The 72,089-nt window shown below is 33.7% G+C and overlaps 2 protein-coding genes and 1 pseudogene across 3 annotated transcripts; 2 read left to right on the forward strand and 1 right to left on the reverse strand.

Annotated features, from left to right (window-relative positions):
- Positions 1 to 29,028: 29,028 nt before the first annotated feature.
- On the forward strand, positions 29,029 to 30,259 carry LOC120149150 (chaperone protein DnaJ-like). 2 transcript variants are annotated; one of them, XM_039162039.1, is made up of 5 exons: positions 29,029 to 29,257; positions 29,348 to 29,435; positions 29,523 to 29,593; positions 29,687 to 29,743; positions 29,830 to 30,259. In XM_039162039.1, the coding sequence occupies exons 1-5, from the start codon at positions 29,153 to 29,155 to the stop codon at positions 29,995 to 29,997; spliced, it is 489 nt and encodes a 162-aa protein (XP_039017970.1). In that variant the 5' UTR covers positions 29,029 to 29,152; the 3' UTR covers positions 29,998 to 30,259. The 2 variants fall into 2 exon arrangements, with proteins under 2 accessions (XP_039017970.1, XP_039017971.1); XM_039162040.1 differs by having other exon boundaries at positions 29,032 to 29,257; positions 29,523 to 29,582; positions 29,685 to 29,743.
- A 5,306-nt stretch (positions 30,260 to 35,565) lies between these two features.
- LOC120149152 (leucine-rich repeat extensin-like protein 3) lies at positions 35,566 to 36,134 on the forward strand. The gene has a single exon (XM_039162043.1). It carries the CDS (start codon positions 35,658 to 35,660, stop codon positions 36,111 to 36,113), a length of 456 nt encoding a protein of 151 aa, XP_039017974.1. The 5' UTR covers positions 35,566 to 35,657; the 3' UTR covers positions 36,114 to 36,134.
- A 1,351-nt stretch (positions 36,135 to 37,485) lies between these two features.
- Positions 37,486 to 42,927, reverse strand: LOC120149149 (annotated as a pseudogene).
- Between the last annotated feature and the right edge of the window lie 29,162 nt (positions 42,928 to 72,089).

The following is a 72,089-nucleotide window of genomic DNA, read 5'->3' on the forward strand; positions in this document are numbered from 1 at the left end:
GACCTGTTATCAACCTGACCTATTATGAATCTGACTTGTAATTGACTCAACCTATAAATGATCCGACTTGTTATTGAACTGATATGATATTTACCTTACTTATAAGTAAAAATTGATGAAATTTTGATGAAGTTGTGGGATTTTGTATTTATAATAAACTAAATTAATATAATTATTTTTTAAAAGTCAAAATAACTTGTTAGCTATAATAATTAAATTAATAAATTTAGATTTTATATTAATTATAATTCTTATATTATATAATTAATTATAATCATTAAATTAATTTCATTAAATAATTTATTTATTGAATATGATTTTATTACATTATATAAAATTAAATTAAATATTTATAATCTAAAAAATCCTAAAAGCCCATTTGTAGTCAACTTTGTTTTTTATTTTTAAAGGTTGAAATTTTTCTCCCTAGTTTCATCACTTTATCGTCAGTTTTGGAGAAGAATAAAGGAGATGTGGCCCTTTCATTTATGGTGTTGATAGTTTTAAGGATTTGCTAAGTTGACAATGCATGTAAACCAAAGCTAATTAAATGGGAGCTTTAGATGATTTTTTTAATAATAATAATTTTTATTATTTTTACTTTTATTTTTTAAAAATAAATCATATATATATATATACATGCACCATACTTAAATGTATATATATATATACATGTATCATACATGCATTATACATATATATACTTATATATAGACTTATATGCACTTATGTACAAACATCATGCACTTGTATGTATGTATGTGTGTGTGTTTAAATGGGAGCTTTAGATGAATTTTTTTAATAATAATAATTTTTATTATTTTTACTTTTATTTTTTAAAATAAATCATATATATATATATATATATACATGCACCATACTTAAATGTATATATATATACATGCATCATACATACATTATACATATATAGACTTATATATAGACTTATATGCACTTATGTACAAACATCATGCACTTGTGTGTGTTGTTTAATTTATTTAAATATTAACTTGTGATTTCATATTTGTTCAATTTAGTGCTTAAAATTATATTTATATATATAATTGGCCCATACTTATTTATATTTTTATAATTTACTTCAAACCCAATAAATCACATAATAAACTTCATTTAAAACTCTATAAATTATATCATAATCTCCAAACATTAGTAAACTTTTGTTCACCAACTTTTTAAATGGATTCAATTTAGTCTATTTTTAGATTACTTTCAACTTAATATTTTATAATTATTTCGATTTGATCCCTTATTCATACGTGTTGTTTAATTTATTTATAATCATTTATATTTTGTTAATTTACTCAAAATCATATACAATTACCAAATTACAAATCATCGTTCATGAAAGGCGAAAAGTAATTAACCCAAAAATGACTCAATCTGAAGTAAATTCATACCTGGTAAGATTTGATTTGAATTTTGTATATCAATGATGTGACCCAATTTGAACGAGATCTGACCTGAAGTCCATCCGAACCTGAATTAACTTGATATTTAATTGATTTGGACCTGAATTGGCATTGACCCGAATTGAAATTAACCAGATTCGAACCTGAACCAGATCTGATTTCAAATCAATCTAAAAATGACCGAACTAATTTAACCTGGATCTAACTTAATCCAAGTCGAACCATCAAATTAACATAATACCACATTTATCTAATTTAACATGACCTGATAAGATCTGATTGAAACCTAACGATTACCTGATTTCACATATCTAATATATTTTGTTTACTCACAATTCAAAGATCACAATTGTTCTGCACATTTCGAAATACTAGAGTTATTTACTAGGATTAATATTTTTCATATATCATATTTAAATATTTTTACTTAATAGATAAATATAAGGCTTATTTTAAGTTTAGATTTTAGAAACAATTATCAAAATAATCAAATAAATAAAATAAAGGTAAAATACAAATTTAATTATCAATTTTGGTCAATTTTAATATATAAATTTTTATTTTTTTTCAAAATCATACCTAAAGTTAAGTTTTTGTTTTATTTTAGTATTCCACTGTTAAAAACTTTAGTTTTTGGCTTTTGTTTCATTTTAATACCCGTTCGCAATTTAATGTTAAATTTTAAAAAATTGAAAGTTTAGATACTAAAACGGATCAAACATGATAGTTTAGGTACTAAACACGTTAAGCTTTTAACGGCGATGTACTAAAATGAAATGAAAACTAAAGGTTATGAATGATTTTAAAAAAATTTAAAGTTTAGGTACTAAAACAGAACAAAACTGATAGTTTATGTATTAAATACGTAGTTTACCCTTAAAATAAATATGATCCTGAAAAGTAATTAAATCATAAAGATTAAGAGTTTAATTTAACCAATTTTAAAATTTAAATGTCTTAAAAAGTAATTAATTAAACAAATTTGAGGTCAAAGCTTAATTCCATTAATTTTAAAACTAAAAATATTCTAAAAATAATTATACCAAAATTTTTTGAGAGGATCGAAAATTTAATTATAATAATTTTAAAACTAAATGATTTAAAAGATAATTTTTTTTATTTTTTATTAATTTGGGGTAAGTACAACCGTACAAAGTATTATATGTTTAAAGATAACTTTCAACATTTTTTTCATTAAACATTCATACCTATGGAATTTATGTTGTCCGAACTCGAAATCTTAAGAATAAATAATTTCTTTACTACCGAGATTGCTTGGTTCGTATAACTTAAAAAAATTAGATTATTAAAATTGGGGATTATTGTCCCTCTCACCTATAATGTGGATCCGTTCATGTGCTTAATGTTGATATATTCAATATTAATATGCTCAATGATCAATTTTTTATAACCCTTGTTTTTTTATATGGTTAAATACTTAATATTAATATATTTACTTCTAGTTCCAACTTCATTGTTCTTAATCATAAGGTACTCTATTTGAATTCTAGGTTTGCATGTCGAATTTAATCATATATATATATATATATATGATTAAATTACATTAGATAAAACTCTTTTAATTTTACATTTTTTAAGATTGTTAGATGAGAGAAATTAATGATTGAGATTGACAGTAAAAAATAAGAAGATATTCACTAAAAAAATAAAAGTTAATCTCCGTTTTTGATTTTCTTCAATCAAACGATCTTAAAGAAAATGTAAAATTAAAAGAGTTTCCTATTTATACGGGAGACACGACCACATTTAATTTTTTGTTTGATGTTTAGTAATGATTTTACTTCATATTAACCTTTAAGAGGTAATTCCTATAACTTAATTTGAGATAAAATAATCTAGTAGTTTTAATTTTATAATGACATTAGAAAATCCATAGCACTCTTAAATAGTTATTTCCATTTTTAATGATATAATTATCTTAAATAAAATTAAATTAATTTTTTTAAAAATATTAACATTTAAATTTACAAAATTCCTTATCTAGTTTCCTCTCTAATCTTAAAAGGTTCAAAAATCTTTTATCATTATCTATGTAAAATTTCTGGTTAAATTTATGTTACAAATGAATATGACTGTAACACCCTACACTCGAATGAGCCTAAAGTGTCACATTGGGTCATCAAGGCAACCCCTGATTTTTCAAAACTTGTTCATTTTCATTTCAAAATATATTATGGTATAAAAAATAAACATAAATATCTGTTATAAAAACATTTTATAAGCCAGAGCTCCGTGACACATAGTTTAAATCAAAATAGTACAAACTCAGAGTTACAAATTTGAATACATGAGTAAGGTTCTATAAATACATATGCCCACTAAAGCTACAATACAATACTCAAAATGAGATGCTGGAAGTCCTACTGCGACAGTGCTCCTCGAACTGCTTAAGCTAATAACCTGTGAACGGAAAACATCCTAACGTTTAGCTTACAAAGTCCAACAGTATAATCGCTAATCTAGAGAAACATTATGAGTCTTATAAACACAAGAATGCTAAAGACATGAAACTAAGTAGTAGGTGCATCCATGATCTTAATCAAGTGTTACCTACCTAGGGCTCAATTATTCTATCACTGAAGTAGGGGTCTCGCACTTTCCTTAATCCTCTACTAAGGGCCTCTCCATGAGAACACCTCTGAAGGATCTCTAAGCATAATGATTGTAACTGATACGCATCATCTAAATTCAACAATAACACTCATTACATTATCTGAATGCAACGCTGACTCTGTTGTGAATTATCTAAGTGCAACACTGACTAGTATTTGGTCTCACATAACCATCAAACACTAGTTAACTGAGGGAACTCGGTGTCATATAACATCGGTGAAACTCCCACTAAGTTTTTGAATGATCTCATGGTCTTCACATAGCCATCAGATACATCATGGAAAGGAAACCCGGTGTCACATAGTATCGGTACAATTCCAGCTCAACTGTAGCATTGATTTGGTCTCACACTGCTGCCAAGCCAAGCTCTGAATGTATCTGATGTACTGATCTAATGCAACTATACATGCATATATAAGGGCCCAAAGGCCACATAACAATGACATTGCTAACCCACTCCTCGTGATTGTTCTGGCCTCATGCCCTAGTTAGCCCCTCAAGTGCCTTGCGCACTGAAGATGCCCCACTAGAGCAACTAAGGTAACCTAACTACACATTGATACAGTTCCTCACACTAAAGTGAGGTCAACCCTTCACTAGTTGCTATCTCACTCGTTCTTCATCTAGAAAGTTATGTGAATGTTTATTAGTCTGTTACTTCTTCTAGTTTATTAAACGACTATATTATGTTCATTCATTACTTAAGGGTGTTTTAGTCATTCTCTGTATCTAGAGAAGTTTCTATGTGTTTCATGATTTGACGACGATTACTCTATTCGTTATTCTCTGTCTATAACACTAAGTAGTCTGATACCTGACTCTGGTTCATTACTGGGTAACGATACTTTGTTCACTCTTACCATGTTTTCCCTCAATTCATCCTTGAATTAGAGAGATAACCGTATGTTCACAATTCGCTGACATCATTTTAGTACACAACTCCGCTATTCCGTAATATAATTATTTTATCATGCCGCTTACTAATACATCCTCCGTAATAGTCTTTCATTTTTAAGTATTCGCCAAGTGCTCAATCGAAGATACTTGGACGCATTACCCCTACTATGATTACTGTGGTTGTAACTCATTCCTAAGAGTGTTTCTAGACTCTTTTGGCCATTTAAGTTCCCGCAAACTAAGTTCTACCATTATAGACCATCATTAGCTCTTACAGACCTTAAATATGTCAAATCTAACCATCCAAAATGAGTAGTATTGATGCCCTACTTGCAATATCGATACTCTAAGGTCAAGTATCAATACCCCAATGAGTATCGGTACCAAAAATGGCTTTTATTGCTAAAAATGTAGCCGAGTATCTATACTCTATACCCTAAGTATTGATATTATAGGGTAAGTATTGATATTTTCCACAGTTGTATCAATACTCTCGGCTGGAAATCCTTAATTTTTGTCCCAAATCATCAAGTATTGATATTGTTCATCCAGTATCGACTCGAATCTAGAATTATCTTATTTAAGCTTGAGAAACACCCAAAAATCATCACAAATAACTTAGTTTGGTTTCTAATCATGTGCTAAAACTTTAGCAAGTTACTTAAGGTCTTAAAGTGCCCTAAAAACATTTGTTTTACATCCAATTCGTTACCCATGGTATAAATCAAGTATTAAAAAAATACTCAAATACCAAAATCTTAACAAATTATCATGCATATAAAAGCCATAACTCAAAGGATTATAAATACAATTCTTGATGTTTAAATCCCGAAATAAAGCTCCTAGCTTAGCCACACCCCTTTCTTTTGTGATTTAGATGAATAACCCACTTTTTCTTTAGCTAGGAATAGCCCAAGACTTGAATTGTTAGAATGATGTTGTTAGAGGTATTAGAAATGAAAATGAAGCTTAAAATAAGTAGGAAATGGCTCAATGAACTTACCCTTAACTATGACACTTGGAGAGAAACAAAATGAGGAAGAGAAGTGATAATGAAGAACGTGAAGAGAAGAAGATGAATGGAGATATAAAATCTTTAATCTTTTTTTAAATGGGTTAATTACACTTTTACTCATTTTCATATTTCTACAATTCAAAATTCCCCTTTTATGGCTAATTGAGCCCAATTACAACCCAATAAAGCCCAATGACTTAAATTATGAAATTCACAGGGTCCACATGCCTCTCGGGTAAACCTAAAACCACTAGCCCAGAATTTGGGGTGTTACATCACTCCCCTCCTTAAAAATATTACATCCTTAAAATTTACTTGAATTGGACAACGACCCATTCTTAGGTATAACACTTAAAAATCTCAGAGCACCTAGACGTTTATCAAGTCTGATCTTCAAGGAAGAAGTTCTCAAAACATGACATACAACTCGAAACTCGTAAAATCAATCTATGATTTTCTAAGCGTGCTACCAATGTCGAACCTTAACCAAACTTTGAGAGGTCTAAGGGTAGATAATCTCAATCTTGTTATCTAACACTGAAAGTTCGTAACGTTTCATAAGGACAAAGCTACTCCCCGTTTCAAATTATTGTTGTTGACCTATTTCACTAGCTAATTCTACTAAGCTGAGTTGACATACTACACAATTCTATAAATATATAATACTTGTTGAACTTTGGTAACTTGTCATGTTACAGGTTGAGGTCTTACGGGAACTTTTCAAAAATGGTCTCAATGTTGACTACCAAAGATACGATGGTGATTCTCGACTTCTTAACATCAATCTCTACGCTTCTGTTGTGTAACTCTGATTCAATACTCATCTACGCTACTTGACTATTTCTCATTTTCCTTGTTGTTTACATATGCGTTATTCACCTGATCGTGCATCTAAGGTGCTCACAACTAGAAATTGGCCACTTGCCGAGCAAAAATAACATCTAGCTTTCCTGGAGAGCACATCTCACAAAGCGGAGATCTCACGCAACCATACTCTAACTTAAGGATTTTTAGACTTTACATCTTGCACTCTCTATCGTTTACCACCATTGATTTATTCGATAACGGATAACGCTAGTCAAACAATGCTTAACATACTTGATCTCCTTTAGCCTAAGACATTAAAATCTGCGGTATAAAACGATGCTAAAGACTACTATGTGTTCTATATAACTCGCGCTCATATATCAACACGAAGACATTACTATTTATACATAAAACAACATGACGAAATCAAAGGGTTCTCTATACCTCGAGACTCGTAACTCACTATCTTAACTATAATACCCTTAGTACTTAGGTTGGAATTTCAAAACTACTACATCGGAATATAACCTTACTAACTACTTCTCATGAGTATTTAAGACATCTGCACCCGGTTAGCAACTAAAGTTCCTTGGAACTAGCTGAGATATATCCTGATATTTCTGACAACAAGGTGATCGCTATAATGGTAAGAGTAACCTGAGTATTCTTAATACTCTCATGGAGATACTTATCTCTAACGCTTAACTTGGTATCACTAAATCTTTGTAGGTTAACCAACAAACTCTCTACAGACAATGTAAAACATCCTTAAATTCCCATATCTAACTTGACAATCCACACAGATATTCCCTTAGGGGACACATAAGAGTGGAGGATTTTGCGGTTCAAAGTTAACCTTCAACTCAAAAAGGAACAACCACATGTTCTATTATCTTTAGACCCACAATCCTAAGTTCAAAACAACACTTGTGCTAACAACTTTCCTTAGGTCGACTACTAAGTCTGACACAAGCTCTCAAAGAATATTTAAGGTAAACTTTGTCTATTATTCTAAGGCTCACCAACTAGGAACTTGGATACTCGCGTCTGGATCCTCTACATGAATATTTTTCCTACCTATTTTGTTTGACACCATAAAAGAATGCACGCACTTACGTATACTAAAGCAATATGAAAACTTGAGATAGCTGAAAACATACATGACATCTTATCTGTGACATCAATGTCCTGACTTTGTCTCTCTGCGATCTAACAAGTTGGAACGCGCACATTCAAATCGAGAACATGTCGACCCACTCCTCTACTCTCCTTCCTGAGCATGAAACTAGCATCTCTCTAGGTAGGCTCTCTATCATGCTGAGCTACTGAGATCACCTCCCTCAATCGAGCGAAAACATGACCATCCAAACTAGGGCAATCCCTTACTATATGCGCTAAGGTATCATATATATAACACGTCCTAGGGAGTTTAAATCACTTTCCTCGATTATTTTTTCCACAATGCTTACACTCTGGATAATTTAAGACTTTGTTAGAGCCTCCAAAGCTCACCACAGACGAAGAAGTTGACGATCTTTTACAATAACCTACATCTGACTTCTGACTCGACTAGAGTGAAAAAAGATGATGTCACTCTTCTCTACTCACACATACCCCTGGTCCTCTCTACCACTAACTGTGGTAGATCTACTAATACATATGCCCTCATACTTGGACAGTCTGATTCACCTGAAAGACTTTTACTCAAACTTTGCACCTTCTTTACAGCCTTAGCTTGTCATAACAACTTTGAAAATACCCTACGCGGGTCTGCCTCCATTGTGCATGGATATCAATATGAAGTGTCTCAAGGAACCTCTTGGACCTCAAGGACTCAATAGCAACCAATTATGGAGCATAACGACTCAACGAAAGGAAATCTCTCTCGTACTCGTACACTGAGTAATCTTCCTTAACTAGCTGAGAGAATTATATCCTTAACCCATCTATGTGTGCCTCATTGATATACTTATCTCTAAACTCGCTCAAGAACTGATCCCACATAGGCACCTATAGCTGTAGAGACATCTCTACAATCTCCCACCAGTCGATAGCATCACTCTTGAGAAAAACAGTGATGCACTCTAACTTACCCTCAAGAGTAAGGTGGAGTTGCCTCAAAGTCCTCATGATTTCCCTCAACTATTGATCGGCCAAAATCATATCATCATCATTTGAATTGAAGAAGTTGATTGTCTTGTACCTCTTTAGTCTTTCTACTAGAGACTCTAACGTACTAACGTACTTTGGGTAATTGGCTGAGCAGTTTGTGCTATAGGAATGACGTCTACTATCTCTCCAAAAGTGAAGGTCAAACCTCTAAAGAATGTCACCTCTACGACTCTCACACCTAACAGGATCCCATGATCCTATGCCTTAGGTAGGAACTCCCCACTAATGTAGTCATGATGAAGGCTCGGCTTACCATCCTATTCTCAAGACCAAGCTCAGAACTATCGTCCATCGCAAAAATCTTCAACACAAATTAAGAAATGAAGCACCATCAGGATTCTAAATTTATACAAGTACTTTCAGTACCTATGGGAATGTATTTATTAACACCTTACTAAAACTAACCACTAGGTCCTAGGACCAAATCAACATGACATTCTGATACCACTAAATGTAACACCCTAAACTCGAATTGGCCTAAAGTGTCACATTGGGCCGCCGAGACAACCCTAATTTTTCAAAACCTATTCATCTTCATTTTAAAACACAATATGATATCAAGAATAAACGTAAATAATTGTTACAAAAACATTTTATAAATCAGAGCACTGTGACACATAGTTTAAATCAAAATAATACAAATTCATAGTTACAAAAGTGAATACATGAGTAAGGTTCTATGAATACATATGTCCACTAAAGCTACAATATAGTACTCAAAAAGAGATGCTGAAAGTCATGTTGTGACAGTTTTCCTCGAACTACTCAAGCTAATAACCTACGAACATAAAACATTTAAACGCTGAGCTTACAAAGCCTAGTAGTATAATCGATAATCTAGAGCAATATTATGAGTCTCACAAACACAAGCATGCTAAAGATATGGTACTAAGTAGTAAGTGCATCCATGATCTTAATTAAGTGCTACATACCTAGGGTTCAACTATTCTATCATTGAAGTAGGGTCTCACACTTCCCTTAATCCTCTACTAAGGGCCTCGCCAAGAGAACACCTCTAAAGGGTCTCTAACCCTAATGAATGTAACTACTACACATCATTTAAATACAACACTAACACTTGTGTGCATTATCTGAATGCAACGTTAACTCGGTTGTGCAATATCTAAATGCAATATTGACTAGTATCTGGCCTCACATGGTCATCACTAGTTAACTGAGGGAACTCGATGTCACATAACATCTATGAAATTCTCACTAAGTTGTTGAATGATTTCCTAGTCCTCACATAGCCATAATGTATATCATAGAGGAGGAACCCTGTGTCTCATAAGATCTATAGCACCCTTAACCCGCATCTGTACCCAAATATAAGTTAAGGATGTCACACTATTTCTACATAACATATATTGTTCGAAAGTTGTAAAATTTTGTTTCTTATAAAATTACAAATTTATCAATTTCTATAAAACCATTTTATCACATAATGCCTTCATGTAATACTTAAACTTATCGTGCATATCCTATTTCAGGCAGTAACTAAGTGGTTTAATACAGTTTCACATCACAATTAAAATTGCTTAATCTAAGTATCACCCAATTAATCTTTATAGCATAATTTATTACTATATCCATATATGATTATTTAGCAACTTATCATACTTTCATCTCTCTTTATTACATTTTCTCATACTATGTTATTGCATATTTTACTAAAACTATTATAATCTCTTTTTTATAATATCATGTAAACAACATTTGTAACGTATATAATTAAATTTATTTAAAACATATTCGTTGTAATCGTTGTTTACCGTCACACGACCACCTGCTAACAACAGCTATTATTATAGTTTCACATTAAGTACATATGATTTACCCTCAATTTAATCCAAAATTTAGATTAAGCAACCATTGTATAATTTTGGAAAATATCAATTAAAATTGAATCTTACTATGAAGGTTGTCGGTTATTAATCTCAACATTTTTATCTCATGGTCCATTTATTAGATCTTCTTCGTTCCAATCAAACATATTTAAAGAAACTATTAATAATCATAAAATCTACTTTCATATTTAACTCATACCTTTCATATCGTATAACAATATTATGTAACATATACATTTTTGTACCAAAATTGTATAATATAAAACCCTTTAAGATTTATACAAATCATTTCATATACGAATAATTTATTATTCAACTTTTCATCTATAATTGTTCAGTGATTAATTGAACTTTATCTAAATTTTACTATAAAATATAATAATTAAACTAATATTTTTATTTTTTGTACTATTTCTTTCTTGTACTATTCCTATTTTCTGTATTGTTCCTTTCACTATACTATTTTCTTTTACCTTACTATTTCTTTTATTGTATTGTTTCTTTTACTAATACTTTTACTGTTCTATATCTTTTATTGTACTATATATTTTACTATATTGTTATATTTTTACTGTATTATTTCTTTTAGTTTCATTTTTATAACCCAATGTTTAATCGCGAGTTAGAAACGAGTGCTCTATTCGGTATGCAGTATTATTGCCAGTAACTATATGGCACACTAGTGCCCTATATGTAGCATAGGTGCTTGTAATCTATAATTGTATGACACATTTAGTGCGTTGTTATTGAACCACAGGTGCGACACATCTAGTGTCCTGTGATTACACCGTAAATGCATCACATTCAGTGCCTTGTGAATGTACAGGTACTGTAGAACACAACAACAATGTACCTATGATCTCGAATACATAATGTATTTGGTAATTATATTGTACAGGAATGTACGAGATCAGAATCAGAACGACTCCATCTCATGTATCACTGACTCTCAAGTCTTATACATTAGGCTTTTATTTAAATCTTATATCATTTTTCATATAAAACATTTATAGGAAGATTATCAAAATCATATACTATTTAATCATGTATTAATACTTTAACTAATATAATAAATTCATATTCATATAAATAATCTAAAAATATCATTTACGTATATTTGATATTAAATTCTTTACCAAATCAAAAACTAAATTGATTTTACCAAATTAACCTCCCAAGTCCTAAAATTTATTTATTTAAACTTCACATATCATCTCATACTAAATTTAAGCTTTAATCCATAATTTCTTCATATTCACCATTTAGTATTTTAACTTCTACATTCTACCAAATATGTTCCAATTAATTTATAATCAACTTCAATATAGTACTTAAACAATTATACATTTGCCATTTAAGTTCCTACCCTTTTTCCATTTTTTTAATTTAGCCCTTACACAATAACAACCTTCCAAATTCGATTATAAATCCATAATAGCATAATTTTAACCAAATGATAAATTCTTTTAAAATCTCATCTCAAATTTTCTATTTTATTCAATAAAGTCCTTTTTGCCATTTAATCCTAAACTCAAGCATCATAAAACAAATTCAAACATTCCAACAACATATTCAATTTCTACTCATTAACTTATACAATTGTATGTTTCATACTAACAACGTATACAATATGTAATTTAGTCCTTAATCTTAACAATTTTACAAATTTAACTTCAATTCAAGCTTCAATTAACATCATCAAAATTTCCAGCATTTAATTAAAACATAATACATCAAGAATTACATAATTTTAACTTAAATCCCTACCTTTTTCATAATTTATGATTTTGTCCCCAAATTTCCAATTTCACATTCTAACATCAAATTCAACATTCTAACTTTTAAATTCCTAAACTTTATCATTCAAGAATAAATCCTTATAATTTCACAAGTTTTCAATTTGACCTAATTTATCATCCAAATATAACATTTAGCACTACAACATTCAATTTCAACATAATACATCAATTATTAAATAATTGCACATTAATATCCATATTTCTCAATTTATATTATTAAGTCCCTATACTATCATAATATTCCAAATTGATCCAGATCATATTTTAAGCATGTAGAATCACTCATACATCATTTCTAGGCCTTGTATAATTTTTCCATAATTTATCCAAATCACATTCAAAACATGAATTCATCCTCTAAACAACATTTCCATAAAATTCTCATAAATTCATCATATACTAAATGTCATAATTATCATGCTAAGATAATAGAGTTGGCTCATTTCAAAATAGTATTTAACATAAGAGTATCATGAAATGCATAATTTACCTCAAGTTCATATTCCGGCAGTTTGCACTCCCCTCAAAGAAATATTATTCTGTATTAATCTAGGTACTTCAAAATTATTTTTTTTGTACCCTTAGAAACTAGACTCACTACAGCAAAAGTGTTCTGTAGTGGCGTTTTTAGCGGCGTTTTCAGGGTAAATGCCACAAAATTTAAGCATGTAGCGGCGTTTATAATCCAAACACCATAAAATGATACTTTAGCGGTGTTTTTTTCAACAAACGCCGCAATAGAGTGGAAATGTAGCGGCGTTTATAGCTCAAACGTCGAAACAGATTTGTTTATAGCGGCGTTTGTGCAAAAAATGCCATAATAGAGTTGTAATTTAGCGGTATTTTTAAACAAATGCTGCAACAGGGTTGTTTAAAGTGGTGTTTTTAAACAAACGCCGCAACAAGGTTGTTTATAGTGGCGCTTGTCCAACAAACGATCCTATAGAGAAGTAATTTAGTGGTGTTTATCAAACAAACACCACAATAGGGTTGTTTATAGCGGCATTTGTGCAAAAAATGCCATAAAAATGTTTACTACAGTGGCATTTTTTTAAAAAACACCGCTAAAGGGTCAATATATGCTCTACCATTCTTTACTACTCAATCCCTAAAATCATTTCAACTCTCTTTCCCTAAAAGGGATTTCTCTGGTACAACAACGCCCTCACACGATTCCAGGCGACGTCGTCTTCTATCTGGCAACCAAATCGGCCCTCTCACCGGCGAACAGTTATCTCACGATTACACGGTTTGATCCATGCTCTCACTACTGATCTTTTTCATTTATTTTTTATTGGTATTATGAAAATGGGGAAAACCCAGAAAGCTAACGTAATGGAGAAAAATATTAGCTTTCGAATAGGAAAAGAATATCTATATATATTGTTTTACTGGTTTACTGCTAATTGGGAGAAATGTTTTTTTGCTTTCGAATAGAAGAATGATAGCTTTTGAAAACATGAACAAATGGTTGTGGTAAAAAGAGCAGGTGTTGCATTCAGTAAGAGAAATTATCGTCGGAATGTCCACGTGGCGTCTTTGCTCTAACGATGGATCAAATTATTGTTGGGAGGCTATTAGTTCGAACTTGCCGTCGAAACTCGATGATGACCCGAAAGGCCCTCCTATTGCAAAACACCCTTCCATGTTCGATCTCCTATTTGAAGGTAATAATTAATCGCTGAAAGTTTGTGGCGCTATATTTTTTTTAATCTAAAATTTCATAGATCGCAGACATGTAGGATGTTCAAAGCTTATTGAGAACGATGATAGAGGAGTTGATAAATACCCGATGTTTATAACCAAATTTGGTAACTCTGTGGCGTTGAAAGAATCTTCAATTGCAAAAGCAATATCTATCCTTAATGAAGACGACGTTGCCTCTACTGATACTCCAAGTAAACCTTTCTATCATCTAATTAAATTTTTTTAATGTTTGATTCTGTTCCCAAGCCACCTCCAATCAAGTTTCATATTTTAGGTGGAAGGTCGTTATCTGTTTCAAGTGAAGCACTGAAGCATGCAAGGAGTCTTCTTGGTGAACCGGAGGTAGGGGATTTATTTGGTGAAATGGATGAAGAGTTTCTCCATATAGAGTTTTCATGGAGAAAAACTTAGCGATGTGTCGTCAAACAAGGAAAACAACTTTCTTACGTCCTTTCCCCACGAAGGAGCAATGAAGACTAAATTCTAGTGAACAATATGGTGAAGACTGTTTATGCATAACTTTAATGTTTCTAAATTTTAATGTATTTTTTTGTTAAGTAATTGTATGCATAATGTGTGTCTTAATTAAAATATATGGTTGTTGTTAATTACATTAAGCTATATGATAGTAAATTAAGTTTATGTAGAGAAGAAATAAAATATTTAAAATCAATTAATCTTATATAAATAAAGGTAATTAGCGGCGTTTGAAAATGCCGACGTAGACCTGACTTTTTGCGGCGTTTGTATCAAAAACCGCCGCAATAGGTTCATCCATAATGGCGTTTTTCCAAAATACACCGTTACAAGGATAATGATTTAGTGGCATTTTTATATAAACACCGCAATATGGTTAATCTATAGTGGTGTTTACAACAAACGCTGATATAGATAGTACTTTAGCGCGATTTTATACAAACGCCGCAGTAGATTTAATCTATAGTGGCATTTTTTTTAAAAAACGCCGCAATATAATAGAACTTTAGTGGCATTTTTATGAACACGCCGCTATAGAGGGTTATGTTAGTGGCATTTTTAAACAAAAACGCCGCTAAATATTTAGACATTAGTGGCGTTTTTATACAAACACCGCAATAGATTTAATCTTTAGTGGTGTTTTTTTAAAAAATGTCGTAATATAATAAAACTTTAGCGGCATTTTTAGGCTTACGTTAGTGGTATTTTTAAACACAAACGCCGCTAAATATTTGGACAGTAGTGACATTTTTTAAGTAAACGCAGCGATAGAGTAGAAGTATAACAGCGTTTGGATTACAAACGCTGTAACTTTCTATAAAACCCCAAATTTTGTAAGTGAGTCCTAGCCCTATTTTGTTCATCGTATTATTCCCCAATCAGTTGCTCAGTTTCCTCCATCAATTCCCTTGTTAAGCTCTATTACCATCAATTCCCTCACATCGGTTTTTCACCATCGGCGACAGTAACAAAGGTAAGAACATCTTCTGTTGTTTCAGAGGCCAAGTTCCTTGGCTCTTGAGATCGACCTTTTCGCTCTTATTTTTCTTTGGTTTGATTTCTTCGCAACATTTTATTTTTCCTTGATCGTTACCTTTTCGTTTAATTTGTTAGGTAATCTTGAGTGTTTTGAATATGATCATATTTTGATAGCACTTAATTTCTATTCCGATTCTCTGCTGATTTCTTCATTTTGATTCAGTGGGTATTGTTCCTTTAATGCATTTTTAGACCCCATGTCTCGAAAAGTTGATTAATTTGTTTTAAATGAAGCACCGTGCACACTGGGTCTTTGTATTTTATGCAATTTGTCCATTGTTTAAAATATTTCCTTTAGTTTTCCGTGATAGAAAAAAGGATTCTTCTTTATTGCAGAGGAATTGCTCTACATTGCCATTGAAGAGTTTGGTAAAATCACTGTTAATCAGGGCTGGACATTCTTTAAGGGTAACATTCATTATCACTCTGCCTTTTTTCCATCTTTTTGTACATTCATATGTGTTTTGAGTAAAATGTGTTTTACTAGTATCTTTTTATCTTCATGTATACATTGGAACTCTAAGATCTTGATGGTCAGGATCAAACTTTGAACTTTCTTGTGTATTTGAGTGTTCTTTTGTTTCTATTTTAGTGGAGCCATTATCTGCACTGATCATGTTTCCATATGTTCAGGGAGCTTAGTTGGATGCTAGGCAAATTTCATTCCTTCTGTTTCTGCTTGTTTCTCTAGTATAAGTTTTCAGTTATTTATGATAGATCCCATAGCTATCGTCTTTAGTTCTTAATTTAATAAACCACTGATGATCACTAGAAAGAATTTTTATATGTTTAGGGAGCTTAGTTGGATGTTTGGCAGTTTTCATTCCTTCCGTTTCTGCTTGTTTCTCTAGTATAAGTTTTGAGTTATTTATAATGGAGTCCTTATCTATCTTTTCCGCCTTCGGTTCTTAATTTGATAAACCATTGATGATCACTAGAAAGAATTTCCTTATAGGCAATTGTTTTAGTCTTTTTGATTCAATCTAATTTTTAATACAATTAAAGAGAATCAATTAAGAAAAGTTCACCAATAAGTAAAATATTATGTAAACCAAGAACATTTTTATTGCAGTTATTTCTTGAGGAACAAGATGGAGTGAATAATATGGTAAATTTTAGAAAGTTTAGTTCATTTATCATTTAATCATCTTGTCCATACTCGGAAAACGGTGAAGCGGCTTAATGATCTTGCGGGAATCAAAAAAGTTAAACAGAAACGTTTTTAGTACTTTACTCAAATTAAATTAATTTGATTCCCCAATGGGTTAAAAGAAGATTTGTCACATTAAATTCCCTTAATAGAGTCTATTTGGACAATTAATTTGAAGAAATCAAGGCGAATGCTAATTGCATATAAAAACTATGTAGGGTATACATCAATGGGCAGGTTTTGTTAAAAGCTTGGCGGCGAACAAAACTAGGTATGTCGATTTTTTTAGTGTGCATTTTCCCTCTTATGTTCGATATTTTCCATTTCTGTATTATACTTCTCTTTTTCGGCGTCCTTTTCCTCTTCTTTCACGAGTAGTTCATAGCATGAATGCATGTATTTCTTCTTGTACGAGTTAGATGTCCCGTTTTATTGGTTCAAACTAAAATCGGTTGTCTAACTCTAAGTTGGAACTGGTGGTCGAACTTTTTAGGGGATAGCTGCATTCTGTTTGAGAGATGATTAGCCATTAGATATTTTTGAAATCGCTTTGTTTTATTTTCCTATGGTTAATTTTCTTCAACATGATGTAAATCACTATTTTATCTGTCATGTTTCATTTCTCTACAACTTCATTGACATTATGAAATCAATAATTCATCCGTTTCTCTCTTCCAAGGTGCAAATTGAGTTGAGCAGCTCAAATTTAATTCGTTTGTGAGCAGCGTCTAGCATTTACGCCGTCGGTCCCAGCGTCACGCCATCACCGGCGAGTCCTACAGAGGTATGTGTCGACCGTATCGATGAAACTTAAACAATATCTTTAACAGTAATACCCCCTCCCCGGTTGTTTTGGGTTTTCTGTAGTTTCTGAAAATGTGATTGCTCTTGTATTTACGTAGTTAGTGTCTGATGAGAAAAAAAAAGATTTTGGAAATGATTGTAAAATACAGTAAAGGCCAATATTCAATTCTTTACAACACTATAGTATATCAGCAGTAACTAAGTATACATTAAATCTTACAAAGTTGAACATTCATATTCGAGTAAGGCTCTCACACAAAGTTTTACAAAGTTCAGTAGAAACGTCAAATAACAAAAGACATTCTTAGTTAACTCAAGAAATTTAAATTTAACACCACCTTTAAATCTAGCAGAACATGAGTCTGTATAGATCTAAATGCTACATTTCGATGAAAGATATGTGTAAGTATTTAGTTCTATAGTATGCAGTTGTATATAATTCTCGTTATAATTTTTATAAATTAACTGAGATACACTTGCTCCCATAAAATTTTATCAATTTAAAAGTTTGAGAATATTAGGAGTGATTAGTTCTATACTATGCAAATATTATTATGCACTAAATCTGATAGTTTAATGCTCTTGTTTAGGTTCTAAATTTATCTATAATATTAGCAATTAACATTTGAAATTGAAACTCCAGAAATGCGAAATGGATAAGAGTTGGATGGATTTCTCAAGGGTAAGCGTCGAATATCGAAATGGAGTCGAAAACTTTCTAAATTTAGCTTTTGTGAATGCAAGCCAAGAGAATATGATTCTTTGCCCTTGTAAGAATTGTGTAAACATTAATTGGCACATTCGTGAAGTTGTGTATGAGCATCTAGTTGTTTTTGGATTTGTTCGGGTATAGAAAATGGATCTTTCATGGAGAGTTTGTATCAGATAGATCTGCATCCACGAGTTATTCGACTTATCCTGCTCCTTCTCACCATCCAACTTTTAGAGAAGATGACATGGAAGGTATGTTAAGAGATGCATTTAATATGCACACTCATCAGCCGTATGTTACAGAAAATTATTGTCAGAATGATGTTAATGATTTCATTGAGATAGGAAGAATTAGAAGTGATGAAGAGCCAAATGAGGAAGCGGCAAAGTTTTACAAGTTGCTGAATGAAATAAATGAACAACTTTATGAGGGATCAAATTTTTCAAAGCTTTCTTTCTGCATTTGTCTTTTCCACTTAAAATGCATGGGAGGGTGGACTGGTAACTCCTTTACGCAATTGTTGAAGTTACTAGGAGAAGTGTTTCCTTCTGCAAAAATCCCTCAATCATGCAAAGATATGAAGAAAATGATAAAAGATTTGGGTCTTGGATATGACAAAATCATAGTTGTCCGAATGATTGTATGTTGTATTGGGGTGATCAAAAAATCTGGAGTCTTGTCATATATGCGGAAAATCTCGATGGATGACTATGAAGGCAGAAAATGTTACTGAGGATGAAGCTTAAGCACGATCAAGAAAGAAACCGGTCAAGATTTTGTGATATTTTCCTCTCATACCTAGGCTACAAAGATTGTTTATGTCCTCTAAGACTGCTGAGTCTATGAGGTGGCATCATGATGGCAGAACTGATGATGGATTATTACGGCATCCTGCAGATTCTTTAGCTTGAAAGTCATTTGACAACAAGTATCCAAGTTTTAGGAGAGATCCTCAAAATGTCAGGCTCAGTCTTACAACTGATGGGTTTAATCCATTCAAAATTATGAGTACTTCGTATAGTACTTGGCCTGTTGTACTTGTTCCATACAATTTGCCTTCCTGGATTTGCATGAAACAACCATCTTATCCATGATAATCCCCGACGAGAAAGGCCCCGGAAATGATATTGATATTTACATGCAGCCGCTAATTGCAAAGTTGAAACAGTTATGGGAATGGGTCGAAACGTACAATATGTTGACGAATGAGAACTTTAATTTACGCGCGACTTTATTATGGAAAATTAATGATTTTCCTGCGTATGCAAATTTATCTGGTTAGAGTACCAAAGGTCGTTATGCTTGTCCTTGTTGTGCTATACAAACATGTTTGAAGTGGTTGGTTAATGGAAAGAAGTTCTCTTATATGGGACATCGTTGGTGGTTACCTGATAATCATAGATTTAGATGTCAAACGAATATTTTGATGGTGATGAAGAGTTTCGAAATTCCCCTGACCAAACCAACCGGCTATGAAATATTCAGAATGTTGAAAAATGTCAATTTTACTTATGGAAAGATGAATCAATCAAGTACTACACGATCAAAGAAAAAGGCAAAGTAGGTCAATGAAGAGGTTGAAGTTGACCAACAAAGTGATGATGAGTCTGATGAAGAGGATGATCCAAATGAGGTTGACTTGTGGAAAAAAGACGAGTAATTCTTCGAGTTGCCTTATTGGAAGAAGTAGATTTTGAGACATAATCTTGATGTAATGCATATTGAGAAGAATGTTTGTGAGAATATTATCGGGACCATTCTGAATGATGGCAGAAAATCTAAAGATAATCTTAAGAGTCGACTTGACTTAGTGGACATGGGAATTCAGCATTATCTTCATCCACAATTACATCCGAATGGAAGATATTTCTTGTCGCCTTCTATTTTTTCTCTTTCGAAGAAATAAAAAGAAGTGTTTTGCACGGTGTTGAAGGATATAAAGGTCCCAGATGAGTATGCATCAAACATTTCTCGATGTGTCAGTGTTAAAGATCGAAGACTTTATGGTTTAAAGTCACATGATTATCACATATTAATGTAATATTTACTGCCAGTAGCTGTTCGCGATTGCATATCAAGTAAGGTGAAGTCTTGTATCATTGAACTTTCTAATATAATGAAAACCATATGTGGGAAAGTTCTGATGGTTGAAGAACTTGATAAACTACAAGATCGAGTCACCTTGACTTTACACAACTTGGAGAAGATATTTCCACATTCATTCTTCACAATTATGGTGCATCTTCCTCACGAAGCAAGAGTTGGTGTACCAGTTTTCTATCGATGGATGTACCCTATAGAGAGGTGTTAATTGAATTGCACATTTCAAATTACTACTGATTATACCTTTTAATAAAATGTATTTACGTAGTATGTTGTTTTGTGTATAGGTTCTTGGGCAAGTTGAAGTCTTATTGTCGTAATAAGCGTTATCCGGAAGGATCAATTGCTGAAGGGTATTTAGCAGAGGAATGTATGACATTTTGCTCTAGATATTTGGAAGATGTTGAAACAAGATGGAATAGACCAAATTGAAATGATGTGTTAAGTACTGATGACTTACCTCAACATTTTTTGTTTGGAAGTTATGGTCAACCATTAGGGAAAGTTGCAATTGCACACTTAGATGACATGTCTTGGGTACAAGCACACCGATATTTTCTTTTCCATCACGATTCAATAGATCACTTTCGCACGTAAGTCTTTCAGACCCAATCCTAATGAAATCTCTTAATCTTTTATATTTATCAAATTTTAACGACATAATATACTTTATAGTGAGTTTAAAGAAGTCTTGAGATCTTGTGCACACTCCCGAAGAATAAATCAACGAGACCTACATAAATTATTAACATAAACATTTCATGAATGGTTAGGTCAGACGGTAAGCAACTAAATCTTATGGAATACTTATAAATAATATATGTCTTGCTTTTTATATCGACATCATTGCAAATTAATTCACCATCAATGTGTAATAGGTTTGGAGTGGGAGAGAAGTTAGTGAAGATGTTAAATGGCTTTCTCAAGGTCCGAATAGAATAGTTAAAAGATATAATGCATTCCTCAAAAAATGGGTTCAGGTTCCACAAGAAATCTCGTGAAAGATTAAGGAGGACACAAAATTGTAGAGTCGTAGTTACTTCGTCAACTACAAGTTATGCTACTGTAAGGGACAATAATCCGTAGGAGGGAGAGGTCAATTATTATGGAAATCTTACGGACATTATTGAGTTAGATTATTATGGAAAATGAAATATTGTGTTGTTTCGGTGTGACTGGGTTGATGTAAACATATGCATAAAAAGAGATAAATTTGGGTTTACAATGGTGAATTTTGCTCAATTAATTCACATGGGTCAACATTTGATGGATGAACCATATGTATTTTCCTCTCAAGTGAAACAAGTATTTTATTGTCACGATCCAATGGATGACGGTTGGTATGTTGTGCTCCGAAATACTCCCATAGACTTGATAGACATCGGGGATGGAAGTAGAGATGACATTGAAACAAGATTAGAATGTTTACCTCTACTACCACAAAACTTAGATGAAATTATCACTAATACAACACAATTTCAATGGGTTCGGGAGGACGTTGATGAAGATATTTATGACAACTGAAATTACATAAAAATGTTGTACGATTTTATATCTTCATTTATTTATTTATAATGTTATAACTTTTAACATGTTGTCTTTCAATATATTCATTAATTTATTCATTTTCTTATTACAAATGTTTGTTTATTATAGATATTATGCCGAGGAGAAAAATAAGTGATTTATGGATTGTTCGAGGTTCTGAAGACCATGAACAAAGAAATAACGAGGAATCGAATGCAGCTGAGTCTTCCAAAGTTCCTGAATCTGTTGAAGAAGATGTAGAAATTCAAGGTAATCTTTGAAACTTTATTTATTACTTTTCATTTTCAAAACTTACATTTAATAATTTATTATATAGTTGAAAATGTTGGAACGTGCAAGAGTAGAGGACATACAACGTTGAAGAAATTATACAAACTTCCTCCTGGGCACCGTGTCAAAGTTTCTAGAAACGATGTCGGTCAACCTATTGGCCCAGAAATACGTCTTCTATCCGATTACTTAGGCATAGTTGGACGTAATGTGAATCTGTTACCGATCAATTATGAGTCATGACGCGAAATGCCTAATAGTAACAAAAATCAGACGTTCGATTTTGTTAAGGTAATAATGTCATTATAATAGATACTTTATTATAATTTCAATAGTAATTTATACTTACGTTGCACACTTATTTGCTGTATAGGAGAAATTTTCTTTAGAGGTCTCTGACGATTATGTGAAGCAAGCATTAGGGAAGAGATGGAGGGACCACAAGGGCTCCTTAAAGAATAAATACTTCAAAAATGATCTCAGCCTTGAAGAGAAGCTACAAACAGTCCCACCTGGAATGCTGAGGTACCCATGGGAAGATGCAGTCAGATTTTGGAATTCACAAAAAGGACAGGTATAATTGTTTATGTCATAAAATAATTTTAACGAATAATAAATCATCATTAAAAGTGGTTGTTTGACATTATAGGACCGAGAGGATGTTGGTGTTGCTAGCAGGCAACAACAAAAGTTTACGCATACGGCTGGATCGAAGAGCTTTACTTGTATAGCTAATGAGGAGATATTATAGATTATTCACATAGTTATTTGTATTCCATTTACATACTAACTCAAACTAATTATATTATGGTACATTGTAGGAAAATACATCCGGTTCTAAAGTTGGTCAAATTCAACTCTTCGACATGACACATACGAAGAATGATTGCACTCCTATGACTGCTGAAGCTGCAGAAATTATGGTATGTTTATTGGGTAGGTGTTTTAAATTTACCTGACTTTATTTATATTTGTACCATGACATTTTTTATTTTAATTAATTATTCACTTTATTATTAGGAAAAATTAAGTGAGAAAATGGCGGAGTATCATGCTACTACTTCGAGTCAATGTCTTGTTAATGATGAGACATTGAAAACCAAGCTATTAATGACGTTTTGATTCCTAAAAGAAATGGTCGGGTGTGTTGTCAAGGATCATTCGTTACTCCCACCAAATATTTTGGATCCAGTTCATCACATTACATGTCATCACAGTCTCAATCTTCCCAATTAGAAGTTAGTCGTTTAAAACAAATGTTGGTTGAGATGGATAAATAAATGGCTAACATGAAAGCGGAAAATGAAGCAAGGGAAGCATAGAGAGCAACAGCGGAAGCATTCAGAGCAGCAACGGAAGCATCCAGAGCAGCAACGGAAGCAGAGAAAGAAGCAGCAGTACAGAGAGAAGTAACGGCAGCACAGAGAGAAGCAGCGGCAGCACTGAGAGAAGCAACGACAGCACAGAGAGAAGCAACATATCAGCAGAGATGTGAAGAATTTGAAAAACGACTCAATGATATGATACAGATGATACAAAAAACGCAACCTCAGAATCCACCATCATAGTATCATTTATGTTATCAGCATTCTGTTAATGTTACTGAACCGTGTTTAACTGAACTTATATTACGTTAATGAAAACTTTTATTTATTATATTGGATTTGATGTTGCTTGTTATGGATATAGAGTTTGATGTTATTGTTGTCATGTTTGTTGGATAATGGAACAGGTTGAAAAAACAGATTTCGGGTAATCGAACATAATTTTTAAATTGGATAAATTATGTGTTATTTAGCGGCGTTTGTAACAAAAAACGATGTAATATACCATATATTTAGCGACGTTTGTATCCTAAAAACACCGCTATATACCAGACCTTTAGCGGTGTTTGTATAAAAAAATACCACGAAATCTCAACACGTATTGCGGCGTTTGTGAGAATAACGCCACTAAATCTCAACACTTATTGTGGCGTTTGTGAGAAAAACGCCGCTAAATCTCAACACTTATTGTGGCGTTTGTGAGAAAAACGCCGCTAAATCTCAACACTTATTGCGGCGTTTGTGATAAAAACATCGCTAAATCTCAACACCTATTGTGACATTTGTGGGGAAAACGCCGCTAAATATCAACACCTATTGCGGCATTTGTCTTACAAACGTCGCTATATATCATTACCTATTGCGGCATTTTTCGTTAACAAACGCCGAGAACTTTAGTGGCGCTCTTTTCAGCAACGCTTTTTGTGGTGTTTGTCATAGCGCCACAAGTGTTTTTGCGACGCTTAAAAGGCCGCTATAGGTAAAAAAAAACGCAAAAAACCAGTTTTGTTGTAGTGACTCGAATTTGAATCTAACCATATAAAGCACTTCTTCTATTTCAATTTGTACAATTTATGGTAAATTTTCTAATCCCACTTACATAATTTATTTTGAGCAGAATCTGTTGCACAAAATTTCTGACCTATCATTGGTTAAAAATTCATATTTTTTTGTATATACTTCTAAATTTGTAGTCGTATGTTTTAAAAAAAACTAGAATGGTTTTAAAAATCCAACGATATAAAAAAACATCTTCTAATCATTTTTGTAGAATATATGGTGATTTCATAAATCTATTGTTCAAATTATCAATTTAGGTAGATTTTACTAATTTGCATCCTTAGCTTTTTCACTAATTTTACTAGCTTATCAAATAAACACATATATATTAGTTCAAGTTCCAATCATCATTTTCATGCAATCTTAATCAATTTCATATAAAAACAATCAACATTCAATCTTTTCCATAAACCCTAACCTTAACCAAATTCATTTGTAAACATTTTCAATTGATTTTAAACATTATTCAAGCTTAGAAACAACTATATAATATCAACAATACAAAAATCTCTGCTTAAATCATTAAAATCCAACTTACCCATCATCCACTCTAACAATTAAACCAATAATTCAAGCATGGAAGCAGAAATGACCATCCAGCTCAGTTTGTAGAGCACAAGGTTCTTAACCTTGAGGTCGTGGGATCGAGTCCCACGGAGGGCATTTCATAATTCGGAGGTCTCTTACGGAAGCTGCTCTCAACCTGGTGTTGGGGGTAGCCTACTATCTTACCTCCCCTTTACCCCATATATATGGGAAAAAGGGACAGCCATTTGAATTCAAGCATGGAAGCAATGAAATATTATCACCAAATGATAGAGAATTTGACATGAATCATTTTTCTATTTCATAACTTAATCCAAAGGTCAAAGGAAAATGGACTAAAATCAAGAAAAAGAAAGAAAACATACATTGTCTTCATTTCATGGGGTTCAGGGCAATATATAGAGAAAAATGATAAGAAGAAAACTTTTTTCTAGATTTTTCATGAGAAATATCTCATGTACACATGACTTAAATTCTAACAAAAATGAATTTAAAATTCATTTTAGTCTAAAAGTCAAATCTACCCTTAATGAATCTTGACATTTACCTCCATGCCATTATTTCATTAAAATTTTCATAACATTAAATAAATATAAAAATTATATTTATTGATTTCCATATTTTACCTTTCAATTTTCCAAAATTTTAATTTAGTCACATAAATTCCACTATTCCATTTTAACATGGAAAATCCACTTAAATCTACTGATCCGTGTTAAATTGTATTGATTAAAAATATAAATATAATATTACTAACCTCATACTATCATCCATCAAATTTTTGTAAACTTTCAATTCAATCTGATTATCCAAATACTTTACCAAACTTTATCACTTAATAGCTTTTTACACAAACTTCATATCAGAATCTGAATTCCATATAAACTCCATTTTTAAAGACAAAATATTCATTTATGGAATAAATTTTCTTTATGGGAAAATTACCACTTTAGTCCTTGAATTTTTCCCAAGTTTCTAATTTGGCCACCAAACTTTCAAAATTTTATATTTTGGCCACTTATCAAAATTTTGGGTATTACAGAATCGGTACAATTCTTTCTCAACTAAAGCATTGGCTCGGTCTCACACAGATGTCAAGTCAAGCTATAAAGGTATTTGTTGTACAGGACTAATACAAATATACATGCATATCTAAGGGCCCAAAGGCCACACAACACTGACATCGCTAACCCACTCCTCGTGAGTGTTCAGGCCTTGGACCCTATTTAGCCCTTGAAGTGCCTCGCGCACTAACAATGCCCCACTAGGGAAACTAAGGTAACCTAACTACACACCAGTGTAGCTCGACACACTAAAAAGATGTCAACCTTTCACTAGCAGCTATCTCACTCATTCTCTCATCTAGAATATTATGCAAAGGTTTATTAATTTGTTAATTCTTCTAGTTTATTAAACGACTCTATTCTAGTAATTCATTACTTAAGGGCATTTAAGTTATTATTTGTCTCTAGAGAAGTCTCTACGTATTTCATGATTTGACAATGATTATTGTGTTCATTGTTCGGTGTTTGTAACACTTGGTAGCTCGATACATGACTCGGGTTCATTATTGGGTATCAATACTTTGTTCGCTCTTACCATGTTTTCCCTTAATTTGCCCTCAAATTAAAGAGACAGTTATACGTTCACCATTCGCTGACATCCTTGTAGTACGCAACTATGTTATTTTGTAATTTGATTATTTCAACATATCGCTTGCTGGTACATCCTCCGTAATGGTCTTTCATTCTTAGGTATTCACCACGTGTTCAACTGAAGGTACTTGGACGTGTTATGCCTACTATGATTACTGTGGTTGTAACTCACTCTTACGAGAGTTTTTAGGCCCCTTTGGCCATTTATGTCCCTCATGTATTAAGTTCTACCATTACAGACCATCCTTAGCTATTTTCAGGCCTTAAATAAGTCAAATATAACCATCCAAAGTGAGTAGTGTCGATACCCTACTTGCATTATCGATAGCCTTATGAGTATCATTACCAAAAATGGCTTCTATTACTAAAAATGTGGCCCAGTATCAATACTAAGAGTATCGATACTTTAGGGGCAGTATCGATAATCTCCCTAGCAATATCGATATTCCCAGCTCGAAATCCTTAATTTTCGTCCTAAATTATCCAGTATCGGTACTCGAACCCAAAAATGTCTTATTTAAGCTCGGGAAACTCCCAAAAACATCCTAAATGTCTTAGTTTGATTTCTAATCATGTGCTAAAGCTTTAGGAAATTACTTAGGGTCTTAAAGTGCCCTAAAAACTCATGTTTTACATCCAATTCGTCAACCATGGCATAAATCAAGTATGAAATCCTAAAATGCTCAAATACCAAATTTTTTACAAATAATCATGCTTATGAGAGCCTTAACAATCTAAAGGATTAGAAATACGCTACTTGATGTTTAAATCCCAAAATGAAGCTCCTTAGTCACACTCCTTTCTTTTGTGATTTGGATGAATACCCCCACTTTTTCTTTAGCTAAGAATAACCCAAGACTTGAATTGTTAAAACAATATTGTTGGAGGGTTTAAGAACGAAAATGAAGCTTAAAAGTAGGAAATGGCTCAAAAACTTACCCTTAGCTATGGTACTTGGGTTAATTACACTTTTAGTCATTCTCATCTTTCTGCAATTCAAATATCTTCTTTTTATGTCTAATTGGGCCTAATTCCAACCCAATTAAACCCAACGACTTAAATTATGAAATTCATGAGGTCCACATACCTCTCGAGTAAACCCGAAACCACTAGCCCAAAATTTAGGGTGTTACAATGACGTCAATTTAATTAATTAAAAATTAAGACATTATATATATTAATGTGAATCAACATAACATCAATTTAATTAATTAAAACTTAAAATGTTATATTTATGATTAATAATCATTATTATAAATATATTGTAATTTTTAAATAAAATAATTAAAAATAATATATGAAAATTAAATTCAATACTAATAAATTTATATATAAATCACTTACCACTCCATTTGTAAATTATAATAATTTATACTGCCAAAAAAGCAAATTATATTAATTTATTAAAATAGTATTTTTATAATTTTTTATTTTCATTACACAAACCACGATGATTTAAGAGATTATTATTACATTTTTAAAATTTTAAGCTCAAACATCACATACGTTATAATATTAAAAATCTTTTAATAAATATTATATTGTAATCACTTCATAATTATAAAAAAATATTTATTTTTATTTAATATATTTTAAATATAAAAAATAAAATATTTATTTTTCTTTAATTTATTTTAATTATAAAAATGAAATTTTTATTTATTTTATTTTATTTTAAATATAAAAATGAAATTTTAATTTAAATAATAATAATTCAAAATTTCAGACCCTAATATTCAATTTAATCCAATTGCCAACAAAAGATCCAGAATAGTACTAATAGTTTTCCACGTGTCTCCACCACAATTGTTTTTTAAAACAGTCACGTCACCATTGCAGAAAGTCAAGCTTTGAGATTTTGCTTTTGATAAATATCTCCAATTTTGAAAAACAAAATATCTTCATCCACAAGATTCCCACATGAAACAACTTTCTTCTTCCCGAACTTTCCCGATCCACATCAATCAAAACAGAACCCAGATATTTTCTTCCCCGTCTTTAATCTTTATATAATGCTCCCCTATTCCTTCTCAATCCCACCATGCTCGGGCTTTAACACCATTATCACAACAGAATAAGATTCATCGAACTTTCGGGGTTTCCTGTTTCCAGTATTGATTCTCGATTATTTGATCGTAGTTAAAATTTGGGTAGGTGATGATGGAGGGTGAACGTGGCTTACCATCGTACTATAATGTACTGGGAGTCGGGATCGATGCTTCTATTCAAGATATCAAGCGTGCTTATCGGAAGCTTGCAATGGTAAGCTCTCTATTGAACTTTTCACTGTTGGTTTGAACTTTGGAGAGCATGGACTTATGTTCTGTTTGATTTATGAATATGGGAAAGCAGCAATGGCATCCGGATAAGTGGACGAGCACACCTTCTCGATTGAGTGAAGCCAAGCGTAAATTCCAGCAGATTCAAGAAGCTTATTCAGGTACGTAAGTTGTCTTGTCTGAGTTTAACGAAATGTATGCCTTGTCTGTTATGTTTAAATTCCCGTTTGTTTGTTGTGTTGGTGTAGTTTTATCAGACCAGAGGAAGAGAACTCTGTACGATGCTGGGTTATATGATCCCGATGATGATGAAGATGAGGTGGGTAATCATTAATTCTTATTTGAATCAAAACCTTTTCCTTTCTCAATAATTTTCCAACGAAATCGAAAGGAGGTTTACATTTCTGTGCAGGGCTTGTCTGATTTTATGGCTGAAATGCTGTCTCTCATGGCCCAAACGAGGGAAGAGGTAAAACAATTCGTGTAAAATGGCAATAGGGCTTGTCTGATTGATTGATTTAATCCAAAATATTAACTGTGGTTTGTGGTTTTCAGGAGAAAGCTTGCAGCCTGGACGAGCTGCAGAAGATGCTGTGGGATATGGCACAAGAGTTTCAATCACCGCCGTGGTTTTGTGGACCGATGGAAGAGCATAGGAGGTCGAAGAGGACCAAATGGGATCCGAGGGGGAGATTCAATATGTATGAGACCCCCAGTTGTTGAACCCAGTGGATGAAGCTGAATCCTTTGGAGCTGCCCAAATCTCTTGAAAAACAAGCCTGTGGGGGCATGTTTTGTTTTGGGGGTTGGGCCTTCAGTTTCGGCGGCAGCCTGGTGCTTTTGTGATCCGGCTGGATGAGAGTGCTTAGGGATTTTAACACATCTCCTTGAGCAAACTATAGTTATGTGTCTAGAGTTTACTAGTTTGAAAGAATATAAGGGTCATGTCAAATCTCTTTTGTCAATAAACAACCCATTAATTTTCTTTTTGGGTCCATTCATCATCTATGTATTTCTTCAATATTTTCAGGTGGGCAAAGCTTAGAATATAAAATTATTGAAATGATGAGTACATGGTTAGCAAAGAAGGTTCCAAAAGCAACACTTGTGCAAGATTTTTGCATCGATTATGATTAGGGAAGTTGACCCGAAGATGGAACTAAGAACATGGGATGGTGGCTTTTTCTCATTAACAAATAATATCTTCTTCAATTTTTATTTATTTATTTGCTAAATTCTGCCGTTAGGGCATTAATTGAAGTACATAAGAAATCCAATAACTTTCCAATTCTGGAAAGTGGATAGAATACTTGAGAAATCTGGGAGAAATAGCTAGGAGGGTGTAAAGAATATTTGAGAAATTTCAAAAAAAAAAATAGTTGCTGATTGATGAAATTGTAAAATGGAACATGACATGTCAAATGAGGGTAGTGAAAACAAAAGAAAAGATTCTAAAGCATACGATCTGATGATATGAAATGTGTAAATAGTGGAGGATGAGATCAACTTCGATTTCATCACCAACTCATGGATCCTACTTATTCATCTTTTATCGGATATATTTGATATATGATAGTTTTAATATACGATTAGAAAAAAAATTATATTAAAAATATTAATATTTTTTTAATATTTTTGATAAACTGTTATTTAAAACATTATTTTTTATCGAAAATATTAATTACATTATCTATTTTTTGATAAAAAATAATATTTTAGGTATCATCCAATGTTAATATTTTCGTTAAAAAAATAATATTTTAGGTAGTACTTTATCGAAAATATTAAATATTTTAGGTATCGCTCAATATTAACATTTTCGATATAAAAAATAATATTTTAGGTAACATTTTACTGAAAATATTAAAAATATTAACATTTTCGATAGTATCTTTTCTTAATTGTATATTAAGATTGTTGTAGACATCACCTCTTTTCTTTTCTTTAGTTGATTGAGCCCAAAATTGTTCACATTTTAAGTTTTTTTAGGATAAATTACACATTTAGTATTTAAATTATTATTTTTATTTTATTTTGGTATTTAAATTTTATTTAGTTTTAAAACTATACTAATTTCTAGTTTAGGTATCCACTGTTGAAAATTTAACGATAATATTGATCTGTCACCATAAAATTATGTCATGTCATCATTGAAAAAATTTAAAAAATATTACGTTAATAGTTCTATTAACTTTATAATAACAGGGTATCACAAATTAAAATCTAAACTAAATGTTAAGTATGCTTTTAAAAAAAATTAAATTTTAAATATCAAAACAAAATAAAAAATAATAACTTAAATAATAAACGCATAATTTATCTTCTTTTTATTTTCATTTCCTTATAAAAATCTATCAACAATAACTATAATAATAAAACAAAATTGCATTAACATACTATACAACTATATACTAATTAACAAGAACAAGAGAGAAACTAAAGAGAGATAAATATTGTTATAAGAAGATATTTATTAATTGATTGAGTGATAAAATATATTTATATTGTCTTGTTTTATATGAAAGTAAATTATAATATTTATTTTAAAGATATAATATCTCTTTACTTGAAAAATATTATAAGAAAGAATATTGACTTTTCAATTATTTGTGTCTAGTAAACTTATATACAATCAAAGTTTCCATTAAAAAGGTGCTGTATTAAATAAATTTAATAAATTATTTATAACTTTATTTTATTTTATAAATATACTTAAATATAATAAATTTATAAAGTTTGAAATATTATAATAAAAATAATACTTGAAAATTAAATATTTAACTTTCCATTAAAAAGGTGGTGTATTAAATAAAATTGGATAGGCAAATTTGTCATTTTCGAAGATAAATAAATAAATAAATTTGTAGGGTTAATTAAATCATTGTATTATATATATGATATGTTAATATATTTATATCATATTGTATTGTTTAATTATGAATAAACCATATCAATAATCATCAAATTCTTGCTTTTCTTTATTCTAATTGTAGACACTCATTTTTATCCGAGTTTAAAAAAATATTATTTATTATTATTATTTTTATTATTTATTATTATTATTAATATTTTTTTAATTATTTTGTAGGGCCATGGTCAACCCCACCATTTCACAAAACTCCTAAAAATAAAAAACCATCCAACCACCCATTATTATCTCACCACTACCCACTATTATCTCAAACATGTCGTCCTCATTTCCACACTTCCAAGGCAACTACTTTCCCACGTCTCTCTGCCTGCACAAGTCTATAAATTCTTTCCATTAACAGAGCTAGAGAGGGGGACCACGGGTGAAAAAGAGCAGAGCAGCGGAGCAGAAACCATGGTTCTCAAGACCGAGCTTTGTCGGTTTAGTGGTGCCAAGATATACCCTGGGAAAGGCATCAAATTTGTTCGTTATGATTCTCAGGTCTTCCTCTTTTCAAATTCAAAATGCAAGAGGTACTTCCATAACCGCCTGAAGCCATCGAAACTTACATGGACTGCCATGTATAGGAAGCAACATAAGAAGGATATTGCTCAAGAGGCTGTTAAGAAGAGGAGACGCACCACAAAGAAGCCTTACTCCTGATCCATTGTCGGTGCCACCTTAAAGCAGCGCACTACAACACTAAAATACATTGAAGATGGTCTCAGATGCCAGCAAGAAGAAGACAGCTCGAAAGAAAGCTGCTGCTGTGAAGAGAGGAAAGAAGGCAGCGCTCATAAAACGGCGGAGAGGATTTGGTCGTTTGGCCACCAAGGTGGTAATAAAGATCGAGCGCCCTTTGGGCATTACAAGTCACTTTCTTGGCAGGTGACTAAGCACTGGTCTACGGCCAAACAGATTCACGCCATGACTATGAACATAGTTCCTCCACGTGGACCGGAGGCTCTCGGTTTGCCCTCCTTGGTTTTCATAACGAACTTGATTATGATTTTTGTCATGTGGGTATTGATTGCTGCCATACCTTGTCAAGAGAGGAATGGTTTGACAACTCATCTTCCCATTCCTAAGAACGTGAATTGGACCCATACTCTGTCCAGTTTACTTGAAAAATTGGTGATGAGTGGAAGAAGAAGGAGACAGAAACTGAAATGGAAGAAGCCATTGGACACTGTTCCATTGTAAGTATATATTTAGTTGGCTTGTCAATGTTCGTTGATCTGTAATTTGGCACTGCAACCATGTAATTCTTTTTTAACACTTATTTTATTATTATTTTTTATTATTTTTTACCTTTCTGAAATTTGACATTTTATTCTTTTGTTTTGTTTTTATTTTAACATCTTTATATATAACATTTTTTACTTCTTTGATTTATTTATTTATTTATTTATTTTCCTTTTATTTAGTTAATTTTTATTCAATGTTTATTAATTTTGCCATCTAACACATTTTTTACTTTTCTCAGTAGTCAATTTTAATCAATCAAAGGTAAGTAATTCGAATCGGATTTTTAGATTTTAATTTAAATTCTTAATTTTCGCAATTAAAGACAACCGATAAATTAATTGGTACCGAAAGGGCGTGCTAATCCTTTATTGACCGTAACCGACTCCCGAACTCGACACATTTATGGTATAATGCAGATCATGTAAGATGGTGTCCGATCCACCTAAATGTTTTTAAAATGATCGGTGGCGATTCCAATTCGTTTAATCTAAGTCGAAGCCCGATTTCGGGACCCAACGGTTCCGACACTAATAATCAAATTACTTTTTGGTAAAAAATATTATTAATATTATTTTTAATAATATTAATAATACTTTTGACTAAAATATAAATTAATGATTAAAAAAAAGTAATTTAGTTATTACAGATATAGTTTACCCTTTAATTATTTGTGATTGTATATATCTCAAATCATCACATTTTCAGTGTTGTTTTGGTGTGTTACCATACATATTTTATGCCATTTTGGTTCATATCATGTTTATATCTTATTGTTTATATGTAAATAATGTGTTTCACATAAATTTTGACATATTTATTTATGCTCTATTATTTATTTATTGGAAAAGTTATGTTCTATTATTTATAAATATGGATGTTTTATAACTTGTATATATTTGTTTAATTATTCGATTTTGCTATAAATTTCACTTTTCAAAGAATACACTAACCATATATTAATATAAATATTATATTCGCAAATTCAATTTGATTTCACAAAGCGCAATGAACATATTCTAGTATTTATATGAAATTATGACAAAAGTAGCTAAAATAAGGGTTAGGAATATTTAGGTGAAATTTCTTTGATTGAAAGGATGAATAGGGATGCATCATACATATGATATGGGTAGTGTTGTAAACGAGACGAATTCGAGCATTGTTGAATTTGATTCGAATTGAAAATTTTAAAGTTGAGCCTGACTTGATTTGAAAGTTTAAAATTATATACATTGACTTGAACTCGAAATCAAAAAAAATGAAGTTAGACTCGAGTTCGAAAAAACTTGAACTCGAAACAATCTCAGATTTAGCTCAATTGAAGCTCGAACTCAAACTCAAACATGAACCTTAAATACATGAAAACATTATATATTGTAAATTTTCTTAAAAATAACATATAAATGTTAATATTATTAATAATTTAATTAAAAAAATTAAAAATAATATGTTAATTTTTCGAGTTGGTATTAATTGACTTGCTTCAAAACTCAAGTCGAATTGAATTAAGTCTAATGTTAATCGAATTTTAACTAAATGGGATTTGAGAAATTCACGATCTACCTCGAAGCATATGTGAGAAGTTGATTAATGCTCTCCAAGCCTAGTTTTTGGGAATATTAACTCCTGAAAACAGAGCATAGTTTTCACACATGATCAGCCGACCCTCTGCTCTATTAATTTGATCATGCCATCAAAAGCAGAACTTTATTGAGCTCCTCAAAAAGTACAGTTTGCTTCTGAATATTCGGAAAAGGATGACTTAACATATGTTAATTTCACCGAATTCCGATACTCGAATGAATAAATACATTAGAATATTGAGAGGCACAAAATATGGTTCTACTTTTATTTTTGTGTGTTTAAAATCAAAAACCCCTGTTTTAGATTTCTTTTATGATGAATTATTCTCTGTGGAACCAGAAAATTCCGTCTCTCCATATTCAGTTTTCAACAACCCTTTATTGGAAACAACTCACTGCTCATAATGAAGTCTTGATTGCCAAGTTTCAAAGTGCCATGGGGTCAAAAAATGTGACCTTTAACACAAAGGACTGTAAGTAGGCCAGGGCTTACTTTTCCTTCTTTTATTTGGCTCTTTATATCAATCCAACTTTGAGACTTGACCTAAACAGCTTCAAAATAAACCCTTCAAACAAGGGGAGTTTAATTGCATTCATCCCACTTATATCAATCCTCTCTCCCTGGTTTTCGTTTCTTTAACATGGCCAACACAGTGCTTAACAAAGCTTTCTTATTCTTCCTCTTCTTCTTTAGCTTCTTTATTCGAAGCAAGCAAGATAACCCATGTCCTTATCCATGTTACCCATCACCAACAGGTACCGGAGGAGGCGGAGGAGGTGGTGGAACAGTCACTCAAACGCCTCCAGCTAGTTATTCACCACCTTCACAAACGGGAGTATACCCTCCTCCTGTTGGGAACCTACCACCATACTACACACAACCACCGCCTTATGGTGGTAATTCTTTATACGGTCCGCCTCCTCCTGATCCTATATGGCCTTATTTCCCGTACTACTATAGAAAACCTCCGCACCGGGCGGATGATCAGTCAGCGGGAACAACAGTTAGGCCTGGGAAATCAATCTTCATCATCACAGCTACCACAGGTCTTCTTGTATTTATTATTCTAGTTATTTCTAGTTTAGGGAATTACTAGCTAGTTAAAGTAAAAAAGAAAAAAGAAGAGCTTTTTTTTTTTGTGTGGTGTAAAAGTATTTAAATGATTAAACCATGTTTAATACATTCAGGGGAGTTTGGTATGTGTGTTTTAGTTGCAGAAAGAAGTATAGAAATGATGAAGAAGTGAGAGCCATAGAGGAGGTGGTCCATGTACTTACTGTTTCTTAACTCTTTTGTTTGGCAATGGATAAGATGAAGGTTAATATTGATTCCTCTTTTAGTTTCCATATTTTTATTTTAACTTGTCTCGTTACAATTTTGCTGACCTGCTTGGTTGCATCACCTATTTGTATGGATTTCACAATGGATGATAATGGAAAATCTCCTGCTTCAAAGTATTCTTGATTTAACATTGTTCATATTGACCTGATTTTGCTCCTTGTTGTCACTAAATTTCTCTTTCATGTGGGAGATTTGCAGACGAAAATGGTGTTTGATAAATCGATTATCTCACAGCTCAAAACCTCCGTAATTTAACCATCTATGATTGATTTTGCATATATAAAAAATGATTGATTTTGTAGTTCTTAATAAAGCAAAAAGAGCAATTTGCAAGTAAAGGAAGCATTTCCCTTGCAAAAATTCTGGAATCACTGCGACGATAAATGATAAAAGATAGATTCTACACTACTCAAGTTTAATCAAGTTAAAATTTGATCATGTTCAATTCAAATTAATTTAAGTAAAATTCAAACTTATCTTGAGTTCTTAACTAGTCGAGATGAACTACTTTATACCCAACTTAAAAAGCTTACGATCAACTCAAAAAAAAAATAATTCATTTAAATTTTAATTTTATTAAATTAAATTATTAATAATATTAATGTGTATATGTTATTTTTTAAATGCAATGAGTTCTGGTTCAAGTTTTAACCGAATTAAGTCTGAAAATATTTTAAATTCAAGTTTTTTAGAGTTCGAATCAAACTTCAAAATTTTTAATTTCAATTTCAGTTAAACTTGACAATTTTTAGCTCGTAAACTTTCGAGTTAAACTTAACTTTGAACATTTCGAATGAGTCGAGCTTAGCATTACTAGACCTCGGCTAATCTCATTTACAGCCCTATAGGAACCACCATGCAAAATGGAGATTTCTAGGTTTTCTATTTATCTGCTTTCATCTTGCTTTTTTACCCAAAGTTGTAGCTTCAAATGCAATTCGTTGCCATTTGAAAGAGTTTCTAACCTGATAAAACAGGAAGCCACTTGCCTCAAGTCTCCTCTTTCTACCGAGAATATGTTGGCAGGGGTCGTAGGTAAGGGATACAAACAACAGAGCCACCATTATCAGCTGACTACAATTCTCGCTAAAGATTGCATTACACGCCCCATAATTTAAGTTGTTTTAAGTAATACTGTAACATTACTATCAACAATCCATAATCGGCCTTGCCATTTCTCTTTTTCCATCGCAAGGAATCTGGTTTTCAATGTAAACCTGGCACCATTGACATTCCTGGTACAGTATAAATTCAACTTACATACTGGCATTGAAGACAACACGTGATTAGATAGTTTGAAGATACATGTGTTGGCTGCTCAGGCTATATGGGGAAGAAAATTGGGTGAAGATGAGACACCAAGGCTGATCATTTCAGGAAGCCACAACTGCCAAAAGACCCATACCAGAACCACTGGCATTGCCAATTCCAGCACTTCTCATGTTATTCTTCCTCTTAACCTCTCCCACTATTTCTCTTGGCTCCAACTTTTGGCATGCCACCGTTCTTATGATCTTTTACAACCTTACCATTCTCCGGTATTCTATGTTTTGGCAAATTACTTCCCTCTTTCCCTCTCTCTTGCTTTGAAAGGATAATGTTTTGTGTGACAAATGCTGGAGAGCCATAACCACCTGTTGGTGGAGTTGAGGTTATGATGCCAGGTTGAGATGATGACTCAACTGTATGAAAGTTTCTCACCTTCATATCTACCAGCAGAAAGGACCTCTTTATTTGCTTCCCTGAGAGTGATGGTGATCTTCTGGTTGATCCCACCCCTGGATTTGCAGATTTCGGTCCTGCTTTAGCTGGTCTCTTGGTAGATGATGCGGCCTGAGAAAGAAACAGAAGAAAGCAGTGTTAAATCTATTGAAAAGTGGTACAAAAACATGAAATAAGCTATTTGGATGATCATTGAACAATGAATTACATGAAAAAAGTAAGAAATATAAACAGGTCCTTAATAAGGTATACAAGTTTAACTTCCTACCAGAGTTGAGGCAAATTATGCAGCTCACCTAAATTCACGTATAAAAAGCAGTGTTAAATCTATTGAAAAGTGGTACAAAAACATGAAATAAGCTATTTGGATGATCATTGAACAATGAATCACATGAAAAAAGTAAGAAATATAAACAGGTCCATAATAAGGTATACAAGTTTAACTTCCTACCAGAGTTGAGGCAAATAATGCAACTCACCTAAAATCACGTATAACACATTTTCCGTCATCAACCACTAAGAATTATACATATTCCACAGTTACAAGCAAACTCAGACATCAACCTTGTGCTTCTCAAGTCAGTAACTATCTTGTTTTCCTTTCTTTGACTGCTTCATTTGGATGGTCTAACTCATTTCAAAATTCAAATTCTCTCATATCTTACTTTCTTCAGACCAGGGAATTCTACTAAAACCAACATGAAAATATCCAGTAGAAATATGAACGAAAAAGTTCAAAGAACCAACAAAGATCCAAGACCCTATAAATAACAATTGTGCAAAGAACAAAATATAAATACTATCTTTTACTACTATTGCTTCAGATGGTTAAATAAATTGTTCCACATGCAATTCCAAAATATTATGCCTTTTGAGAAAATTAAATAAGAAATGAATAAGAGTTGGCGAGTCCTTAAAGCTATTATGCTAGACTAAGATTACATGTGAGCCAATGTAAGAACCTCCAAATTAGACATGCACTCATGAGGGCATGCTTCCTTGAACTAATCACACAGAAGACATGAGCTACATTACAAAATCAAAGCAATAGCATAGCTTCTAATGTACCTTGTTTCCATTAGACTGTGGTGCTGTGACAACATGATAGAAAGAAGGCATGGGTTTTGCTTTGAAAATAAGGTTTTTCCGCAACTGCTTAATTTCAGCCTCCGTCTTCTCCTGTAATGAGACCAAAGCATTCAATTTATTTATGAAGTTAGCAACCCAGAGTCGATAACCATAGATATAATGATGGAAAAACAAAGAATTCAATCCAGAAATGTCCACAGTCGTTCATTTCAAGTAGTAAACAATGAATATTGTACCCTTCCCTTACCCGTGTTTTTGCTTGAATCTGATTCATCTCAGCCTCCTTTGCATGTATTTTCTCTTCTAATTTCATGAAAAACTGATAACATTTTATGGCAAAAAGAATAAAGACATTAAAGTTTATCCATAAACTAAAGAAATAAAAAAAATTGAGAATGACAGCATGCTTGCTTGCCTCTTTTCTCCTTTCAGCTCGTTCACCACTTTTGAAATGGAATGACCCAACAGTTGACTTTACATCTGCCTTAGTTGAATTGACAGCCTGCTTAAGCCTATAAAAAGAATAAGCTATGTTAAGGATGAAACACAAATTTCTGGTGGCATAAAGCAGTGCCCACAATGTTTCTACATACCTATTTGGTGTCTGGCAACCAACAGGTTCAATCTTCTTTGATGAAGAAGGTCGAGCTTCAATTACTTTCTTTGTCACTCCTTTTATACTGTCAGAAGAATGAAATAATCATTTGAACTGTCCCTAAAATACAAACATAGTATACAAATGCATGAAATAGGAATTACCTTTTATGCTCGGAACTTAAGTTTGCATTGTCTCTCTCAGAATCCTGAACAACAAGGAAAAGGGAATTCAAATAACAATATGAAATCTTTATAAAATGGTTAATACAGAATAAAAACTAGGTAATACAGATGTCTTTCATTTAGCTTTCAGGTCAAAGCCCAAACTTTCACCTCTTTTTTTGGAGATCAGAGCATTGGACGCCTAGTTGAAGTGGCAGTTTGTGATGGTAATTTTTCCGCTTTCGTTCTCCTCTTGATCTCTTTTTCCTTTCTATCTAGAACTCTTGGAACTACTTTTGAAGGATCAGAAGAAATGTTTTTCTGGTAATGATCAGGACTCATTTGTGACTTCAAACTCGATTTAGTAGCTTTTACAATAGTAGGCTTCAACTAGAATTAAAAAAAATCAAAAAGTATGAGTTACAAGTAGGTAAACGCAAGAACAAAAGAAATTCAAGCACCACATTAGAAAAAAAAAATGTGAAATCAAGTTTCTGGCTACTGCAATGGATGCCACTTTTCAGAAACCAACAAGAAGTAATATGAATATAAACTCATACCTTTGGGGAATGACTTTGCTGATTATCTAACTTAGAAGTATCAACTTCTCCAGTGTTTCCAGCAATGGGAGGTGGATCCCTGGATTTAAGTGATTCATCACTGCTAACTGCTTCATCATCATGGTTTTCCTTTACCTTTTTTTCTGGTTTATCAATGCTACTAAGTGGTTTATCATGTCCAATTTCACTTTGTGGATTCTCCTCATGTTTAACATCTCCAGGAACCAAAGCATGAGTTTCATGAGTGGATAAATCTTCAGGATATTCTCTTCCACATTCAATCAATGCACCCTCCCCAAGATATTCAGAACCTTCAGGATTATTGTCAAAGTGAGCACAAAGGCTACCTTCATTTGCATAATTAGTCTGGATCCCTTCATTTTCATTATCAAATAGGATTCCTTGATTTCCACAACAAAAATCTTCCCCGCAATTTACATAATCCAAACCATTCTCATCAGAATGATTATAATAGCTATCTCTACTTAAATTATCAGATTCTTCTCCATTAGTCTTGGTCTCTGCAGCATGATTCTCAACTGTTTGATATTCACCGTAACCCTCATTATCCACAGCATCATTCCCACCGGTTTGAGCTTCACCTCCATTTTGTCCTTCAGATGAACCTTGGAGAAGACGTGCCTTCCTCCTAAAGTGAGCTTCAAAATAAGCTTTCTTCTCAATAACTGAACCCGGTTTAGAGAATTTCTCAACTTCTTCAAGATATATATTGTGTGAGAAAGAGGATCTCCTTTCCCAAGCTAGCGGTTCATTTTCAAATCTTCCAAATGATATAGAACCAGAATGCAGAGATTCTGTCTGCCAAGTTCCAAAAATAAGAGCGGTTAGAATAAAACAACTAAGTGGAGAAATTATCTGTTATACTATAACGAAAATTGAATTTTATCATTCATTTCATAGATCAGAAATTCACAAAATAGGGGTTAGCAAGACAAAACTCTCCGGCACTTAAATGTTATTGGGAGGTATTTGAGATACTGTAAGGAATTGATGCTAAAAACAATCTTCTATAGATTTTCAGAGTTTCAGAAATAATATACTAGACATTTCTAATGGCACAAAACTGATTCCATGCACAATTTGAAAAGGGATAAGTATGATATCTAATTATATAACTTTATCTGTTAGTGCAAAATAAGTAGCTAAAATGTATACCATATCCTAAGGATAACTGCAGTTCTTTGTCTGAAATTGACATTCATGTTCTACATATCCTTACTTTGGATCCTCAACATTACTATCCAAATCCGATGCACTCATCAGATAATTTTATGTGCAGTGTCCAAATTAATGAATAAAACCCACACAAGTTCGAATGATGATTATGAGTCATTAACGCACTCAAGGATAACAACTCAGGAGCAAATCCAATCTTATGCTATTGTATATTTATCAGTGAACATGATAAATTTCTAGTCCTATGCTAAAATAAGAAGTAGCAGCTCTACCCTGCTCCACACCTTCATATCCGCTTTTGCCAAGCATAAAGAAAAGAAGTTTGAACAATAGATAAAAGGATCTTCAATAAAGCAGGAAGAAGTTCAATATACTTGCAAAAAAGAAACACAGAAGTGTATGCGTAACTGTTTTTATATTGAATGTTTGTTTCTGAGTATATAACATTTTATTCTATATATCATCATATGTTGACATGGCAAACAGTGATCGTTGATCAAACTACAACAAATCAAGCAATGGATTAAGAGAAAAACCTAAATAACAAGAAAGTGAACTTTTGAAGCTTAAACATCAATCATGAAAGGGGAAACAGACACAGATTTCTTTGTTCCCAAAAAATCAAGGAGACATGTAGCTTCAGAGATTAAAATCAGTCCATGAATAAGACGCAGATTCACAATGCAAATGAAGTGAACCAACCACTAGTTTCTTTTTACTCTTAAACTTCATCAGTGAGATTATTATTTCTCTCTTCTTTTAGGCCGGAATGAGATTATCATTTTCATCAGTTAAGCTTTATGATTCATAATTTCTAAGCATAAAACGTTCTCACGGTATTCAGTAAGCACTACAAACAATTACACAATTAACAAAGCCAATTCCTTTCAATAAACACATAATACAAATTCCGAACATCCAACCAAAAGGAGAGAGAGAGAGAGAGAGAGAGAGAGAAGATTTACCAAAAAACTAATGTTGAAAGGCTCTTGAATCTCTCCCGCCATTCGCAAACCAGTCAAACTCGAAAAAAAACAGTTACCTCAAAAATCATGAGTGAGTTGCCGACATCCTTAGTGTATAAAAACGGATCAAAGTCAATCCAATTCAAAACATAACACATTCCTAAAGAACTTCAACAGTAATAGACGAATCTTAACTAAACGTGCTTTGTGAGTAACACCGCCAAAGCTAAAGGTCGGGGAATTTTTGTTCTTTTCAGAAAATAAAATAATGAATTTGTCTGCGTACAGTGCTAAGTGTAAACAGCTTGTGAACGTTTAGCTTAAAAAGGTTGGATCGATCCGATCAAATCAATTCAATCGCTAATTTATTATTTTTAATTAAATTAAAAAAGAAAAACTTTATCACATGGGGTTCGTTGTCTTGTCCTTATCATATCACAGGATACATACAATCAGACGGCTGTTATTAGGGATCAGAGTAAGAAGAAGATTCGGATGATGCTCTCGTTTGGGATCCCCACGACACCGTTTCACTATGGTTGGTTATGCAAGTGATAGACTTAACTATCAATTGATCGTGGAAGAACTGAATTTCATGTTGAGTTTTCTAATTATCAATCGGTATAGTGGAATTTGAATTTGAATTATATAAACAAATATTGTTTAAATTTGAATATCTTCTATCATACTTTATAAAATTAAAAGTTACTCACAATTGATTGGTCTAGTAGAATATAATATTAAATCCTTTAAGTAAGATTAGAGATTCGAATTTTAACGTTTTCGAATAAAATATATTAGACTATGAGAGTCATCTTTACCTCATTAATACTTAATCTAAATTAATCGATTAATAAATCAGACATCGGTATTTATACTAAAAATAAAATTAAAAGCTAAACTACCAACATTATTCTTAATCTTAGAGTAGAACTACAATTAATATCTTAGATCATGTCGCAACCGTCTTTCGGTTGGGCCCCAGAATTAGGCTTCGACTTGAAAAATGTGGATTGGAGTCGCCACCGATCATTTATTTAAAAATAAATGGGTTGATCGGATACCCTATTTCTTACCTGATCTGCGTCTTACCAGAAATATGTCGGGCTCGGGAGTCGGTTACGGTCAAGGAAGGATTAGCACCCTTGAACCGCCCTTTCGGTACTACGTAATTTCCAGTTGTCTTAATTAAGAAAAATGAAAAGTTAAATTAAAAAGTAAAGTTTCGATCCTAATTACTTACCCTTAATTGATTTGAAAAAAAAATCGAGAAATGTGTTAGATAAACAAGGTAAAGAAAACAAATAAGATACAAGGGAAAAATAAAATAAATAAGTAAGATAAAAAAAAAAATAGTAAAGTAATTGTATATAGTAATATTTGAAAAAAAGGAAAATATAAATATATATATATATATATCAAGTATTAAAAAATAAATAAGCTATATATGTACCAAATACTTAAAAATAGAAAAATAAAAGTATAAAGAATATATACGACTAGATAAAGATAATTACAATATATATATAGTAATATTAGACTTATAAGTAAAATATTAAAGAATATATATATAATAATGAAATAGTAAAAAAATCAAATGAAATAATTTAATATATATATATACATATAATAATAATAACATGAATAATAAAAATAAATGAATAAAATATCCATATAATAAATAAAGGGACTAATATAGATTTTTAAAAGCTCTTCCTCTCCTTTAACCGAAAATCAAACCGGTTTTAAAACTAAGCCTCGGGGTAGATCTAGGTTCGAAACTTCGAAACCCCACCATTTTGGTCATCGGCACAACCCACGTTTTGGGTTATTCGAACCAAATCTCAAGAAAAATAACATGCACATGCAAAAGAAAGAAAAAAGAAAATGCTACCTTTTATTTCCTTTTCGAATCCTTTACAATAGTTTTGTCTTTGTATCTTCCCGTTCTTTCCTCTATGTTTTGTGTGTAAATCGTGTCTTACAATGGTGAGTTACAATGGCTATTTATAGTGCTTGTGGATCCTATCTTTAGGAATTTATATAATAGTATAACTCTATCCTATTTTTAGGAGTTTGAATCCTAGCAAAATTTTTATCCTATTTTTAGGAGTTTGAATCCTAAAATTCTATCATATTTTTAGGAGTTTGAATCCTAATAGGACGAAAAATGTGTGTTGACAGCTGCCCCTCTTTGCCCATCGTGTAACGGGGATAGGGCAAAGATAAAAGACACACTTTCGTTCAGTGGAGTTGAAAATTAACTCTGATGTTTCAATAACTCCCTGTCGAATTGAGTTACGGATGACTCCTCCATCGTGAAGTCGAGTTCATCTTGAAATGATATGAAATTAAAGCCGTAGTTCGGAATTTGAATCAGCACGTGGCTTCCCGTTACCCTTCGGTCTTCTTCTCGGTTTAAAGACCTTGGATCGGAATCGAACTCAGAAATCTTCATTGACAGATAGCTTTTTCTTTACTTAAGCTATGCTGTTTGAAAATGGTTGCTTGTCACTAAGGCACGGCTAACCCAGTCCTCTTCTCGACTTGAAACCTCGACTGTAACCGGAAAGTAGTGCGATGATGTGTTATCGAGCTGAATGGAGTCGAACTCGACAATGATCCTTCTTTGAGTTGGATATCTTTCGTCGTGAAGTTGAAATCCAAGTAAGTAGCATTGTTCCAAGTCTATATCCTCCGTCGTGAAGTTGAAATTGGCTCTGGAACCGGGAAATTGTTTGTGACAACCAGTCGTCCCTTCGTTGTGAAGTTGAACTTGTGTTGTCTCGAGTCCAATATCCTTCGTTGTGAAGTTGAAATTGAATCTGAATGAAATTTTGTTGACAAGCAGCGGTCCCTTCGTCGTGAAGTTGAACTTGCGTTGTCTGGAATCCAATATCCTTCGTTGTGAAATTGAAATTGGCTCTGAGATTGGGAAGTTGTTGTTGACAAGCAGCGGTCCCTTCGTCGTGAAGTTGAACTTGCATTGTATGGAGCCCAATATCCTTCGTTGTGAAGTTGAAATTGGCTATGAGATTGGGAAGTTGTTGTTGACAAGCAGCGGTCCCTTCGTCGGAAGTTGAACTTGCGTTGTCTGAAGTCCAATATCCTTTGTTGTGAAGTTGAAATTGGCTCTGAATTAAGAAGTGTTTGTTGACAAGCAGCGGTCCCTTCGTCGTGAAGTTGAACTTGCGTTGTCTGGAGTCCATATCCTTCGTTGTGAAGTTGAAATTGGCTCTGAAAATTGAGAAGTTGTTGTTGACAGGCAGCGGTCCCTTCGCCGTGAAGTTGAACTTGCGTTGTCTGGAGTCCAATATTCTTCGTTGTGAAGTTGAAATTGCTCTGAAATTGAGAAGTTGTTTGTTGACAACCAGTCGTCCCTTCGTTGTGAAGTTGAACTTGTGTTGTCGCGAGTGCCACGATATCCTCCGTCGTGGAGTTGAAATTGCAGATGGCCCCTTCGTTGTGAAGTTGAGCCTTGACTTGAATATCCTCGTCCGTGAAGTGAAATCCAAGTATTGTATGTTGCGGGTGGGACACAATTCCCTTCGCCGTGAAGTTGAAACCGTGGAGACCCCTTTATTGTGAAGTTTGGCTTCGAGCTAGATATCCTTCGTCGTGAAGTTGAAATCCCTCTCGAGCAAATTGTGTCGCTTTGAGTTCAATATCATTCGCCGCGAAGTTGAAATTGACTCTAGCTAAAACCTGAAAAAGTTATGCATATATGTGATGCTATGGATGCAATGCTCTTAGGTGTGCCTAAAATGCATATGCAACATATGTTATCTTGGGGCTCTGGAGAAATCTCGATCTCTAGTTGCCTGTCTGAATCTTGATTCTTGAATCTTCAAATTTTGATCCCTGATCTTGAATTCTTCAAATGTTCAAATTTGATGTGCACATTCTATTTTTGATTTGAGAAATGCTTCTCGACCATCTCAAGTATGCCTGAAATTGTCTCAAGGGAGACAAAATTTGTTTTAGGGGAAATAAATTCAAAGATTTTCTGTCTCAAGATAGACGAAAATGTCTCAAGAGAGACAAACTTAGTTCCAAAAGAAATGTCTCAGGGAGACGAAATTTGTTTCAAAGAAAACATATTCAATTTTGTTTCTAGGGAAACTGTCTCAGAGAGACAAAATTTATTTCAAGGGAAACTGTCTCAAGATAGACGAAATTTGTTTCAAGAGAAACTGTCTCAAGAGAGACAAATTTGTTTCAAGGGAAACTGTCTCAAGAGAGACAAACTCTTAGTGAAAACGGTCTCAAGCGAGACAAATCTTGTTTTAAGAAAACAATCATGAGTGAAATAAATCTTCTTTCGAGTAAAACAGTCCCAAGTGAGACAAAGTCTGTTTTAAAAAGCAATCTCAAGTGAGATAATCATCTGCATTAAATGAGACTGTCTCAAGCGAGACAGAATTTATATTGGAAATGTCGAATCTGAAAATGAATGTCGATCTTTCTATCTGTCGAGTTGGTTGAAGTGTAGCTTCTTGCTGCTGAGCTAAGCAACCGACATCAATCTGTAAAGGTGCTTTTGAATCGATCCTTCGTCTTGAAGTCGAACTTGACTCTAAAGCTGTAAAAATTATGTACGTGGAAAGAAAATGATAGATATGACGCTCTAAAATGTATGCATAAGATGCATGTAACATGAATTGGTTATATTTTATCTCCTGAAAAAGGTCTGATAATTCGCATTAGGATGTTGAATCCCCAAAGATGCCTCAATATCCAAAAATGCCCCAATATTTGATGTTGAATCTTCAAAGATGCCCCAAATGTTCCTCATTTCTTACTTCAGCGTTGATCCTGAGCATGAGTTTTGTGTCTAAGAGTCACATGTCATTTACCAAGATCCACTCTAGAGAGACTGTCTTGTTTGAAAAAATGTTTTTCTTTCTCTTTTAATATCAATTAAAAGAGTTTCAAAAAATGTTTAATCCCAAGTTTTAAAAATATTGCCCCTTTCACGGTTTTACAATTGAGACAAATCATAAAACTAGAGTTCATTGGATATCAAAGAATTAATTACAATGTTAATCCTTCAATAAATTATAGCTATTTGACAAGTGTCATGATCAAAGCTATCTTTGAGAGATGGTCAAGTAAGGAAAGGATAAAAAGTCTCAGGTCATTGTGTTTGGTCAAAGGTTTGGCATTTGATGCTCAAAGGTTTGGTATTTGATGCTCAAAGGATTGATGGGGTAGCTTGCATGCTTCTCTACTGGAAGTGTTCTCTGACTCCCAACCTTCGTTGTCACACTCGGATTGTGCGATGCCTTATGAAGTAATTTGTGTGATCACCTCAGTTGCACAATTTTTATATTCGAGCCGCCTTTTCAGGTTTTCAACTCGAATCCTCCTTTGGTTTCAAGACGTTATTCAGGATTTACGTCTTGAACCCCTCTTTGTTATTTTTCTCTACCATACATTAATTACATTGTTTTTTTTTTGCAAACAAAGATTAATCCTGATGGGCGGGATGAAATCTGAAGATAGTCTCTTCTGTTTAGAAATCCATGTATGATTAGAAGGGACTTTTAAGGCACGTAATGTAGGCCAGGGTTCGTGGTTATGAAAGAAAATGATAAATAGGCCCAAACAAGTGTTTCAGGGTATTGAACCAAGGATCAATTCATTCTGATGCCATCAATCTTGTCTTGCTCAAAATGTCTCTTTCTCTTGATGCTCTATGATCTTTGAGTGAAGGGATTCAGTGATTCAAGAATGATTGTGCTTGATCAATCTCATAGTTTGAAGATTGATGTGCCATTTGTCTTTAGGGAATATTTGCATGTGCTTTTTGTTCCTCTTTCTTTTTGATTCTTGTTTTTTTTATTTTTTCCTTTTGTTCGTGTTTCTCTTTTTTCTTTGTTTTTCTTTGTTTTTTTTTTTGCTTCTTTTCTTTTTTCTTCTTGATTGGATCTTTGCACTTGTCATTTGGTCCACCTCGTGGTATCTCCTTTGGATTGATGTCTTCACTCATGTGAGCAGATTTCTTCTATATTGCCCCCCAGTGTGGAGGGTGATCTTTGGTTTGGGTTGAATCAGAAGAAAAATGCTATAGGCTCAAAAGGGGACACAATGGATATATTTTTTCTCCTGTTGTGAAGGGAAAGAAAGAAAGCCGTTCATCATTTCATACATGGAAGTCCTTAAAAAAGAGGTCCAAGGGGATAGATTTGCAGGATTAATTCTTCACATGAAAACAGTGTAATTAATGCATGATAGGATTATTCGAATGAATTGTTTTTTGTTGCTCCTTGCTCCCAACATGTCTCAATGTTCAGGCTCCCGGCGAGATGCCCCAATTTAGAAGAATACTCCTGTTCAAATGAACAACTCAATATCTTGGGTTTAATGGTAAAAAAAGGTTAAACTTTGAATCTAAAAAGACAGTGGTGTGATCTTATTGACTCAAAGAAGGTATGGGTGTATCATAAAGGTAAAGGCAATGTTCAGAATTTCAAAGGGAGGTAATGTCAAAATTTGGTCTTTTTGATCAAGGTATTTCATTTTGGGGGTTTGAGACAGGATAAGAAAGGTCTAATCTTGTCATATGTCAAAAATCTATAATTCTTGAAGAATTAAAAGAATCCTTAATTCATTTAATATTCGAAGAACTAAAGATTAAAATTTGTTCAATTGCTCTACCTTAGAAAGTAGCATAAATTCAATCATTTAACAGATTAAGCGAAAGATCAAAGACGTGTTCAAACAAAACAATCCTCTAAGTGCAAATGGTATATGCCATGCCCCCTTCTTCGGCAAGCGCCTTACAGGTTTCAGAGGAATGTTTGGGGCTTCTTACGTGGTAACAGCTAGCAGCTTCAACATCGTGGCCCTTAGGATATGGGGATTCTTTTCTTAGATCATCCTGGCAAGCTTTGTCCTACAATCAGCTGATCAGGCTCCTACTGTTACAATCTTGCTTCCATGTGGTTAAATTCGCTTCATCGAGCCCTTCACGACTTAATTTCATGTTTGTGAAAATGCTTAAAATGTAGATGAAAATGCAAAAAGGCAAAAATGCAAAATGCAAGAATGCATGAAATGTTCGAGGCATTGATCCAGAAAAGTGTCCATTATCATAAATAATCCTTATTCAGACAAAAATGTTTTATCTTGTAAGAGACATAAAAACAATAAAAGGTATGTTCGGACTAAATCTTCTAGACATCTATCCGAGATACTTTCTTCCATGACTCGACTGCTTCTTTGATCATCTTCTTATAACTGTCACCGTGATACATAAACTCTGATATAGATAATCTATATGTTGCTGGGACAAACTGATGTGCCCCATACTGTCTAAGTGCCAACAACGGAGCATACCCAACTGCACCTCAAAGTCCAAATAGGGTCATAGTGTCAGAATTCCCACACTTGAAAAGAACATCAATGAGGAACAACCAGGGGGCTCTCCAGGTAATATCCCGGTCCTGTAGATGAGTGAAGACTTTCATCCATTTCTATTTTGAAGCGCCTTCATATCCTGTCATGGTGATGAACTCTCTCAAAGGTGAATACGTAGTGTTAAAACTACAGTAGGCAACCCCATTAGTCTTCTAGAAGTGGATGTGAATCCAGACTTGAAGGAACTGAACACATCCAATGAATCTACCTCCGCCAGCTCTTCGGCAATGGTTGAGAGACCAAAAGGTCTCGGCTGAGATGGTCGGTGATGGGTTGACTCGTTTCGGAAGTTGCTCAAACAGTTCCACCACGGCTGCGTCAATGCATCCTAAAACCTTCGGAAAGATGATCAAGCCATACAGACCTAGTGCAAAAAGGTATATAGTCTTACCCGTTACCTTTGTTTCGGAGTTGGTCAGTCACCCATTTTTCATCAACTCCTGCAATCTTAGCTAGTCCGTTCTTGAAAGGCTGACTCTTGATGTGTTTGATGTAGGCTCGCTCCAGTCTAATGCTTTCACAGTGCAATAGTGTAGTATACTCCTCGATGGTAGGTACCATGTCCTCCTGGTTAAAAGTGAAGCAATTGTATCCCAGGTTCCAAAATTGAACCAAGACTCTGATTAAGGGCTCATTGGTCTTAACATGAAGCAAAAGTGCAATGTCACCATACCGCTGATTGAACTTCTGTTTCCGATCATTCTTCCAACTATCTCATATGTCTCGAAGTTCTTGCACATTATTCTGTTTTAAACTGATAGAGGCGTAGCTAACTAGCTCTGACACATAGCTTCCTTGAAGACTATCTCCATTTTCCTTCTGAGTCTTCTCGGACCATAGTCGTATCTCGGGGGTTTTTAATCTCTTGTATTACAACACCTTTGTCCATGGATTCAGATTATTCGAGTTTTAACAAACACGTTTTAGTGGATCAATGACCTCTTTTATGATGCAAGTGATGAAAATAAAATAAAATAAAATAAAAGAAAGATGAAAAGAGTTAGTGAGGTGAAAAAAATAATAAAAAAAGATCATAAAAATGAAAGTCCTACCCCACATGATATCTACCCTACATGCTTATTATTCCTACCCGGACATGATCTTTATCCCGCATGCTAATCTCAAACAAATCCTAACCGCATATTTGTCTAATTCGCATGCTTTGAACAGAAAGTAAGGCATGAAATAAAATCAAAGCAGCCTAAGGTTTGGAATGAGGTTTTGGGGTGGGCTCTAATTCTCCATCGTCTCCCGGTTTAGGTTCTAAAAAAAAATGGTACCCGAGTTCTCATTGCTGGTGCCCCTTGGGCTTGCCAGACCCTTAGTCCTAAGCCTATTACAAGCTTGTGTGGACTAAGTTAAACTCGAGAGGACACATTCCCTTATGTCTATGCGGAGAATAAATTCACACGAAAACATAAGGTATATGAATCCCGAAGGCTACTTGCTAGGCATATGCGGTGAATAAATTCACACGAATGCGTCGCTTTCACCCCCATTTAAAATGGGTTCAGAGCTCGGGTTTAGAGCTTTAGATGAAAAAAGACTTTAAGGGCTGAAATTATTGAGAAAACGGTTAGTACAACTATTTACTCGAAAAAAATATATAATCAAAAGTAAGCAATAAGGATCGAAATGTTACCTTAAAATTTAAACTTACCCTTTTCGTTAAAAAGACAACTGGAAATTACCTTAACCTGACTCACTTACCTGTGTCCCCAGCGGAGTCGCCAAGCTGTCGCAACCGTCTTTCGGTTGGGCCCCAGATTTGGGCTTCGACTTGAAAAATGTGGATTGGAGTCGCCACCGATCATTTATTTAAAAATAAATGGGTTGATCGGATACCCTATTTCTTACCTGATCTGCGTCTTACCAGAAATATGTCGGGCTCGGGAGTCGGTTACGGTCAAGGAAGGATTAGCACCCTTGAACCGCCCTTTCGGTACTACGTAATTTCCAGTTGTCTTAATTAAGAAAAATGACAAGTTAAATTAAAAAGTAAAGTTTCGATCCTAATTACTTACCCTTGATTGATTTGAAAAAAAATCGAGAAATGTGTTAGATAAACAAGGTAAAAAAAACAAATAAGATACAAGGGAAAAATAAAATAAATAAGTAAGATAAGAAAAAAAATAGTAAAGTAATAATTGTATATAGTAATATTTGAAAAAAGGAAAAATATAAATATATATATATATATATATATATATATATATCAAAGTATTAATAAAATAAATAAGCTATATATGTACACCAAATACTTAAAAATAGAAAAGATACCCTCTCAATTTACCGAAAGTGGGGGCTTTAGTAAGAAATAAGACAAAAAATGGACCCTCTAGGTTAGTAGTATATAATATAATGTTTAATAATAATAATAATAAAGACACAAGGTTTTTTTTTTAAATAATATAATAATAATGAATAAAAAAACGAAAATAATAAAAAATAATATAAATATATAAAATTATAAGATATATTACATAAACAAATAAATAATCAAATAAAAATAATTAAGAATATATATATTTAATAATATGTATATAAATAAACTATTAAAAGTATAAAGAATATATACGACTAGATAAAGATAATTACAATATATATATAGTAATATTAGACTTATAAGTAAAATATTAAAGAAATATATATAATAATAATAATAAAATATAGTAAAAAATCAAATGAAAATAATTTAATATATATATATATATACATATAATAATAATAACATGAATAATAAAAATAAATGAATAAAATATCCATATAATAAATAAAGGGACTAATATAGATTTTTAAAAAGCTATTCCCCTCCTTTAACCGAAAATCAAACCGGTTTTTAAAAATAAGCCTCGGGGTAGATCTAGGTTCGAAACTTCGAAACCCCACCCATTTTGGTCATCGGCACAACCTACGTTTTGGGTTATTCGAACCAAATCTCAAGAAAAATAACATGCACATGCAAAAGAAAGAAAAAAGAAAATGATACCTTTTATTTCCTTTTCGAATCCTTTACAATAGTTTTGTCTTTATATCTTCCCGTTCTTTCCTCTATGTTTTGTGTGTAAATCGTGTCTTACAATGGTGAGTTACAATGGCTATTTATAGTGCTTGTGGATCCTATCTTTAGGAATTTATATAATAGTATAACTCTATCCTATTTTTAGGAGTTTGAATCCTAAAATTCTATCTTATTTTTAAGAGTTTGAATCCTAGTAGGACGAAAAATGTGTGTTGACATATCAATATCTTATCACATATATCAATAAAAAAACAAGTAAACGTTCATGTCTAAATAAAAATAACAAATAGTCGTTCATGTCTAAATTAGTAAATCTGAAAAAGATAATAAAAGGAAACCAGAATTGATGATCGGATGAAGTCGCAAGAGCCAAATAATTCATATGAATATGGACGTGGGCTCTATGTATACAAATGGATAAAACTTTATGATGAAATGATTGATGGGAAAGGTCTTGCAATGATTAGGAACCGTTGGATTTGGGAGGTGGGAAGGAAGCATAAAGGATCATCTATACTTTTTATTATTATTTTCTTTTGTGTTAATATACATTTCGGTACCTAGGTTTGGTTTTGAGCTCCAACTTGGTACCTAAGTTTTTGTTGGATTAATCAGGTCCTTGAACTTGGCTTCAAGGTTTAATTTAATATCTAAACTTTTTCAAATTGATTACAAACTATAAGTACCTATTTGAATAAAAAAATTCAAATTCGTATACAAATTTGAACCAAAATCCAAGTTGAAGTACCTAATTGGAAAAAAAATATTAGGTACCAAATTGAACATTGAAGCTAAGCTGAGGTGTCAAAATATATATTTACCCATTTCTATTCTGTTAAAGATGAAGCAGTCCCCTTGCATGTGTATGGGCCGTGCATGTCTTTACAATCCCGACCCACATCCGTGGTACAAGGTCGGTTACGTCCCCCTTCCACGTGCTTATTCATCATTATCTCTTCACATTCATTTTTTGGGCTTTTCCACTTTTAGGCTTCAAGATCTATCTCCAGCCTGCACGTCATCATCCGGGTCACATGATTATGATCACGCGGCAGATCTTGGTATTCTACTGCTCTAAATGAAATAAAGCAAAAAAAAAAAAAAAAAATATATATATATATATATATATATAAATCATGTGGCGGAGAAGATTGTATCATCATAAAACATGTAAGTAGCATCACTAAGAGTATCACAGGTTTCTAAGAAGTGACATCTCCGTATACGAAATGAGTAAATTCGAATATTGTTAAGTTTGATTGAAATTTAAAATTTAATTAAGTTTAAAAATCTATAATTTAAAATTATTGAATTTAAAAATAAAAATTTGAACTTAAGAAATCTACTATGAACCTCGTCTCGTCTGATTGGAATTGGAATCGGAGATCCAAATGATCCATAAAACATGACACCGTGACACCATGATCCAAATGGTCCAAGAGTCCTCGCAGGATTCACCCACATGAACAATTGAGCCTCCTTCCACATAATTGTGTTGGGCTAATTATGCAATACAAACCCACCAAGCTCCAAACACATCAAACAATGGCCAAATTGGCCCATTACGGCACCCAAGTAAATTATTTAGCTCATTAGGGCACACAAACATTTAATTTGTGATCTACGGAAAATTGAACAGTCCCCATGGAACTTGTCACGTTAGAGTGACGAGTTACATGGGATATAATTTTTTAATGGGTCGTGTCAAGTAGGTCCCATAGCTGGAATAAAAATATATATCTTGAGGGACTCGTCACTCCGGCCTGACGAGTCCCATTAAAAAAATATTTTTTTTATTTTTTAAAAGAAAATAAAAAAAATAATATTTTATGGCCGGCGTGACGAGTTCCAACGGGTATAATTTTCAAATTTTTTATCGTTGGTAAACGATCGAGAGTTCTAACGGGAAAAAAATATGTATTCCCTTTAAGTTGTGGACATCATCTTCAATCTCTTACATTAAACACTCCTTTCATCTTCAATCTCCTACGCAAAAAACTCCTTTCATTAAACCAAAAACATTTCAAACAATGAGCAACAAATTCTTCACATTTGTCCATTATAATGGCGAAATTCTACAAACTGATGTTGGTGTTGTGTTTAAGTCAGACAGGCCGATCAATATGATATTCTCTGTAGATGTATTGCACCACCAAATGAAGCAAAAAATTGAGAGAAAACTCAGAGCTTCTGTTTCATGTTTAAGTTATCGACACCTGATCTCCTCAAATCCAATGACATATAAAAAAGTTCAGCTTGATGATGACGATGTTGATGTTATGGTTAGACTTCATAAATCATCAGATAATAATATGGTGGAGATGTACGTCGAAACAACGAATGCAACTGATATTCTGACGTCATCAATACCATCTCAAATAACAGAAGAAGCATGGTTTCCCACTCGGACCGCTCTTTCAGCGTTGTCAAGTATGGTTTCACATTTGCTTCATAATTTTGGAGGTAGAGAGAAACATTGAAATCAAAATCTTCGGGTTGTACCTCGGAACGATTTGGCAATCGTAAATATCTATTCTGCCAATCATATATGAATGTAGCATGCTTCCTCGACCAATCTTCATTATGCTTCCCACGCGCATCTACTTTATGCAAATCGTCAATGTTATGTATTGACATTTCTATGGGCTGATGAAACCCAAATTGTCGCAAAACTCTATCGGCGACATGGATCTCAATAATTACGAAATGGAGCAATGGTGTTATAGCACACCATGTGTCCGCTCCTTCAAAGAACATTGACGGTATACACTGTTGGATATCCGACTCATAATAAGACATCAAATTAAACTGTCAAAAGTATTATGTTAGTATAATTAAACAACTAATATTACAATTTAAAAGTTAATGCAAAAAATACAAAAATTTACCACATGTCTACCGGCGATATCAATTCTTATCTGAATATCTTCTTTGGTTGCACGACAACTTCGTATCGATTATTCGATGTCGCAATCTAAAAAAAATACGTTATTTATTGTCATATTCAAAATATTTAAATAAATATTATAAAATATGAAAACTTTAAATATATGAATTTACCTTGCAACGAGAGGAAACTCCATATGAGCGGATGTAATAGGCATCATAAACTGGAGATGGTACCACACCCATGATTGGAGCAAAACTAAACAACCCGCTACATCCGCTTTTTTCCACTAACGACTATGGTCGCCTTACATAGTTCACGATACAAAAACGCCGAAATTGCAAAACCCCAACTATATTGGCGACATACAACGAAATTCTCCATTACCAAAAGATATGGGTGTGCACCAAATTGCCCGATTTATCTGGTAGCAAGATCCCTCCAATCAACGTCAAAAGATATGCTCGAGCTGCATATATCACCTCTTGCTCCGTTGATTCTTCATCTACTCTAAATTCTCTTTCCAATCACGTCATCCGTACCCGCAACCCATTAATGACATCGGTTGGAGACTCGTTTCTCAATAAATTTGAAATAACATTATTTACCTTATAAGTGTTGCGAAGCACTAATGGCATACCATTAATCGAAACGCCAAGTTGATACGCGATATTTTCCAAAGTTATTGTCACTTCACTATAAGGTAAATGAAACATATGCGTTTGGGGCCTTCAATGCTCAATCAACGCCGATATCAGTGCCGACATCACCTTAAATCCACGAAGAAACGTCGTTCCATATAATCCGGATTATGAAAGATATATCACCATCCGTTGATTCATTCGTCATTCCTCGATGATGAATGGTTCGTTCTTTTCACTACAATTTGAAAATAAATTATTTAATACAATTACATAAAATAATTATTATTAATACTATAATTTTGTCAAAACTAAAATGAAATAAAACAAATTAAACTTACCGTTGTCAGCTTGATCGACGAAATATGAACTCATCAGGACGTAACATTTCATCTCTTGATGCCATTTCAACACATATTCTTCAACACAAAAGTTTTTGCTCTCAATAGAATGTTTGATTACAAGTGAAAAATCTATCCAATCCAAACCTCTATTTATACTACCCTACCCAATGGCTAGTTTTTTCAAATTGAAAATAGTTGTTGGAACTCGTCACACCAGCATGACGGGTTCCATTAAAATTTAAAAAAAAAACGATTGTTTACCAATAGTCAATTCAACGGTCAAAAATTTTAAAATTATACATGTTGGGGCCATAAAATATTATTATTTTTTATTTTCTTTTAAAAATAAAAAATATTTTTTAATGAGACTCGTCACTCAGGCGTGACGAGTTCCTCAAAATATATATTTTTATTCCAGTTGTGGGGTTCACCTAACACGGCCCATTAAAAAATTATATCCCATGAAACTCGTCACTTCGATGTGACGAGTTCCATGGAGACTATTCAATTTGTCGTATATCCCAAATTAAATGTTTGGGTGCCTTAATGGGTTAAATAATTTACCCGGTTGTCGTAATGGGCCAATTTGGCTAAAGAAATCAAAGGAATGGGGCTCGACTGGTGGGAGGACATCGGGGTCATCTTGAGCTAAGGAATTCAATAATTTAATAAATATTTAGAGTGGAACGGATAAGGAATCGAGTCAAAACTATCAAGCTGAGAAAGATGAATCCCTAAATTTCCTGTCAGAGCTAGAGTGGAAGCGAGGTAAAAAAGGAAAAGTTAGAAAGTATAGGTTGCTGTTGAATTTACAAGATAGGGTGTTGAGATCATATAGGGGGAGGAGGACAGAGCTCTGAAGAGAAATGAAGGGAAGGTGTATGATTTGGAGTCTTCAGAGATTTTAGGTCGGTCTATTTCACACTCAACTATCAAAGATGAGTGGTTGGCTGCAAAAGGGGAGGCAGAGAAGATAGTAGGCCTGGGGAAGAAGTTAGGTATCAAGTTATAGGTGAAGAAGCTGAGATAATCAATGATTTGGTTACCTTAGAGGCTGCTTATTTTGTCTCACATGCTTGAGAGTCGAAGGGGAAGGGGAAGGTGACCTGGACGGGATTTCGAGTTGATCTTAGAAGGTTCGAGCGGTGGGATTTAGGAGTAAATTTGTACTAGAATGAGGATTGTCACTTGGAATATTCGTGGGTTGGGGTCCGAGATAAAGATTTTCGCACTGCAACTATTGGTATGTGTAATCACCATTTTTCTTACAACCAAACTACCCGAAACCCAAGCCCATTTACAAGACCCAACTCGGACCAGGACACGACCCGCTAGCCACCCCTCTCTCCCAACCGAATACCACCATTTTCTTCCCTAACCAACAGGCACCGATCATTGCACCAATCTCTGCAAAGCCCTCCCGTGCACGCCACTATCTTTTCCACTCCATCAACAGAAAAACATTCATAAAAAAAACAAAGGAAATCATTTCATTTATCTCTGTAAAATGGGTATTAAAACCCAAATCAACACAATGTAACGAGAGACTTTTCCATTTCAAAAAACTATAAAAAGTAGAAGAAAAAATAGTTCAAGGTTTTTTATTGCTGGTATTTTTTTATTAGCAATAAAAAACACGAAAAAATAAAAAGAATGAGAGTGACCACCTTTGGCCAGAGCCTCACCGGTGAATGGGGTATCCGTTGCCCAATCCGAACGGTGAGTATGCACGCAGTGGTGAGGAGAACAACATATCCCGAAACGACGATGATCCGACGGTAGAAGGCGGATATCGGAGCACCAAAATTCGAAAGGTTGCCAGCCATTTTCGTGGCGTTAGACACTATATCTCAGGAAATCGGGCCCAGATCGACAATGGGGAGGTTGAGACGAACCTCTTGGTGATTGTTGGTGGCCAAAGGCCAACGAAGACGGCGTTAATCGCGAGGCGACTAGCTGAGGAGAGAGGGGAGAGCTCTCCGTTTTTTTTTCCTGTTTTTTGTTGCAAATGAAAAAAAAATGAATCAATTTGTATATATAGAGTGGGTTAGGAGAAATTACACTTTAGTCCCCCTAACTCACATGTGTTTTTTACAAAAAGATCATTGGTAGGGACTATTTTTATAATTTTATAATTTTTGTCCATGCTTTATAATTTTTGGTATAATTTCATTTTAGTCTCTCTACTTTTAGCGTGTTTTTACATTTTGTAGTAACCTTTTAATTTTTTAAAATTTTTATGGACTTATTTTGTAATTTTCTCTTTTTAATTTAGCATATTTTTTAGGCTTAAATAAATGGCATAATTTCCTTTAGGTTCATGTAGTTTAAGCGTGTTTTTGTATTTTAATCCCTAAATCTACTTTTTTATTTTATTTCAATTTAGCCCTTACATTTTGATTCGCTTTAATTCAACCCCTATTGCATGTTTAATTTGTTATTTTTAGCTTGGTAATTTAACATTTATGCACTTTGGCCCTTATTTTATGTTTATGTTTATTTTATTTTGTTTTTACTTTTCTTTTATTGTTGTTATTTTATTTTTTTAAAAATTAAGTTTATTAATTGTTTCACATTTCATAGTTTAATTTGTTAGATTTAATTTTAAATTAGATTAACACTCCAATCGAACTTGGAATTTAGGATGACACCGTAGTTTAATTAGAGAGCAATTCGAGTCGAGTTTTCGCATAAGATGCCCGATTACTCGAATCGATTGCTCGACTTTTAAAATTTATTAATAATTAACACTTTCTAAAAATACTTTAGTTTATAATTTAGATAGTAATTAGGTTTTATTTAGTCCTCAACTTTAGAAATTATTGATTTAGATCCCTAAACTTTTAAGTCTTTTAGAACTCGGTATTTTAGACCTTGACATTTTAGTCCCCGAATTTTGATTAGAGCCTTAATATTGACATAATTAAATAGGTTAAATAAATCTTCCAAATTTAGTTAGATTTCAAACTAGTCTTTTAATTTAGGGAATAATTTGAGGTGGCCCTCGCATAAATGCTCAAGGGAGCATCTTAGTTATTCGATCCGATAATTGATTAAAATCAAATAGGGTTAATATTAGAGCATATATTTAGGTTTAATTCCCTAGGTTCCTTAATTTTCATAATTTGACACTTTAAGCTAGAAAAGACCTTAATTTACCCTTAGCTTAACTAAGACGAATAAAAATTTGTTTGATCGCATTCTATTTTCAAACCTAAGGCAATATTCACTTATTAGGAAATTGATGGTACATCTCCTGCAAGTATGCTCAGGGGGTGACTACTGGTGATTCCCGAAATAGGTCGACATCCTTTTCAAAACCGTATCATGTTTTCTAAAATTAAGGCAATGTACAGTTATTAGACACAATAGTTGATATCCCGCATCTATGCTAGGGGTGAATGCTATCGGTCTTAATAAATGGATACCCTTTTCAAATTTGCACCCATAATGATTTTCAAATTAAATAAAGATCGAACTCAAAATTTTTGATTTTAAATATATGGTAATCAACTAGGTACCAATTTTTGGGCGCTTGTGGGATGCTAATCCTTCCCTACGCGTAACTGACTCTCGAACCTGATTTCTGGATTTTCGCAGACCTTAAAACTTGGTATTTTTATTAAAAAAATGTTTTATTAAAATCACCCAATTTTTACGGTGTCCCAATCATACCTTAAATGATTGGCGACGACTCCTCACATTTCGAAAAAAACCTTTTCAAAAGAGAAAACTCTGAGTCGGTATCGGTCTTTTAATTTAGGGAATAATTTGAGGTGGCCCTCGCATAAATGCTCGATGGACCATCTTAGTTATTCGATCTGATAATTGATTAAAATCAAATAGGGTTAATATTAGAGCCTATATTTAGGTTTAATTCCCTAGGTTCCGTAATTTTCATAATTTGACACTTTAAGCTAGAAAAGACCTTAATTTACCCTTAGCTTAACTAAGACGAATAAAAATTTGTTTGATCGCATTCTATTTTCAAACCTAAGGCAATGTTCACTTATTAGGAAATTGATGGTACATCTCCTGCAAGTATGCTCAGGGGGTGACTACTGGTGATTCCCGAAATAGGTCGACATCCTTTTCAAAATCGTATCATGTTTTCTAAAATTAAGGCAATGTACAGTTATTAGACACAATAGTTGATATCCCGCATCTATGTTAGGGGTGAATGCTATCGGTCTTAATAAATGAATACCCTTTTCAAATTTGCACCTATAATGATTTTCAAATTAAATAAAGATCGAACTCAAAATTTTTGATTTTAAATATATGGTAATCAATTAGGTACCAATTTTTGGGCGCTTGTGGGATGCTAATCCTTCCCTACGCGTTAATGACTCTCGAACCTGATTTCTGGATTTTCGCAGACCTTAAAACTTGGTATTTTTATTAAAAAAAAGTTTTATTAAAATCACCCGATTTTTACGTTGTCCCAATCACACCTTAAATGATTGGCGACGACTCCTCACATTTCGAAAAAACCTTTTCAAAAGAGAAAACTCCGAGTCGGTATCGGTCTTTTCTCCGCACGGGCGAAAAACGGTGTCGACAGTATGGAAATATAGAGTGAATATGCTGCTACATCAGGAAACTAAGAAGGAAACGTTGCTGGAGACTGATGTCCAGATATTCTGAACGAATGGCGATTTTGATTTCAAAGTAGTAAATGCAATAGGAAGATTAGGGGGGCTAGCCATCGTTTAGAACAAGAGAGGATTTGAAGTGGAAAGTGCCCATGTAAAGCAGAGGTATATTCACATTACGGGTAAGTGGTCTATTTTAGATCTATTTTAGATCTTAATATGTCCATTATTTGTGTTTATGCGCCGAATACTATTCCAGACCAAATTAGATTGTGGGATGATTTGTGTCATTTGAGAAGTCTAGATTCAAATATATGGGCGGTCGCTGGAGACTTTAATGTAGTTCAAAATAGGAGTGGGGGATGTTGGGGTGTAGGATCGATAGCGAGATGTAAGGAATTTAATGGCTTCATTGCCAATTGCAAATTGGTAGACCTTCCGATGAGGGATAAGAAATTTACGTGGTTTGTCCCGACAAATAAAAGAAGCAGATTTGATCGAGTTTTGGTAGATGAAAAGTGGTTTTTTAGAGGTGGGAATATTGAACAGTACGGCTTGAAAAGAACGGTGTCAGATCATGCTCCGGTGATGCACATATATGATGACATAGATTGGAGACCTAAACCGTTTAAATTTTTTAACAGGTGGCTTAATAAAGCGAGTTGTAGGAAAATGATAAAGGAAGTTCTTAGGAGAAAACCTAGAAATAGCTCGGAATTAATACTAAAACTTAGGAGGCTGAAGGGAGCATTGAAAAGCTGGAATGTGCAGCATGGGGAAGACTTTAATTATAAGGTGAACGAGCTGGAAGAATTGGGCAGTGTTTTTCGGTTGAACAGCCAAGACCAACTAAGATTAAAAAACTTAAAGAAGGATCTTTGGGAAGCGTTAAGATTCTAGGAAGAATTGTGGAGACAAAAGTCACGGGTAAAATGGCTATCCCTTGGTGACTTGAATACATCATTTTTTCCATAAAATAGGGAAATTACCAACGAGGATTAATTCATCTTTTATAACCTTGATATGGAAGATTCAAAAACCGACCTTGGTGTCAGACTATAGACCGATAAGCTTAATAAGCTTGATATATAAAATAGTGTTGAAAGTTCTATCGAAGAAATTACGATGTGTTAGACGATCTAATAGGAGACAATGTGCACTTATAGCAGGTAGGCAGATAACGAACGGAATTCTGATAACAAATGAGATTATCCATTCGATGTCCGAGGATCGACTCGATGGGGGGTGTAGTGCTGAATTTAGACTTCTTAAAGCCTATGATTGTATTAGGTGGGATTTCTTGTTAGATGGGTTTTGATAGGGTATGGAGAAGTTGGATGTGGGATTGTATCTCCTTGACTAGGGTCTCGGTGTTAGTAAACGGGTAGCCCACAAAGGAGTTCTGCTTGAGGAGAGGGCTCCGTCAGGGAGACCCGCTATCTCCGTTTTTCTTCATCATTATGACAGAGGCTCTTCACCTTTTATTTGTCAAGGCAGAGAGGATAGGGGGGGATTGAAGGCATTGGGAATGTTATTCCAGGGGTAACGAAACAAAATTTACATGAAAACTAGCTTTTTTTAACAAACACTTGGACTCGTTTTAAGCAATGGGTTTTTATGTGGATTTGATATTAAATTATGAGAAAATAACTTCAGTGACCGAAAATTCCTTATAATATACAATTTTAACCAACTTTTTTACGATTTACCAAAATGACCAATAAAATCGCAATGCGATCTCTAAATCGCAACGCGATCTCCATTATCGCAATTCAGTTTCCAGATTCGCAATGCGATTTTGACGTTCGCATTGCGATTTTCGAAATCCGCGTTGCGATTTTAGATAATCGCAATGCGAATATGTAAATCGCAACGCGATAACACTTGATCGCAACGCGATTCTGACTATCGCAACGCGATTCTGACTATCGCAACGAGATTCTGACTATCGCGTTGAGATAATATAAAATCGCAATGCGATTTTCAAAGCGCCATTAGTATCGCAACGCGCATTTTATTTTCAAATTCCAAACACGAATATTTACCCGTAATCGCAACTCTTAACCTAAAACCCTAAATCACAACTCAGTCCCATCTCCATCTGTCACTCTCTACGGCGACATCCATCCCCATCTCCGACGAAATCCGTCCCCATTTCCGGCGAAATCCGTCCCCATCTCCGGCGAAATCCGTCTATCTTCATCTCTCAGAGCCACCCTCACAATCATTCACGATCAAAAATGGAAAATCAACCAAATCAACCACCCGAGGGTTAGTTTTTTTAATTATTTTTATTTTGAAATTTTTGCATTATTATTAGGTTTTTCATATTGAAATTAATGATAAGTTTACTGGTAATTTCAATAATAGATTAACCATTTCACTTAGATTGCTTATTAAATTCATTCGATTGCTGCCAATACTACTACTGTTTAGTCTTTAACCCTGTGAAGTTAGTATTTGTCTTTTGTTTTGTCTTTTGTTGAAGAAATGCAATTCATTCAAATTTCAATTTTAGACAATGACCATTTGAAACCGAGAATCGCAACGCTAAATGAAAATCGCAACGACAAAATTCGCGTTGCAATTATCTCGTTGCGATAGCCATTTCGCGTTACGATAGTCAAATTCGCGTTGCGATAATCATTTTCGTGTTGCGATTTTCATTTTCGTGTTGCGATTTTAAGTTTCAGAAACTATTCTTCTTCTGCAAATTGAAACTTGAATGAATTGCATTACTTCAACCAAAAAACAAAGACAAATACGAAATTCACAGTGTTGCAAAATTAAGTTTGAAGAATAAACTACTACGCTTTATGTTTATTATTGTTTTTGGTATATCTTCACAGTGTAGTTTTTGGTATATCTAACTTGGTATGTTTATTGTTGTTGTAGAACTTTTTTTTTGGCTCAATTGACCTTAAGGAATAAAATAAGCCTAGTCACTACAATTGCGTCGAAGCTTTCACCTGTACAAAGATAATTGTTTGAGGATACTTGCTTCGGGCCATGGCTGAAAGTACAACATCCGGGTGGAGATGCTATGTTGACCAATTTGTGGCTTCAGACCATGACACGCGATCTACCCGAGAGTATAGAACGTGGTAATGAAGAGATATGATTTCATTTTCTACCGGCGTATACGTGTTTTGGGCGGGAGGAGTTTTGCTTAATCACTGGTCTACGCTTCGGACACGATGATGTAGGTCGATACACTAGTCATATTACCCGCCCATTATGGTTATCCCGGGTTTTTCCTGAGCTGTCAATGGAGAAGCCGAATTTACACGTCGACGACTTGATGAGATTATTTAATAAGAAAGATGGTTTTACTCGGATGGATGACGTCGATATTGTCCGAGTATGCCTTTTAGTACTTTTGAATGTCGGCTTTTTAGGCAGAGAAGGCAGACAACCTATTCCTAAGGACCTAATATTATTGGTAGAGGACCTAAATGCATGGAACCTATTTCCGTGGGTTTTGTATCTATGGAAAGCTACCTGGAATAAATTGTCGTCTGCCTTTGATGACCGCAAAAGTTTGCGTGGCGATGGTTCCAAATACACTTTGTCAGGTTTTATTTGGGCCTTTAAGGTAAGAATTTCTATATAATGTTTCCAAAATTATAATTAATTATTTTAACAATTACTAATGTGTGTGTATTATATTGTTTATAGATTTGAATATTTGAGGCTTTTCCCGACATGCAGACATATGCATTCAAAACTTCAAATGATATTCCTAAGGCTATTTTCTGGAAGAGGAAACGGCGGCTGTTGATTTGGGAAGAGTTACTACGGTATACGACAATAAATGATGTAAGTTAACACAAATACTACCATATAAACAAGTTATTACTAGTACACATTTAACTTTATTTGAGCTTTTATATTGTTAGGAGGCCAACACTCCATTATAGAGGATGACACCCACGGAGGCTGAGCTTGCCACTGATTGGTGGCAAGCTAGTAAGCGTTTTTTTTATGGCATGGATGATGAGCAGCCTCCACTTCGAGAGCCATCACCTCACCCAGAGCCATCACCTGATCGACCACACTATACACCTCTACAACGAGAGCCATCACCTATTCTGTCACATCATCGAGCCTCTTCTCCACCATCACCTCATGATAGGCGACCGGCAAAGATGCCACGACGTTTATCTCCCCGTTCTCTACCTCCACGGGATGAGTTAGGGGAGTTACATGATGAGGTCAATGCCTTGCGTGAGGAGGTCAGTACTTTACGCGATGACAATGGTGAATGGCGTGAGGAGGTATCTACTTTACGTGGTGAGGTAGCGGCTCTACGTGAAATGGTAGCATCATTGCAGAATGAGGTTCATACTCTACGCAACGAGGTAAGTTTAAGATTTTTCATTTAACTTGATTTACTCGTAAATTCACTTATATTAACCATTTCACTTGGATTAACCATTTCACTTGGATTGCTTAGTAAATTCATTCGGTTGCTGCCAATACTGCTAAACAGTTCTAAAATAACTTAGTATTTGTCTTTGTTTTGTCTTTTGGTTGAAGTTAGTAAATTCATATTTATCTTTTGGATTGCTTAGTAAATTCATTCGGTAGTAGTTTATTCTTCAAACTTAAATTTGCAGCACTGTGAAGTTAGTATTTGTCTTTGTCATTTGGTTGAAGTAATGCAATCCATTCAAGTTTCAATTTGCAGAAGAAGAATAGTCACAACACGAAAATGATTATCGCAACGCGAATTTGACTATCGCAACGGGATAATCGCAATGCGAAAACGACTATCGCAACGCGAATTTGACTATCGCAACGGGATAATCGCAATGTGAAAATGACTATCGCAACGCGAATTTAGTTTCGCGTTGCGATTTTCTCGTTGCGATAGTCATTTTGCGTTGCGATTATCTCGTTGCGATAGTCAAATTCGCGTTGCGATAATCATTTTCGTGTTTCGATTTTAAGTTTCGTGTTGCGATTTTAAGTTTCAGAAACTATTCTTCTTCTGCAAATTGAAACTTGAATGGATTGCATTACTTCAACCAAAAGACAAAGACAAATACTAACTTCACAGTGTTGCAAATTTAAGTTTGAAGAATAAACTACTACCCTTTATGTTGTCCTTGAACATGCACTAAACCTATATGTTGTCCTTTTAAATGTTTATATAAGTGCTTACTTCCGGAGTGTTATCTGATGCATTTTGTGAACTATGATAGAATAATGACTTGGGTGAATACCGTGCAAGTTTGAAACATATTTGTCTTTGTTTTCACTGTTTAATATCATGCCTGTTTATTTACTGATTTTATGTATTAATTTATTTTTAGCGGCCCGATAAGGTGAATGCTTTACGTCGGGATTTTCTTATATGACGGGGTTCACGCATCAGACAACGTGCACGTGCCATTAAGTCTCCGTTCACCCCAATAGTGCGAAAACTCCATAAGAAGAAGCCCGACTTACCTGTCATCGTTCAAGAGGCCTCTCTTATCGTTCAAGAGGCCCCTATCATCCCTCAAGAGTCCCCTCCCACCGTTCAAGAGGCCCCTGTCATCGTTGAAGAGGTCCCTCCAAACATTCTAGAGCCCGATTCACACGGCATATTATATCGAATTATTGAGAAACCCCCTCCCGTGCCAGACATAATGGATGACTGTTGGCTTTCGTATAAGTTACCGGCCAGTACCATTCCAACAGATGAAGTGTAGAGGAAAAAACTACCGGAAACAATTCTGGATAATACCCTTTGGGCTAAGACCGCAGTTGATTTTTATCTACATGAGCGGAGCCAGGGGTGTTACGCTGACATATACAAACTCAACGATGATATGCATTTGTTGATTGATCGGTCTTGGTGGGGTGTGTTATTAGGGGTTGAAGACAAAGGCTATTTCGATGGGGGGGTAAGTCTTATATTTTTCTTCTTATATTTCACTTTGATTAATTTTTTTTTAAAATTTATGTAATTCACTAATATGTCTTTTTTTTGTAAACAACATATTGATGCATGGGTGTCACGTCTTCTAATAATAAGGAAAATCAAGAAAAAAAAATACGCGATATACAATTATGTCGACGTCTTTTCATATAGTTCACATGAAGAATCAACGATAGGAATCATATGTGTTGGCTAATAGACAAGCTAAACTTTATCCTGCATGGTGGGAGGTCGATAAGGTTAGTATTTATTTTTTAAATATTTTAAAGGTGTTTATAAATAAGTGCGCAATTGAATTATTACTTATGATTGTAGGTGTTTATCCCTGTTTTGGAACGTACTCATTGGCTTCTCGTCGAGCTTCAGCTTCTATCCCTGAAGACAATAGTATATGACAACATGATAAATTACATATCATTGTCTGATTTGAGAGATATTATTAAGGGATGAAGCTCTCATTTGGCTAAATTCTTGGATGCGATTAATTATTGGACTTATTCTGGAAACAAGAAACCAAAGAAGTTCAATATTACAGTTATCAGAGACGAGACCGCGCCACAACAAACGCAAGAAGCCAGAGGGGATTGTGGTCCTCTCGTATGCATGTGCTTGGAGCGTTTGACGACAGGAAGTACACAGTTTCTACCTCCTACCGATAGAGATAAAGGTGCAGTAGGCTTGTGGTTTCGGCATTTTATGGCTAGAACGATATATGCGAGACGCTGCCTACCTGCATCCGCGTTATGAAAGTGTCCATAAACAATTGGTAAGTCAAATGCAAGTGTTGTTAAGTACCTAGAATTCAATATAATTTGATGTTTGTTGGTTTTAGATGTGTAGAAAGTGTTGTTTGAGCAAATGTTTGGTTTCTGCAGGTTAATCCTGAAGTGAGCTGCGTGAAATTGATGTGCATAAACAACTGTCTGGGGTACACATTTTTTGATTGTAATTGATTCTTAAAAGTCTGACTTGTTTAATTGATGAGAAAAATAATATAATAAGAGTTGATTTGTTTAATTGATGTGTAAATAATTCTTATTTGTTTAATTGATGTGTAAATAATTCTTATTTGTGCTTGTTTAATTGATTAAAAGTTGATTATTGATGTGTAAATAATTCTTATTTGTGCTTGTTTAATTGATTAAAATGTAAAAGTTGATTTGTTGATTTCAATCTGCATCATATTCGCTTTGCGATAGTCTAATACACTTTGCGATTTTCTCGTTGCGATAGTCAAATTCCCGTTGCGATAGTTAAATTCCCGTTGTGATAGTCAAATTCCCGTTGCGATAATCAAATTCGTGTTGCGATAGTCATTTCGCGTTGCGATTATCTCGTTGCAATAGTCAAATTCGCGTTGCGATAGTTAAATTCGCGTTGCGATAGTCATATTCACGTTGCGATAGTCATTTTTGCGTTGCGATAGTCATTTTCGCATTGCGATTATCCCATTGCGATAGTCAAATTTGCGTTGCGATAGTCATTTTCGCATTGCGATTATCCCGTTGCGATATTCAAATTCACGTTGCGATAGTCATATTCGCGTTGCGATAGTCATATTCGCGTTGCGATAGTCAAATGAATGTGTAATAAGTGATAAGAACTGAACAAATCATAGCAATGTTCAAACTCAAGTTACTAATATACATGGGCCTAACTGAAAATGTTAAAAGTTTACACATAAAATACACATAATACAACGTTTGCATTTAAAAATCACCTAAGTTAATAGTCCCAAAAGGTGAAGCCGGTTGTGATTGGGATTTTGATTTTGATTGCGATTTTGATTGCCTTTTGCTTGACACCATATGAGCTTTGGATTTTGATGATGATCCATATTTTGGTAGAGGAAAAGATGATTGTGATGGCACTGGTGATCCACATGTCAACCTTGTATGACCACTTTCCTTGCACCGACTATATGTCGATCTCTTCTTCTCTTCACCCTTAGATGGTATACGATCGTGACTTTTTGGTCGGCCAGGTAGCCTTCTGTCCATGGCTGGTGGCAAAACTGTTTGTAAGTCATCTGGTATGTCCCACTCAGAAGGATGTGGAATAGGGTAGATAATCTCGGCATAAGTCTGTCGATATACTTATGTAGTGTAGCAATCCATAGCATATGCGCTTGAATCATCTTGGTTTAGATGAAGAGCAACTTTTATAACATGGCCACACTGATAACCAGATGTTTTCCATTTCATACAACTATACGTCTTTGCATTTAGATCGACAAGCCTATTTAAGTTATTATCCAGTACTTCAAACAAAGTGTTTGAACATGGTTCAACTTTCCATGACGTTGACTTCATAACACGTTTCGTTATCTTTTTTTCAGTCCATGGTGTAACACGATGTTCCAATGTTCCTGTAAATTTAAATAAATAATACTTAGTAAATTATATGATAAGTTACGAATTTAAAGAAATAATACATGCATGGTTTCTTTTCTTGTAGTACCACTGTTGAATAGAGGCTCGAAAAAACTCCATTAACATATTAATGGGTAATTTCCGGGAATGACGACTTAGAGCGTTGATTGATTCTGCACTATTAGACGTCATGAAACCATATCTTGCTCCAAGTTGATGTACTCTTGACCATCTTTCAAACCCGACATCTTCTAGTGTTTGAGCACACTAAGGCAAAACACGTCTTAAACAATTTATATGCTTTTTAAAATCCACTCCCCGATAAGCTTTTACAGCCTTCCAGTATGTCCATTTGTGATTTTTTATACCAACGGACCTTGATTTTAGATTTCTATACAAATGAACACCACAAAGTCCATGAAAAACATCTGGGAAACACCTTCTAACAGCGTTGTCAATTGAGTTTACCCTATTAGATATGATTGTCAGATTGCTAATAGGACCTATACAATCCCTAAGATGCCCCATAAACCATGTCCATGAATCAGAGGTTTCAGATTTGCCAACCCCGTAAGCTATTGGCAATATCCCATTATTAGCATCCATGACTACTGCTAATAAGTTTACTCCAAGGTATCAACCTTTCAAATGTGCTCCGTCAACTATAATAATTGGGCGCATGCAAGTAATAAAAGAACGAATCTACAAAGTAATATACACAAAAAATATAATCATTTAAATGTGAAATGCATGTAACTAACAAAAATGAGTCAACAAAATTATATTGATTTACTAACCGCAGCACCAATGGCGATAAACAGCAACTCAAAGCGTCTATTTCTATCTATTTTGATATGAGTTACCGACCCAGGATTTTTCAGCTTTAAATTGTGACAATAAGCCGACAGTTGGGCAAACGATGCTTATGGCGACCCCCTCAACAATTCCAAGGCATAACATTTGGCTCTCCAAGCTTGAGAATATGAGATACTAATCTTGAACCGAGCATTCATGTCAGTCATAATTTCATGTCCCCGATATACCCTGCCATTCAAAAACATTAACTCAGCCAGAAAACCACCCAACACCTTTTTTGTTTGCCTGTCTATGGTGAGGAAAAACTTGGGTTATTGAACATGTATGTTTATCAATAAAAGTCTTAACTTGAAACATTTCACAATCTTTTATCCTCTTTGCAATCATACGCCACGTACAGTTTTTGTCAATCATACACCTTGTTTTGAAACGATCTTTGCTTGATTTGTTAACTTTTAGTTGATAGCCATCTTCCACACATTTCGTATACAAAGCTATCTTCAAGTCTTCCTTTGTATCAAAACAATCATCTTTCTTGATATGAATAATTTTTGTGTAAGAATCAACTGCTATCTTTACCAACTATTCTTCCGGTATCTGAAGTAATTCTGGCATATTCCAGTTATACTCCCGTGGCATTTTCTTCGGGGACTTTTCTTCGGGGATTTCTTCTTCTTCTTTTTCTTCTTCAGGGTTATATGAATTACAGAATGGATGTTCAACATGTTCATTCACAGTCGTAACTTCCTCCTCATTATCATCAACAACATCTTCCTCGGCAGCGGCTGTTTCATCATAAAAATTCGGGTATTGACCAATATCAAAATCATTACACGCAGGGTCTGTTTCTTCTTCTGAAACATCATCAAAATCCGAGTATTGACCAAGATAAAAGTCCGGGTATTGACCAAGATCAAATTTCGAATACCGACTAGTACTCACAATTGTTTCTGTTGGCTCATCATTGTCTAACTGGTTAATACAAAAATCGTAATTTGGTGCTGAAAGTTGATTGGGATTTGGATTAGGGAAAGGTTGTGGGTTTTGAGATTGTGTTTGGTATTGGAAATGTGGTGAAACAAAATTTGCTTGGTGATGAAATTATGGTGGAACCATTAAATTTTGAGCACCATAAACTGGGGTTGAAAAACTTAGTTGATTACTACCCGCTACTGACCCAACTTCACTACTTCTAGGTTCAACAACATACAATGTAACATCATCTTGCGAAACACTAATGTAAGCAATGAATCGTTCAACATCTTCATTGTCGGTTAACAAATAAACTTGACATTTTCTCTGATAATATAGCCTAAATCCACTTAAGGGCTCTAAATTCAATTTATTTGCAACACGTAACATTAGAGTTTCATAAGTTAACTTTTTTAATGACAGTTTTAGTTGAAGATTC

This window comes from Hibiscus syriacus, unplaced genomic scaffold (genome assembly GCF_006381635.1).
Source record: "Hibiscus syriacus cultivar Baekdansim isolate YM2019G1 unplaced genomic scaffold, ASM638163v2 tig00110989_pilon, whole genome shotgun sequence".
Classification (NCBI taxonomy): Eukaryota; Viridiplantae; Streptophyta; class Magnoliopsida; order Malvales; family Malvaceae; genus Hibiscus; species Hibiscus syriacus.

Excerpts from the sequence above, each read along its gene's own strand:
- LOC120149150 (XM_039162039.1), top strand. The coding sequence starts at position 29,153 with ATGATGGAGGGTGAACGTGGCTTACCATCGTACTATAATGTACTGGGA. Across the intron at positions 29,594-29,686 it reads CCGATGATGATGAAGATGAG|GGCTTGTCTGATTTTATGGC; the intron begins GTGGGTAATCAT and ends ATTTCTGTGCAG. Across the intron at positions 29,744-29,829 it reads TGGCCCAAACGAGGGAAGAG|GAGAAAGCTTGCAGCCTGGA; the intron begins GTAAAACAATTC and ends TGTGGTTTTCAG.
- LOC120149152 (XM_039162043.1), top strand. The coding sequence starts at position 35,658 with ATGGCCAACACAGTGCTTAACAAAGCTTTCTTATTCTTCCTCTTCTTC.